The 72,089-nt window shown below is 32.3% G+C and overlaps 1 long non-coding RNA gene and 1 other non-coding gene across 2 annotated transcripts; one reads left to right on the top strand and one right to left on the bottom strand.

Annotated features, from left to right (window-relative positions):
• Positions 1 to 38,069: 38,069 nt before the first annotated feature.
• On the bottom strand, positions 38,070 to 38,142 carry Trnav-cac (transfer RNA valine (anticodon CAC)). Its single transcript has one exon. It is a non-coding gene; the product is annotated as a tRNA-Val (tRNA).
• A 21,745-nt stretch (positions 38,143 to 59,887) lies between these two features.
• Positions 59,888 to 64,243, top strand: LOC144366689 (uncharacterized). The gene is made up of 2 exons (XR_013425790.1): positions 59,888 to 60,399; positions 62,415 to 64,243. It is a non-coding gene; the product is annotated as an uncharacterized LOC144366689 (long non-coding RNA).
• The last annotated feature ends 7,846 nt before the right edge of the window (positions 64,244 to 72,089 follow it).

The following is a 72,089-nucleotide window of genomic DNA, read 5'->3' as shown; positions in this document are numbered from 1 at the left end:
ATTTCGGCTATAAGAACAAAGACAAATGAAACATTCTAGTTTTCTTTTTAAAAATTTACACCAGTAAAGCAGCACACATTCAAACTTTCTTAGTCATCAGCCAATATTATAAGTTCCCCTTCTTATATCAAATAGGATGATTTCATCATCAAGCGCAGAAATCCTGACTCAAAGTGGTTTCATAGAATGAGTATACTGTTATATACCAGGAAGTCCAAAGGTATTTAACCGATTCAGGGGTTTCATGATGCCATCAAAGACATAGACCCTTATCATTCCCTTGCAGTATTATTCTTAATTTGATTTAATAATCTGTGTGCAGTGCAAATCTAAACATCATAACTAAATAAGAATGCATCCTGAAAAAAAATACCTTACTTGATGAGACAGGATCTTTTCCAGAATAGCCACAGCAGCCCATTTCTGCACCGAATAAAAAGCAGGGAAATTAAATTCCCCCTTGAACAATCAGGTCCCCTCTGGGGTGGGTAAAAGTGAAACAGGTTTTCCTAAAGACACTGGGTCAGAAAAGTGTGGATCTGCTGCGGGGGTTAAAGATGAGAAGAACAGCTCGAGCAGAGTTACATTGTTGCCTCAAAGATAACTTCATTTTTAGTCTCAGAAATAAATGGCTGACTTTCTAAATGCAACATACGGAGAAGGCCCTAGTGTCTCTTAATTTTTTTTAACTGAATAATTTCCAATAGAGTTAAGAGAATGAATGGAGCAAATCAGGCAAAAGAATGTACCCACCATATTCAGAGCCCCTCTCCCTGAGTGTAGATGCCTCTCAGAAGCAAAAAGATATACTAGACAATTATCTTACTCTTTTATTGAAAATGACAAATTTCTCAGATAAATAACACTTACCTTTATCCTACTAAACGAGTTTTCTCTCGTAGTATGAGGCTTATTTTGAAACTTCTCAGACTACAATAATATTTTCTGAGTGCTGTGTGGATTTGAAGGTTTCTGTTTCTTGTTCAACTTCACAAGCATACCCTCAGGGTCTTTGGATCAATGTTCCAAAGACTAAATAGGGCATCTGAGAAACTCATTCTGAACTGCCCTTTCTAGTTTTACTTCAATTCCACTGACTGAATTCAGAAGTGGAGAATCATTGTTGCCTACCATTTCGCCAAAAGAATAATATTTAATTTTTGTGTCATCTTTAAACCCAAGCAATTAGCATTCCTAAACTGATCCTTGATAATTGGCATTCTTCCACATATGTATTATTGGATCCAAGTTCTAAAACTAGACTGGTTGTCTTCATATCAATTCCGGAACCTAATTATAATATTATACCGGGGGATTCTGAAATCACTGAACAGTATCAACAAGTTTTTCACAGATTATCTCTTAGCTTATTGACAATTTATTATAATCTGCTTTCCCCTCTGAAGAAATATTTATTAAGACCTATGGAGAATTGCTAAACAATTTTGGCTATATATTGAAATGCTGATGTACCTAATGTTTTTATTTCTCATTTAAGCATTGCCTGCCCCATTCCAACAGGCAGCTTGGCATTATTATGATTATCTATTGTGCATCTCAAAATACGAATTTGAGTCTGCTAAGACTGCCATAAAAAAATAATGGGTTGGCTTAAACACAGAAATTAATTTTCTCACAGTTCTAGAGGCTGCAGGTCCAAGATCAAGGTGTCCAGCAGGGTTAGCTGCTTTCAAAGCCTCCCTCCTTGATTTATAATTGGCTTTCTCACTGTTGTTCTTGCAGGCCGTTCCTTTGTACAAGTTGATCCCTGGTGTCTCTCACACTTCGTATAAGGATGATAGACATTCTGTATTTGGGCCACATGCAAATAGCCTCAGCCTAACTTTAATTGCATCTTTGAAGATGCTATGTCCAAATGCAGTCATATTCTAAAGTACTGGAAGTTAAGATTTCAATATATATATTTAAGGGAGACACAAAGATAACTTTGGGTTGACATAATTCAGTCTAAGATGTCATGTAAAACTGAAGCTTTGACTGTATATATCAGACTTTCTCTCTTTCTAGTTTTCACAACTTCAGTGGCACCACCATCCATCTCACGTGACTTACTCTCTGTGCCTTCCCTAATTTCCTCTGACTAGCATTCCTTCTACTACCTTGATCCCAGTCTCTGTAATTTCCTGTCTGAAATATTTGCCTTTATGAATCTCTTCATTTACCAATTCCATCCACATAGGCTATATCACTATTTCTCATATTACTGGATTTTAATTTTGCATAGAATTGGCTTGATTTCACTATATGTAGGGTTCTTTCCCCAAATCCTTAAATATATAAATTTGTTGAATCATTAATCTCTGCTCAAAAGTCCTTACAATTACGATTATTTTTCCTGATCATTCTATCCAAAGAGTTTCTCTTCTTACTGTCCAATTTGCCTGTTTCATTTTCTTCATTAAGCGCATCACTTTGTGATAGTATTTTCTTCATTATTATTTTGTATATATTTTTTCTAACCCACCCTATAGTTATACCCTTCCAGAGCAAGGACTTTATTACTCTCATTCACAATTCGAACAGTGCCTAGAACATAAAAGGAGCAAAACACACACATATGTAATACATAAATGAAGAGCAAGTCTTGGGGTGACTCTCCTCCCTATAACATACTGTATATCTATCCAAACTGTTCTGCTTCAATGAAGGCTATAGAAAAGACAATATTTCAAACAAAGTCTATAAGTGCTTCTATGTTCCCTACTTCTAAACCTCCACTTGAGGTTTATAGAAATTAAGATATTTGTCCTAGTTTACATAGTAGGTGGACCCAAGACTCCTATCTAGCAAGAAGCTCTGGACCCTGCACACTTAGCCATTACTCTCATAGCTTCTCCATTAGGCACAAATAAGGAACATATTTGGAAATTATCTATAGTCCTTAAAAATTCTAAAAATGTATAATTTACCAAGTATTCTCGTGAAGCACTTTAAAAACTCATTTTATATTAAATGTTTATATTTATGAAATGATGATTTTTCCTTCAATAGAGTCAAAGCACTAAGACCAAACAAATCACATAAAATAAAGGAATACCTATATGCAAGTGAACAAAGTACATCTTTGTAAATAAGTTAGAAGAGTGCTTTTAAATGTTTTAAATGTTCTTTTACATAAATGTGTGCAGATACATGTACACATATGCATATGAACATGTAACACAATTATTGGGTTTTAATAAACCTATGACTTGTTAACAGAAATGCAGCTATATTTAAGTTAATGGCAATAAGCTCACCTTTATCAAACATCTTTAAACAATGATCACAGTTTTAACTTATTGTAAGTCAAATATATTATGTATTATATAAAGAAAAGAAGAATTTATACTTAAGATCAAAAGCTTTCTGAAACATCATTAAATCAAAATAGAGCATTTTTTTCAGCAAATTACCTTGAGCCCTAATATAAGAAAATGATAGTAATCACCATCATGTCATGTCTTAGAACAGACTACTTGTTTGGACTTCAGTTATCAGAACTGGCAATATATATTCCTAATTTACAAATTTAATTGATTTTTTATATTTCTAAAATGCACGCAAACTGCTATTTATTTTTCAACAAAATAGATCTATGAACTGAGATTTAAAGAATGCAAATCCATACAAATGTCATTGACTATAAACTTAGAAAATATAAAAATACAGGGCTAGGAGGTGGCTCAAGTGGTAACGCACTCGCCTGGCATGCGCGGGGCACTGGCTTCGATCCTCAGCAACACATAAAAATAAAATAAAGATGTTGTGTCCAGCGAAAAACTAAAAAATAAATATTTAAAAAATTCTCTTTCTCTCTCTAAAAAAAGAGAAAATATAAAAATACACATAATACTATTTTTTTATCTTGCAATATTCAATTCCCTCATAGATAATGGATCAGAAAACAGGTGGGCCCAAGGAAAGAAAGAACACTTGAGAATCTGTGAATAAATTTTATCTTAAATTACATAAATAGATAAAACTCTAAGTTCTTAGGCCACATAATATTACTCAAATAAACAAGTACAAAATGTAGTAAAACTTAACTAATAGAGTAAGGTTTATATAAATTAAAACAAAGCAAAAAATATTTGAAACAAAGAATATGCAATGGAAAATATGTTTACATATATATGTTTGTGTGTATATATATATGTGTGTGTATATATATATATATATATATATATATATATATATATATATGTCACCCCATATTTATATACATCACGACACCTTGACCATGATGAATGAATTTTACTAGTGAAAAAAAAAAAATGGAAGCAAAGGCATTTTAACCTGAAGAAATAATAAATGAAGTCATGGAGTTACTGAACATCACAGGCTGTGTAAGAGAAGGTCCTTAACACTAGACTATAAAGCATACAAAGGCAGAGGAATAATGAAGGGCAAAAACCGCAGAAGGGATATAAAACATTACTTCAATGTTCCAGCAAGAAATATGGAATATCTAAATTGTGAATTTGAGAAGTCACATTTTAGTAAATGTTTATTAATGGTTCTTTGAAAGTGTATGAGTGTGTGTGTGTGCATATGCACACATAGGTTGCTATAACCTGCATATATAAATATATATATATATATATATATATATATATATATATATATACCTCTAGATGTTAGTGAGACTCACAATATACTATTTAATAGTTACTATTTTGGCTTTTGCTTTGTTTCCATTGTTTTATAAATATTTACATATTTTTAAATTTTTATTATTGTAACTTAAATAGCAAATGAACACTTGTTCCTCATAAAATCTACTGTCCCTTTTAACAATTTTGGCATTAACAATATGTCATAAAATCAGACTTTGAATAATACTTGGTTATTGATGTCTCAAAAATAAATCACTCAAGTTAGTAATTGATGTTATTTTCTATTTTCCTCGAATTGCTGGGTAAAGGAATATAAAATAATAAAAACCTTTGTCTAAACTTTAATTATTAATGATACCAGTAAATTTCTGCTAAATTAGATATTTTCTGAAGTGTGGTCGAATATTTCCTCAATATTGAGTGCTATAATTATAGAAATGTGAATTAAAACCACACTGAAATTCCATCTCACTCCAGTAAAAATGGCAATTATCAATAATACAAGTAATATTAAATGCTTGTGAGTATGTGGGAATGCAAATTGAAACAATCACTCTGGAAAGCAGTATGGAGAGTCCTCAGAACACTTGAATAGAACCACCTTTTAATCCACCCAGTTATCCCACTCCTCAATCTATATCCAAAGGACTTAAAATCAGCATACTATAGTGGCACAGCCACATCAATGTCATAGCAGCTCAATTCACAAACCTAAGCTCTGGAACCAATCTAGGTGCCCTTCAACAGATGAATGGATAGAGAAAATGTGGTAAATATACACAATTGAATATTATTCAGCCTTAAGAAGAATAAAATTATAGCATTTGCCAGTAAATGGATGGAGGAGGAGACTATTATGCTAAGAGAAATAAGCCAGTCCCAGAAAACCATAGGCTAAATGTTCTTTCTGATAAGTGGTTGCTAACACACAATAATGGGAGGTTGAGGTGGGATAGAAGTTCATTGGATTAAAGAAGAATGAAGGGAAGGGAAAGAGGATGGGAATAGGAAAGACTGTAGAATGAATCAAACATAACTTTCCTATGTTCATATATGAATACACAAACAGTGGAACTCAACATCATGTACAACCACAAGAATGGAAAGTTATACTCCATATATGTATATTTCAAAATATACTCTACTGTCATTGACACCTAAAAAGAACAAATAAAAAATTTAAATAAATTCAGTGCTATAAAATGACTAAGGATTTTATGTTCAATATGCATTAATATGTTCTTCACTATTTAAGTGAAGAAATCCCAGAATATAGTAAGTCAAGCCTTAATATGTAATGTTTGTCCATTTCCTCATTTCCATGGTAAATTACTCCAAAAATGGTCTTATAAAGCTAACAAGCAAGTTAACATTGAACACAGACATAAAAGAGATGTGCACTACTACATCATCATACGCACATATAATGAGTACTACCTCAAGGGCATAAGCAAAAGTAAAATTCAGTAAGATATTTAGAAAGTAATGATGAGTGTTGAATACTTATTAACTATTTTTATAATGTATCTTTTAATCGTATGTATAGATAATTTAAATTTAAACAGTGGTTGTGTTTAACAATTAGGTCACAAGATTTTTATAATTAAACAATTGGCACTCATGAGCCAGCTTCAGTATATCAATGATTGGAGGTAAAATATCTAATTTTCAAAATTAGTACACTGGAACTTTCCATTTATTAGAAATAAACATTAGCAATGTTTGTTGTCAACACATTTTGTCACTCTTCAAAGATCTTTCTCAAAACTAATAGGTATATTTTAGTATGTGGGGGATAACTCAGAGACTTTAAGAAACAAAACAAAATAAATAAAAACTAGTAAGATGTATTATCCTGGAAACTTGGAAAAAGTTGATATACAAACCACTTCATTTCTCAAAGGATTTGAAACTCCTTTAGAAAATCAATTGTACTTTACCAGTTCATCAAATAAATAGACATTAATAAGCATAAATTGGTTTTCCAAAAAGATATTATGAAAAAATTATAAAATTTGGGTTAAACATTAAATTAAGACAAAACAACAACTTCATAGATAATGTTTTACATGAAATCAGAAAAAGAAAAAATACAGATATATATTAGACATACAGGATATAATTACATCTTTGTCTCTCCTGTGGTAAAGGGGAAAATCATTAGTTTCTAGAAGAGAAAGAGAGTCTACAGAAAAAAGAATGTATATAAACTTTAAAAACATATTTATATATTATGTATCTTTGCATATATTTTATCTATACAAGCACAGCATATGTTTTTCTTCTGAAAACATGTCAGATACACATGCATACAAGTACATTTATAAGATTTTCTTTTAATGTTTTTTTTCTGTCAAATTCATGATGGTTTCCATCATGCGTTCAAATATATTCTTGATGAAAACTGAAATGGATAAGGTACATTGTTCATCTTGCAAATTCCAAAAGAAAAAAAATGCTAACTTATTGAAGACAAATTAGTTTATAATTATTTCAACGTGAAATATTTTAAAGTTCTCTGATTCAGAAGGAATATCCTACATTAGTGTCCTTTATAGTAGAGTTCAAACTTCATTTTGAAGTTCAGATTGAATAGATTACTATAAAGGAGATGGTGTGTTCATATCTAAAACACAATTTACTACCTGATTATGATGAGATTAATGTTGACGGAAAACAGACATAAAAGAGATGTGCAGTACTACAAACATCTTTTTTTTTAAAAAAAAAAAAACAGGTCAAAATAATTTCTTTAAACAATTATTACTTTCTCTCATATATGCTTTATCATTTTCTCAAACATAAATTTTATTCTCTAAACTCCTATTATACTTATTAATATCATCTTGGAAATTATGCAGTTTATTTTTGTCTTCATTTGATTTCTTTTTAAATATAAAGAATAAGGATTTATTTTGACTTATGGGTCTTTTCCACTGTCAAGAATCTTCCATTGAATTTTGTAGTTAATTTTTAAAAATATTGACTAGTAAATTTCAAAAAAACTGTATCAAAAGTGATATTTAACCTGTTTTTAATTTCAAATCCATCATAAATGTTTTTAAATTATGGAACATTATAAAAGTGAGAAGATTTTGTATTACTAAGGTAGTGATTTAGAACATCACTTCATAGAGATAGAAAATTTCAAAAGATTGACATACATAAAAATTGAGGATCCAAAAAAATTTGCTGCCATAGAAAATCAATGGAAAAAAATCAGAACACAAAATTGCTGGAGAAAATTATGCTTCGGGTGGAATCAAACTTCATTTAGACAGAAAAGCTCATCACAATATATTCTGTGAGGTTTGACTTTCAACTCTTAAAGAAAGTAAACACATGTGCACTGTTTTTGCAGCTTTGAAAAGTTAAGTTTTTATTCCAAGAGTGGAAAGTAACCAGATATTTTTATAGTTCAGTGGTCAACAATATTTTTTTAATTTATTACTGAATTACAAAATTCAATGGAAGAAAGAAAGAAGCTGTGTAATTTCCAAGTAAGTAAGTGTTTATTTTGTTTAGAAAATAAAATTTTTATTTTAGAAAATTACAAATATTTATGAGAGGAAATTATATTTGAGCCTGAAGTTGAAGATCAAATTTTGATAAACTTGTAATATTAGCAAAATATATAAAATGAATCATAGGCAAACATTTCAATATTGTTATATTAAAATGCACTTAAATACTTAAAATCTCAGAGATATATAAGCCATAATTTAAAAGCATCTCAAAATATCTTTATCTGTGTCCTTGAACACCTGAAATTTGCAAGTGAATCTACCCATCAAGATCTCAAAAAGAAGCATTTAAAAAATCCCGGGTTTGCAGTATGGAGATTCCTCATAAAGCTTGGAATGAACTCCAATTTGATCCAGTTATGCCACCACTCCTTGGTATATACTCAAAGGACTTAAAATCAGCATACTACAGTAATGCAGCCACATCTATGTTTATAGTAGCTCAATTCACAATAGGTAAACTATGGAACAACCTAGTTGCCCTTCAATACATGAATGTTTGTATATATACACAATGGAATATTATTGAACCTTAAAGAAGAATGAAATCATGGCATTTGCCAGTAAATAGATGGAACTGGAGACTATTACACCAAGTCATATAAGCCAATCCTAAATGCTATTTGTTTTCTCTGATGCACAAATACCAACTCACAATAGGAGGGTGGGAGACAGGTATCGAACTAGGGAAGAATAGAGGTAGTTTAGAGTAGACAGAGGGGAATGAAGGGAGGGGAGGGGATATGGGGTTAGGAATGATAGTAGAATGATTGGGACATTATTACCTATGCGCATGTATGATTACACGACCTGTATAATTGTACATCATGCACAACCAGAAGAATGAGAAGTGATACTCTATCTATGTATGATATGTCAAAATGCATGCCCCTTCCATGTATAACTAATTAGAACAAATTTAATTTTTTTTAAATCCCAGTTTTTTTAGTATTTATTTTTTAGGTGTAGTTGGACACAATGACTTTATTTATTTGTTTTTATGTGGTGCTGAGGATGGAACCCAGGGCTTCTCACATGCTAGGTGAGCACTCTACCCCTGAGCTACAACCCCAGCCCCACCCCCACCCCGAGAGTCCAATTTTTGTGTGGAATTCATCATATATACATAACCTAACAATGGAATATAAAATATTGTATCACTATTTTTCCAAAAAAGAAAAGAACCCAGAAATAAAATCAAACTCAGACCTATGCCATTTGATAATATTTATCCGTAACTATTCTAACAAAAACAAAATCATTATCATGTAAACTTTTTGAACAACCATTTCTAATATCATTAACTTAAAGCATATAAATTTGCATGTACTGCCCTTCAACCTCACCTACTTCCAATTAAATTTTTTATGTGAAAGAAATTTAGTACTCCAATTATTGTGGGCATTCATTGATTTAGTACGTTTTTAGCACCTGCTATATTCCAATTCTGTTACAAACACAGATTGGGAAAATGAATAATATGTTGTCCTTATTTTTTTATGTAACTCTGTCAATCATATTTATTTAAAAAATATATGATGAAATTGATTTTTGTACAACAGGCCATCGATTGAAAAATAACAGAGAAAATTCATAGGTAAAATTAGAAAAATCATATCTTTTGGATACATACATTTAGTTTTAATTATAGCAATACTAATGTATTGTCAACAGTCACTACTAAGCCTTCAACTTGATATAAGATATCTGAGAAAGTGAAAAGCACAGAGTAGAACATTTTAAAAATTCAGACAGGCTTTTTCAATGTAAAAATCACGATAATGGGATACAGAGAATGAGAGAATTAGAACACGAAGAAAAAATAAGATATTTTATAGTTAACAAAAACACCATCAAAATTTAGTTTTAAAAATATTTAGCTCTTATAAAATGAGAATTGGAAGATGAGAAAATGACATTTTAAAAAACAATAATTTATATAGATTTTCTTTCTTTCTTTCCTTTTTTTTTTTTTGCTGGATCATATCACCTGCTTCTTCCAAAATACAGTAAATATAAATACATACACACATACAAAATACTTTCAATTAAAAGAGAGTGGGTGTATGTTTATCATATACCTATATATTTATGAGAAAATTAGCTAGAAAACACTGGCTAGTTAGAGGAGAGACTTGTTTATGTGGTTTTAAGTAAGTCCTGTTTACAAACTCTTAGCCAAAAATCATATGACTCACTTCAATTCAAGGAGGTGGAGCTCTAAGGAAAGAACAGAACTGAGTGAGAATAAATATTAAAAACAGTAATTATTATTGTTTTTCATGATTCAAAAAAAGAGAGACATGACTTTTTTCTAGTATGTAAAAGAAAGTGCCTATGAGATTCATATTCCTTTTACTAGAATATTTGTTATTTCTTTTTGTCCTGAAAAAGCAGTATATTCAGGAGAGCCCAAACAGTAGGTGAGTAGAAATTATGAGGTAGAGGGATACTACACTTAATAGAATATGAGGAAATCTGTTGGTGGGAAATTATGGATAAAAATGTGAACAGAGAAAGATCACCTAAAACAGCATGGCACACAAAATGTGTCCAACAAATTTTGTGGAGAGTTTACTTTTTTTTTAATTAATTGGATATAGAGGGGGTGGATAACAGTGCAGATTCCAAGAAAAGATTCAATCATGTTTGTGATGACAATTTAACTGTCTGAAGCTGCCTTGATTTCTTATAAAATGGGGAGGCCTGGTCACACAATGATTTGTGATGTTGGACCCATATGACATCAATTTCTACCTTTTCAGAAATGAAATTTTTCTTCTGGGGGATTCTTGTAAACAAGATGGTTGTGTTAATATGCTGTGATTTTTTTTAATTTTCATGTACATTATAAATAATATTCTAAGGCAGAGCCCTAAAACAACTGACTTAAGAAACTGGGAAAAGGTGAAAACATTATCTAAACTGTATAAAATCTTAAATTTCCAAATAACTATCACTTCTTAAAATATTCTTTAAATAATAAGAGTCTACACTGATGTAATAATCCCCAGTATTACTTGCTGTGGTTTAGTTATGTCTCATGTGTAAAACAATGCAGGCATTTTCAGCAGTGAAATGATTGAATTATGAGAGTTTTAACTAATCACTGTTATGGATTAACTGTGTGGTAATTATAGACAAGAAGAGTGTAGCTAGAGGAAGTATATCACTGGGGATATGCCTTTAAGGTTTATGTTTTGTCTTTTGATGAGAAGATTTGTCCCTCTCTCTCTCCTCCTCCCCCTTCTCCCCCCACCCCATACTTCTCTCCCTCTTCCCTTCCTGGTTGCCATGTTCTGAGCTCCTTTTCTCTGCCACAACCTTTCAGAATGAAGTTCTGACACCTCCAGCCCAGAGTTGTGGAGTTGGCCCACCTTGGACTGAATCTCTGAAACCATGAGTCAAAACACAAATTTCCTCCTCTAAATTATTCTTGTCAGGTATTTTGGGTACAGTGATGAAAAAGCTGACTAAAACACTTATCATACCGAGGTTGCTGGGTATAATTCAGTAGTGTATCCTGGAGTTCAGGTTGTCAAAGTGAATCCAAATAATAAGTAAAAATATAATACAGATCTATGCCATTATCATCTGACATTCATTAAAGTTGGTCTACAGGCGGGGGCCCCAGGCATTAAATGACTTTTGGGTTTTTTTGTTTGTTTGTCTTATTTTTTTTAAGAAGACAGTGAAGGAGACATGATGCTCTAAAAGTAAATTGGGAAAAGGAAAAATATCTCCAATGCTTTCACATTGGATTTTAATGTTGTCTGGGAGATTGAGGGAGATATGGTAAGAGGAGAAGTTAAAATTTTTTTTAAAAGTTGAGGGTTTTGGGGGGGGGCGGGGATAAGGGGTGAGTCTATTCTGGAGAACAATTTTTTGTTAATATTTGATAAGGGAAAACATATGGATACAATATGGTGAAAACACAAAATCAATAAATGGGAAAGAAAAAAAAAAACAGAGAAGAATTAGATCCGTGAAAGTTTGGCAAATGGAACTGATCATATCAGTTGGGTTACTGTACAACTATAGGTATCCCAAAGCATTTACCACAATTTTGTGCCCCTTATACCACTTATCATAACTGTGTGCCCCTCCTCTTACCCTTATTTGCCTAGCCACTTATCCCCTCCCTTCTTCTTTTTTTTTTTTTTTTTAACAGCAGGGTACCAATGACTTTCTTTGGAAGGTTGTGCTGTGGATATAGAAATCCATTTGCCACTGTGAACCTGTGGAAGTATCTGGAAGTTACACCTCTTAGGACAGCCCTTAACCCATGTCAGATTAGTCCCTAGTTCCTTTGGTTCCAGTTGGATTCATTTCTGAAACATAATTTGCACACATACCATGGGGTGAGTCTGAGACTGGAATAATTACATTTTTGCTTTCATTCTTCTCCTTCCCTTGGGAACACATTCCTTACATCCTGGCCCTTTTCTTTGGGGAACAAATTCTCAATGAATTAGGTGTGCAGAATTAATTGCTGATCTCATGTTTGACTTTTTGAGAGTATGATTAAGATCAAGAATCAAAAGTGTTCTGCTTGTGGTGGTTGTCATTTTCTTTTACTCTTAATTGAACTTGGATAACTGACTTAAAGGATTGTTTTATATGAGGGTCGTAAAAACAGAAAATGTTTACATCATGTCTCACGTTGAATTAAAAACTGAAGAACTATGTCCAACAAAAGTTTGATAATGAAGAAATGTTTGAAAATCATACATTTTTATAAATTATGAAATTGATTACAAATTTAATGTTTCATTTATGAATTGTTTTTAAGTTTGTTAATATAAAGAAGCGTAATGGGACAAAGCAGAGTTTGAAAATGTACTCCCACCTCCCATGACCCAGATTAAAAAAATGTTGAAAACACAAATACTCAATAATGCAACATAGAAGGATTTGAGTCCAGAATAATTTGGAAATAATTAATATTCCTTTTTCATTTCACTTTGTTTTGTTTTGAGACTTGGTCTCACTCTGTTGCCCAGGCTGGTCTCAAACTCTTGAGCTCACAAGCCTCCTGAATATCTGGGACTATAGTCAAACACCACTGAGTCTTACTTCAGTGGTGGATATCCAGTTTAGCAACTAGGATGTTAGGTAATCTTCTAAGGTGGCTCCAATATTTCCATTCACAAACCTGTGGAAGCTCCTCTCCATTGAACTGCTTATTCCTAATGGACCACCTCAAAATTGAGTGGATGTCATGATTAGATAAAAGAAATTTTACCTTATTTTGCTAGCAAATTTTCTCCCTCTCTGGATTTTCTGCCAACAAACAGCAAGATACTAAGGTCCTCAATCCAACAAATGGAAATAAGTGGATTCTGCTAGCAATCAAATGATCTTGGAGGTGAATCTTTTCCTAGTTGAACTTTCAGAAAAGACACTCTGATTGATGCCTGATGGCAGATTCTGGAGAAACCAGGAGCAGAGGCCTAAACAAGCAGTACTTGGATTCCTGACATAAAAAACTGTGAAATAATAAATTTGTATTTTTAAGAGGCTATTTTTTGCCATAGTCTGTTGTGCAATCAGTAATGAATACACCTAATATGTTTTATGCTATGCAAAAGTTACATAGAAAAACTTACAGCCTTTGCCTTCACAGTGTTTTCTATCTACTGAATTAAATCTTTAAACAAATACTACATAGAAAGAAAACAAATATTATAGAACAAAGTAGTTAATAGAAGACTTTTGGCACCAAAGAGTAACAGAGATTGTTAAGGTAGAGAGAGAGAGAGAGAGAGAGAGAGAGAGAGAGAGAGAGAGAGAGAGAGAGATTGAGAGAGAGGAAGAATGAATTTGATATTGGCTTTTTAAACTTGTTTTACTTTTTATTTTTTAGTATTGAAGACTAGAAAACACATAGCAAATCAAGTGAAAGTCATATCATCTTAGAGTAATATTTATTGAGAAACAAAATCAAGGGTGAATATGTTACATTCAAAAAAATGAAGAGTGACTAAGTGAGTGAGTACAGAAGAAGTTAGGATGTAAAATATATTGTCAGGTCAAAGAAGACATCAAATGTCATTATTATCATCACCACTGATACTATTGTGGAATGTATTCTATGTGTAGTAGTGTTTTATCAATGTTTTGAAAATGGCAATAACACAGATTTGCTTTTCTGTTGATTGAACTTGGCAGGTGAGAAAATGTCAACTTCCTGTGTCAGAGAAATGTGAAAGAGAGTTATCACCATAGAAAAGGAGGGTATTTCTAATATAGGAAGGAATGTGAAGCACCAGAGATGAACTTGACAATTGCATGGCTTTGTTGAGAGCTGACAGTAAGTGTTAAGCAAAGCTTCAGCACAAATTGGATTTCAGAGTCATACAGCTCTTCAAAAGGCTGTATATATGCATGGTTCTAGATGCTTCCTTGTTTTAATTATGGTTGAACAGCTCAGAAGTATCAGTTTTCCACTTATAAAATCCCTACAATCTAAGACACTGAAGCAACTCTAAAGAGAAAGACTACTTAACAAATTTAAAAAAAAACACTTAAAAAACACTTCCAAAAGGTAAATACTTATAATTCAACTTACATGAGTTATCGAAAATAAAACAATTATAGAAATAAAAAATTTCTAAATTATGATATTTGAAAAAAATTTTCAAATTTGTTGAAGATAACAGGTCAACAGTTTATGTCACTTTCCAAATCATTTTAACAAAGTATGTTATTTTCTGATACTAATACAGATGGTCCAAGTATCTCTACAACTTTGGCTAAAATCAACATAATAACATAATAACATTGAGAATGGCTTCTCAGACTGAAATCTTCTGCATACACAACACAGCCCATGTTTCATAGCATTCACAATTTGAAAAATATATATATTCAAATATTTTAAATATATTCAAATATTTTTTATTTATTATATCAATTATGTACTTAGTGTGGATTTTTTATTGGAAATAAGTGTTCTCTGCATATTATACTGGGTCTTATAATGAAATGATTGTCCGTGAGTGCTTTTGTTTCCTTATTACTTTACTACTTAGCTAACTATTAGAGCACTACATCTATCATATTGGGCAAGAGGGATATTCATTAACTGCTTTGAAAAATTATGCTTACTTTGAAATTCATATTTTCTCTGTAAGTACAATCAAAATAAATTACCCTACTTAGGCTATAAGGTGAATTTCAGACCAATTCTGGAGGATTATATCTTTAGGATTTTATCAATGACTTTAAAATCAAAGAGCATTGGGTTTAGATGTTATAGTCTATGTCCTTACTTGATAGCAATTAACACTTCCCACATCCCCCAGTGTACTCTAAATACCAGAGAACTGAACTTTAATAACACTTCAGTTTAACATGACTCTTCATAATCATTAAAGAAAAATGACTAAATTAAGTCGGAAACACAGAAGCATTCCTGTAAACTAGATTATGCATAATGTACTTGGTCCTTGTATTTTATTTAACAAATTGAAATAAAGAAAATTTTAAAAAGGAACACTTCAGTATTAAACAGACAATGTTATTTTAGCTACTGAATATGAGTCAATGAATATAATACCATAAAATTATTGTCCTTTAATGAGATAGTTAGACAAACTAAGAAAATAAACTATCATAGAAAATATTAAAAATAACTAAGAAAAAAATAAAAGAAATTATTTGTGAAAAAAAAATGCCATTGCTAGTAGAAAAAAAAATTGAACTTCACCATGAAAAGAAGTCTTATTTAGCCAGGCAATTAAAGCATCTAAATGTTGGGATTGATTCAAAGGGAAATCTATTCTGCTTACTCATTTGATGCAGTACTTGTTTATCTACTCTACAAAAAGCCTACCAAAGATTCAACAAGTGTTTGTATATCTACAATAATAAGGACTCAGTACTTTAAGAAAGCCTTCTTTATAACTGAAAATCTCTTAGAAACTTCTTCACAAAATTCTTCATGTATACTCCCCAAAATTTGGACAGCTATAAACCTGGAATTACACATAATAAACCTAAGTTAGTACAAAATTGGAAACCATCAAGAATATAAAGAGGCATCATATATCGTTTACTGTCAATATTTCCAAGTAGAATTCCACTATAGAATTCAACAGTAAAATGTATTTCTAACTATGTTCATCTCCAGATGCAGCAAAATAGAAATGTTTTCTGTAAACAATAGCTATTAAGTACTATCAAAAGTATTTATAAAACTATCATCTTTTCTGTTATTATCTATAATATTTTTAATGTAGACTTATAGCCTTACCTAGCTAAGCAAAGAACAGTGTTCTAAAGAGTCTGCTCCAGAATTGAAGATAAGCCTTTGAAATGGATAAAACTACTAGTGCTTCAATGAGATAGTTTCTTTCTCTATTTGAGTATAATTTTCTTGTGATCTTTGCCATAGTATTTGGGGTTAAACTTTTTAGCTGTATTATTTTACTTTTTCTTAGTTTCTAGTTAGTGTTGTAGTGCTTTGTTCTCTGAAATATTTTCTTAACCTGGATATAAACTAATTCATTAAGTAATCTTTAGTTTTCACAACAGAAAGGTTATTATGTAAGGAAATTCAAAATAAAAATGTCATGTCATTAAAATGCTTTATTAATAAGTATTGAAGTCATCTCTTTTTTTGCATGTGGATATTTATTAAAAATTGTCAAAACTGGGAAACAACCAAGGTGTTTTTCAGTAGATGAATGAATGGTACATCTCATAATTGAATACTATTCAGAGCTAAAAGATATTAGCTAACCAGTCATAAAAAGACATGGAGGAAATGTAAATGCATATTACTAAGTGAAAGAAATCAATCTGAAAATACTGTGTGAATCCAGCCTATGACATTTTTTCTCTATTGAATTTAATCTTTTTAATCAATTTTTTTGTTTTAATTAGTTATATATGACAGAAGAATGCATTTATGCACTTTGATATATCATACATAGATAGGATATAATTTCTTATTTTTCTGAGTGTTGAAGTTATCTTTTTATCTGTACCACCAGTGGCAAACACATACACAGATGCATACACACACACACACACACACACACACACACACACACACAGAGAGAGAGAGAGAGAGAGAGAGAGAGAGAGAGAGAGAGAAAACATAGTAATTTGCTTATTTTTTCAAAGTAGTTAAACTCTCCAGATCCATGTTAGGATGAACCATGAGCATTTGTAGATGTTTAGGAATTTTTTTCATATGGACAACTGTTCGATTCTCTGAATAAAACTAATTCTATCTAGTACAGAGAGATGCTGAGATATTTTTAAAAATTCTATTAAGTTTGTACATAAATAATATAAAAATGCTATACACAAAAAATAGGCCTCAAAGAAAAAATGGACTACATGTTTTAAGGAGTGTAAATATGTAATTTATATATAATAATTTTGTGAATAAATTATCAAAATATGAAGTATTATTCTAAACAAACATAAAAGTACCATATAAGATTATAGTTAAACTATGTAGAAGTATATATAGTATTTATTTAAGAAACTTATGCTATAATTGCATATAAATTACACACTGAACTATCTCTACTCTATAGCATATCAGGAAATTTACATTGAAATCTGATGAACCATAGCAATCAGATTATAATATAAGAAGAATAAATGATTGTATTACAACCATCTCATTTTTGTTACTTCTGTTATTATATATTAAGTGAATAGATCATAACAAATTCTATATAAAACTAAAACTACTTCTCATTTCTCTATCATCGTTACAGTTTAATTAAATCACAAAATGATATAAAGATTCCCTGGCATTGACCAGTATCCAGAAGTGGAGAAGAAAGAAATGGTGTATCTCTGCTATTTCTATAAAAATACACAGAATTTATGTTTTATTTGTCTTTCTGCATAATTCATCCTTTTCCACCAATACTAGGTGTCCTATTTTAGCTTGATAATAAATTGGTAAAAAGAAGAAATTAGCCAAGCACAGAGGCTCATGCCTGTAATCCTAGTGGCTCAAAAGGCTGAGGATCCCTAGTTCAAAGCTAGCCTCAGCAATGGCAAGGGACTAAGCAATTCAGTTAGACTCTAACTGAAATGAACTAAATGAAATTCAAAAAAGGGCTAGGGATGTGGCTCAGTGACTAAGTGCCCCTGGGTTTATTCCTCAGTACAAAAAAAAGAAAAAAGAAAAAAAGAAATGACTCTTTTTGTTGCCACTTCATCACTTTAGAAAGAGCTCTGCTTGAGTCTATCAACATAATATAAATTAATCTGAAAAAAAGATAAAGGAATTAAATATTTTATTCACATTTTAATTTGGAGTATTCTAGTTTGCAAAGCCTAGAAAGTAAGTATATGATGTACAGAACATAGTATTCCAAGTTTGATTTTCATTGAAACTTTCAGAAGTGTGTGATTCAAACTAGTTAGTCATCTCCTCCATCCAGTTCGAAGAGTCATATAACTCTACCACTCCCTGGTCTCAAATACTTATAAATGCATAGATTTACACTTATACAAATGTATATGTCATATATGTATGTGTGTATAATTGAAACGTTTACTTTGGCATTTATGTAATTTTACTTTTTTATTTATGTAATTTTTAAAAAATTAAAAATAATGTTTTCACAGGAATGGTAATGTAGCTTAGTGGTATATAGCTTGCCTAGCACACAGAAGACCCTGAGTTCCATTCCCATTATAGAAAAAAGAAGAAGAAAAAGAAAAGAATAGCTTTTTTACATTTATATCAAACAAATACTTATTTAAATTATACATAATGTCCAGGACTCTTTTTTTTTTTTGCTTTTTAAAAATTTTATATATGACAGTGGCATGAATCACAATTCTTATTACATGTATAGAGCACAATTTTTCATATCTCTAGTTGTATACAAAGTATATTCACACAAGTTTCTGTCTTCATATATGTACTGTGGATAAGAATGATTACCACGTTCCACCATCATTTTTAACCCCATACACCCTCCTTTCCTCTCCAACCCCTCTGTCCTATCTAGAGTTTGTCTGTTCCTCCCATGCATCCTCTCCCTATCCCATTAAAAATCAGCCTCCTTATTAAAAAAAAAACAAAAACTCAGCATTTGGTTATTTGGGATTGGCTAACTTCACTTAGCATTATCTTCTCTAACTTCATTCATTTACTGGAAAATATCATGATTTTTGTTTTCTTTTATTGCTGAATAGTATTGCATTTTTTATATATGCTAAATTTTCCATATCTGTGTTTCAAATGTGGTAGTAAGTTACCAGGTCATTTATTTATTTTGAAGATCACATGAATTGTTGTATATAAAGTCTCTGACAAAGTGATAAGTATATAATAAAGCTCAAAATTAGGCTACATTCTTAATGTTTCTAGTGTTAAATATACTTAATCTTGAACACATTGAGTTTAATCAAGAAGAGAATAATATTAACAACAAATACTGATATCACTAAAAAAAGTCAACAATAGCAACAAGCAGTTATTGACTACATGTGATTCGAAGCAGTGTTCTATATTCTCTAGAGGATTAAAAATATTTCTGATAGAATTTATCAAAAAACAATTCTTAAACATAAAGCATTTTTAATTGTTGCCATTTTGTGAAATTTACTTTCAACAACAAAATAATAAAAATGTGGATATTATAATATAAATTTCTGTTTTACCCTGCTTGCTGCTAAATATATCTCCTCTAGCATGAACACATCTTTCACCCTAGTCTTGTATGTGTATTAGAGTTTGGATATAAAATGCTACCTGAAAAACTCAAGTGTTAGGCAATGAAGGAATGTTCAGAGGTGAAATTATTTGATCATGAGAACTCTAAATTCATCAGTAGAGTAATCCACTAGATTAATAATTTGAATGGACTACTGGGTGGTAACTGTAGACAGGTGGGGCATGCCATTGATAATTATATCTTGTCCCTGGCTCCTTGGACTATCTCCCCCACCTCCCTCTCTGCTTCCCATCCGCCATGGGCTGAGTGAGTGGCTTTCTACCAGTATGTCTTTCCACAGTGACATTCTGCCTTATCAGGCCCTGAATTAACCATGGACTGAGACCTATGAAATCATGAGCCTAAAATAAACTTTGTCTCCTTTAAGTTGTTCTTTTCAGGTATTTTGATCACACAAGCAAAAGTTGACTCAACTAAAAGTTGAGAATGCTGATTGATCCACATAGAAATCTACTAGGCTTGTCCTTACCTCCCCCCAAAACTATTTCACCTAGGTATTTTCCATTAGAGTTAGAGGGAGCTCAACTTTTCCAGTTTCTCAGGCTCAAATAAATGGCATCAATCATCTTTGCCTCCCCTCTTTTTCTTACTCTTTATGTCCAATCTATGAACAAATCTTATTTCGGTATTATCCACTTACATCTATATAACGGGTTCTCACTATTGCCAATATTATATCCCTTTTGGAAACTGCCTTTATCTGTCTCATGGGTTATTACGATAAGCTACTGACTGCTGTCATCCCCTATCTATCTTAACAGAGCAGTTGGAACAGTTCTTTTAAAACTCAAATCAGATTAAGGCCCTCTTCAAATAACCACTCCTTTGGCAAGTCATTTTTCCACAGATTAAAAAAACTATCCAGTTAGATCCCATTACCTTTGTGACATCATTTTCTCCTACTCTGTTCAAGCTGATTCAGCCAAACAAAATTTATTTCTTGAACCAATAAAGACACATTGCTTCAAAGTCTTCTTCAAGATTTCCACTCACTCTACTCCTTCTCTTCTTTCAAGTATGTTTCATGTCACCAGTTCAGTAAAATCTACAATGTGCATGCAACCTCTGTCTTTATCCTTACTTCTTATGCACCTTACTATTTTATCTTCTATATAACACTTGTTTAGTCAGATTTTCATCACTGTAAACAAACAAATAATCAAACAAAAAATCTGACAAGACCAACTTAGAGGGGAAAATGTTGATTTGGAACCCAACATTTTCAGAAGTTTCCGTCTATGATTGGTCAACTCCATTGCTCTGAACCTGTGGTAAGGCAGAATATCATGGTGGAAGAGCACAGCAGAGGAAAGTAGCTCAAGACATGGAAGATAGGATTCAGGGAGAGCAAAAGAGGATCCTGGGGAACAAAGATACACTCCCAATAATCCACCTCCTCCAGGCATAGACATGCCCTCACCTGCCTATAGTTACCAGTTATTCCTTTGAAATTATTAATCCACCAAATGGATTAGTTCACTGATTACCCTACATCTCTTATAACCTAATCATTTCATCTCCTGCTCTCACAGGAGCTTTTCAGGGGATACCTCATATCCAAAGGTATCATAACAGTACTTTTCGTTCTCACATGATGAATTATTTGCCTATTAATTATATCTAAGATTTCTTTCAGTCTCTACTAGTATTTTACCTCCTTAAGACCAGATTATTTTTCAGTTGATTTATTGTATCATCTTACTAAAAGCAATAGCCAGAATTAGCTGGTGCTGAATGGGTGCACCAAGTATGCTGGTAATAATTCTGATCTCTGCCTATGACACAGAGAAACTAGTAATGTAGTAAACAATCATTGATGTGAGATAGCATGTCAGTCAGCAGTTTACTCTTTGGAAAGAATTAACTCTTTAAGGAAACATACCTGTGAACAAAGGCACACATCCATCAAACTCGTGGATCTGGATGTTGATATGTGCAACCTGGGAAGATAAACAAAGCTTATTATTCACCTTTTTACTCCTCTTTAGAGTTTTTCTTTATATTTTTATAATTCTATTTTTATGAAGAAATTTATATTTAATTATGGTTTAATATCTAGAAAACATCAAAGTGATATATTATAATTTTTTAAATATTTATTTTTTAATCGTACACAATACCTTTATTTTGTTTATTTGTTTTTATGTGATGCTGAGGATGGAACTCAGGGCCTCGCATGTGCTAGGCGAGCGCTCTACCACTGAGCCACAACCCCAGCCCATGAAATATTATTTTATAAATACGGATTATTTACAAAGACGTGAAGCTGTTTAAGGTCATGAAGAAAAGTACTCCTAAATAGGTCATTTTAAGAATAATCACTACCAAATTTTTATCCTTTTTATCTAATAGTTACACACAAAATTCTCTTTTATATCAAACATTATAAAAGTGATAGGTAAACTTACTATTTATGGAAACTTAAAATAATTATGTTGTTTTAGAAACACATTTTTTCACAAAATAATTTTAATACTTTGTACCTGGGCTGGCAGCATTTTGCACTGTGACATCCCTATACATACATAAAAATTTTATTCAAGTACAGACATTAAAAGCAGTGTAGCATAAGCAATTGCTTATACAAACGTAAATAGACACTGTAATGTTTTCTTCTTGAATCATTTTTGCTGAGTAGTAAATTGCATTACATGTTACTGATCTGCAGAATACACTTTGAACTGTGAGGTATGACAACTCCCTATGAGAGGAATCTAACATGTAAACCTGAATGTTTTGAGTTAGTTTTTGTTTTTTCCTCTTCTTCATCTGCTCTGGGTTTGAATGTCTTATCAACTTTTCTTGAAGTGAGATGAATTTCAAATTTACTACAGTTTTTGATACAGAACAAATTACCAAGTTAATATCTATAAAAATTAGCATTATAAAAAGTAATCACTCAAACATGTCAACTCACTTTTGGGAGAATCTTGTTGTCATCACATAGTAGAAGACTTGCATTTGTAGTATCTGGATTGACATTATACTTTAAGAGATGTATCTCATTCCTATGAGACCCTTCACCCTTACACAGACAAAAATCAACGTTTTTACATAAAACATTATATTTTATGTAACATTTTTCAATAAATTATAAAAGTGACTTCTATTGGTATATATATATGAGCAGCACTACTCCCAGAAAAACAGAATTATTCTAAAAAGGCCTTCAAACCATGATAGCTAAGTGGTCACATCAGGTATACAGGAAGCCTAAAAGCACACCAGGGTCAGGGTTCGTTATGTATTGGCAGAAATGGTCTTCTAACTCTCAGTGGCAACATAGCCTCTGGACACTGTGTTATGGCAAGGTACTGCCAGAACTCTGGGTTTTGAAATGTTCCCCTTGAAACATTCCTGGATGATTCCACTTGTTAAATGTTCACGGTGGTGGAAGTGATTAAAGGAGACCAGACAAGTTGAGTGGACCAAAATCTAAACACCTCACCCATTCTTCAATGGGCAGCATGGAATCACCTTAAAGGTCTTTCATGGGTAAGAAATTATTTAAGAAACACACAGTAGCCGAGAATTCTGAATTCACTTCCTTGTTTTACATTCTGATACTACTAATTCATAGAAATTACAAGGCTAGGCAAATTCAAACAATGATGCAAATTTGTTCACTAATGGGTGTTTGTATGTGGAACAGAGAAAGAACACAAGTTTGAAACTGAGACCTAGAAAAAGACTAAAAAAGGGAAGTGAAATGATAAATAATTTCTATTTCAAAAGTAGAATGAAATGATTGTAGACTATTACTAATAGCTCATTTATGTAATATCTACTACTAAATGTTTTTTTTTAACATTTCACAAGAAATCAAAAACTTGGACCTACTCCTTGTTTAGCATGTGATTTAATCTGTACGAAGTATTATTTAAAGCCAGTAATTTAACAAATAGAAGCACAGGAAACATCTTACAAATTCTAAAGTGTACAAATCCTTTCTCTTAGATGAAAGTGCATCAAATATATCAGATGCTGTCTCTTGAAAAGTGACTCTGTCTATTCAAGCATTAAGACCAATTTGATAATGTAATTATGTAGGAAATCTACTTGCTTTATCAGACTTTCAACATGTCAAGATAAGAATAACTGAATAAACAGATGGTGCATATTATTAAGTTTTCTCAATACCCAAGACATCTATACTTTTTATTAATCTTACTTGATCCTCAAACTATATTAGGAATGATATTTTCCAGTTTCAATATTGAATGGTTTATAGAGATTTTAAAAAATAACTAAGTAGAACTGAAGAAATACAGAATCTATCATGTTTTCCTTTTTGTAAAGTAATCAAATAGATAAAATGACATTATGGTAAGGAGAGCAGAATGCTACTAAATTTATCTACAGAACTAGCTCTAAATATATATTTTAAAGATAAATTAACAGCTTCATTTTCTTTCTGCATCTTTCAGATTTCAATTCAACCAGACAGTGAAGGGGGAGAAAAAGAGATATACTAAGAGATTATTTTATTACATATATTATTTATACTTTCACAACAGGAAGGTAGAACTCTGTTTTTCCAAGATTTATTAACTGCCATCTGTCGTTTTCTTGTTTGAATGTATTCTATTATATTTATACAACCCTCTTGAATATTTTTCATTTCTCTGCTTGCACATTTCTTAAAAACATTGAACTTATGTTTACTCTCTCTCTCTCTCTCTATATATATATATATACCTCCATTTCATCATGGCTTTTCTGTAAACATCTGCATTTAACCAGAAAACATGTAAGAATTATAAAGGCTTGTTCTTATGGATTCTTTTATAATTTCTATATAAACCTGTGCCAGATTTGTTGCATATGTGTTATTTTGTTTTACAATTATAGTTAACAATGTGGAGTCTCAGTTTACAACCATTTTCCTATTCACAGCTATTAATAAATGATTCATGCATGTGGTATTACTATTGGAGTGATTCAGTAGTATTAAGGAAAAGAGGGTAAGAAATTTTGATTTCATATTCACTGTAGTCATATAATATTTCTGTCACCATTTTTTAGTGGTGAATCTAAGTCTAAAGAAAGTAACTATGTTCTCTAAAGAAGGACACCAAACATTTGATCTCCAATAACTAGACTAATTTAAAAGATATTTTAAAATATGAAGCTAAAGCTGAGATAAATTATATAGTGTTTTCTGAGAGTTATCAAAATATAAAAATTATTGATGTGTTATAGCATTAATAACTTACAGTTAACTCAAATAGTAAACCAACCAATATGTCATATTCCTCTAAAACCTGTACACATGTGCATTATGCTAAATAAACAAATATAACAAAAAAATGAGAAGGGAATTGTTTTCTCAGACATTTGGTTTAAAAGCAGAGTTTATTATTTTCAGATTTCACACACTGTACATAATTTGAAAGTCCAGTAATACCAATCAAAATTAGAAATATACCTTCAGGACTATGTTACTAAAGTGATCGAAACCCAATTTAAAACATCTTACACAGTAACAGGAACTTACCTAAAGAACAGTGATTTAACTCATGTATCACAAGTAAGGATTGAGTCTAGAAAGTCACTGTAATTGTTTTTTTTAACTAGAACTAAATGAACAATTTAATCTCTTAAAAAGTGAAGTTTAGACACTGACAGTGGTCATATTTCTCACAAAATTGAGGAAGCAAATTTAGGAGAATTCCCTCAGCTTCTTTGACCCAACATTCTCCTTTGTGCTCCTAATTATTCTCTGGGCCACTTTTCTAAGACTCCCAGTGACCTCATTCCCTCAACATAAATATCAAAAGTTGAATGTTATTAATTTTAATAATTTTTTATTTCATTATCCATTCTTTCCTAGAATAAACCGTTACTCACATGGCTTCAATTATTGGCAACACTCAAATGAGTCATATATTTTTTTCTCCCTTCCCATGCTATTTCCCAAACCTCCATACTCTATTACAGAAGCTCTATGACCTAAAGAAGTTTTAACTTATAATTTTTCAAATTTGTGATGGTGTGAAAGTGATATGCATTCAGAATAAAACATAACTTTGAATTTTGAGTCTTTTTCATTTCCCAGACTAATGATTCATAGCTTGGTGTGCTTCCACAATGCTGGACAGCTCCTGGTCAATCACAGGAGGGATAAGTGGTACTCTACAGTGTATGGTATGCAATGAATTACATTTTGTTATTCTCAACCATTTTATTATAAAATAGCCTTGTGTTAGATGATGTTGCCCAATTGAAGGCTAATGCAACTGTGTTAAGCCTGTTTAAGATAGACTAGGTTAGATATATTAAATGCATCTTTTTCTTAATGGTATTTTTCTCATTAAGGAGGGATTTATATGAATATAATCCCATGTCATGGAGCATTATACTTAATTGACACTGTGAACAGTTCATATCAAAGCCAATTCAATAGCAATATATTATGTTTAGAAGAGGCATCAAAACCATGGTGACACTGCTATCCTGGCTGGGTCAGACTGTTGTCATTGGCACCAAGCACCAGTCCATCATAGGAACTCATCACAGTTCAAAGGCTGCTTACTTTCCTTAGTATTTCATTATTGTCGGTATCCATTCACTGGAGTACAAGTTACATGAAAGCAATGAACATTTAACTTTATCCTTTTATCTGCAGCTCCTAGAAAATTGTAGAACAATGTTTTGTTAATATCTATTGAATTAAAAACTAAAAATAAGATGAATGTCCACATTAAACTGTAAGAAAAATGGCAAATAAGAATTTTTTCACTGAAGTAATGTATGTTTCTTTAAGAGAAATTAACCTCTAGTGGTGGTAGCTAATATGTTCAAATGCACTGGATAAGTTAGAAATAATCTCCTTTAAAATAATAATCAGAATTTCAAGAGTCAAAATATTCTCCTTCTTACCAAGAACAGTGTATTTATTTTACTTGTCAGAATATTTCCATGTTTTCCTATAATTTTGTCAATTTTATTGAGCTCTAATTTACATACAGTAAGGTAACTTGAAGAGACTCAAAAGAATCTTATAAGTACCACAATAACTAAAATACATATTTATATTCCTGGAAGTTCCCTCATTATCCTTTATAGTCAGTCTCCACCTACCTCCTTCTTCCCAGCACACACACATGAAACAACTCCAAATATGATTTCTATCACAATAGTATTAATGCTTCTTCTTAACATACTATATGGAATAATTTTTAAACTATCTATGTTGTGTCTTGAGTTTTGTTCATGTTACATCAGATGTCATTTTGTTAATTTTTAGTGCTGAGTAGTAGTCTACTGTGTGCCTTTGTTTCAGACTATAAATAATAAATTTGACACGAACAATCTTACACAAGCATTTTTGTGAACATACATATTCATTGTTCTTCAGTGAATAGCTGGTAATGAACTCAAATGGGTTAAGTTTTCCAAAGTGATTGTACCATTTCACCCTGCTTTCAAATATGTTATGTATAACACCTCTTCCATACTAACATTGAAAGCTGAGAGCTTTTATTATTTACACATTTATAGGCTGTGAAATAGTGTTTGGGTTGGTTCCTTTTTTTTTTTCATTTCCTTCATGACTGATGTTGAATATTATAATATATGCTTGATCTTTAAGTGCATCTCCTTTGATGAAATTCTGTCCAGTTATTTGCTCGTATTTTATTTAGTGTTAATTGTTTTTATTGGTTTATAGAATTGTTTATATATGCTAGGTACAATCTTTCCATCAGACATGTATTATGAATCATTGTACTCATTTCACTCCCTTCATTTTCTTGATGATGTGTCTTATAAAATAGAATTATTTTAATGAATTTCTATTTATCATTTTTCTGTTATGGTGAGTGTTTTGTTCTATCTAAGGAACTTTAAGTAGCAGAATACAACAGTTACTAATAGGGCATTATGTAAAAATGTGGATGTGTAACCGATGTGATTCTGCAATCTGTATTTGGTGTAAAAATGGGAGTTCATAACCCACTTGAATCTAATGTATGAAATATGATATGTCAATAGCTTTGTAATGTTTTGAACAACCAATTAAAAAAAAGAAAAAGAAAAAAATAAAATAAAAATAAGCAACAAAGCCAAAAAAAAAAAAAAAGAACTTTAAACTTTACCTTAAAGTAAGAAAGACTTTCCCATTTGTTTTCTACTGTATGTTTGACAGGTTTAGCTTTTATGCTTAGATACATTGCACATAAATTACACATCTCAAAGTAATTTTGTTGAAAGCTGTGAGGTAAAGGTCAAGTTTTATTTGTTTCTTGGTTGGTTGGTTTTATAAGTGGCTATGCAGTTGTTCCTGCAACGTTTTTCATAAATATATAATTTCAGCTGGGCATAGTGGTGCATTCCTGTAAATCCATCAAATTGGGAGGTTGAGGCAGGAGGATCCCAAATTGGAAGCCAGCCTCAGCAACTTAATGAAGTCTTAGGTAACTTATCAAAACCCCATCTCAAAATAAAAAGTCAAAAAGGGCTGGAGATGTGGCTCAGTGGTTAAGTGACTCTGGGCTCAATACCTGGTACTAAAAATAAATAAATAAATAAATTGGTAAATAAATAAATAAAATCATACTCTCAGTATGCAATCACTTAGGTACCTTTGTTTCAAATCAGTTGAAAATAACACATACATACAAATAGAAAAATAGCTCAGCACTTGCATGGCTAACACTTCTAACCTTCTCAGCTTCTTCAGCCAGGGCCCTATGAGCCTGCCATTTCCAAAAGCCTCCATCATACTTCACCATGGAGGCTTCCAGCTCTGGCTTCTCTGGGGAAGAAACATTATGGGGAAAAAAAGGAAGAGGACAAATAAATATTTTTTTTTAAAATTAAGTGGGTAGAAGGAAAAAAAAGAGAAATTCCTTATTGATCTTTTATTTGTTTTCTTCCATTAATTACTGAGGCAGTAGTGTTTAAATCACCTCTTACTTGAATTTTCTCTTACAACTTTAGTTTTGTTGATTGATGTTTCACATACATTGGCATTTTAATGAAAGGGACAAACATTGAAACTGTCAGAAGTTTATTTTTATTACAATATAATGTCAATTTTTGCCTCTGATAAATCAGTCCTTGTATTGAAGTCTATTCCAATTGATAACAATAGATAATCCTCAGCTTTCTAATATTCTTCACATGACATATCTTTTTTCTATCTATCCCTGTACATTCAACATACCGTAGTTTAATGCATTTTTCATTACATTTACCTTTAATTTCTTTCCCTCTATTAGATTGTAGCCTTTGCTCTTTATATTATTTTATTTTACTCAGTTAATTATGTCTAATTAGACTGAATAATTTTATACTACATATATTGCACAACCATGTAATTCAATTTCCAGTCTTTCCTTTTTTATTTTTTTTAATGTAGTCAGGCATTTTATTTCTACAAACCTTGTAAACACAATGATACAATTGTATGGTTTTTGATAATAGATACTTCTTTATTGCAAAAATTAATGAACAAAAAGTAAAGTTTGCCCTGTGTTTTCTTTAAAAATTTTTATTTTTATTATGGAAATTTTCAGAAAATAATGAAATAATTATGCCATTAATATTAGTATACCAATTCAAAATTGTTTTTATTTTTCTTAATATTTTTGAAACTTTTGAGATTAATGAAATTAATTGTTTCCATTTCTTCTAAAGAAATGCACATCTACATATACATAAATTACCTAAAAACTCTTAAAATGGACAATTTGGACCCTACTTAATCACACTTTATGCTAACATCCCAAGCAATTTGACTCAAATCTCTTTTTCAAAATCTATATTATGTGAACATAAAACACATTATTAAAGACACTTCCAGTAAAATAAATAAATAAATAAATAAGAATAAGTTAAAAATTATTCTGTATGCTGTAGTCTTTCTGCCAATTCTCTCACTAATGAAAAACTGTTCCTTTGCTTGTATTCATATTGATATCTCTGTATAGTCATTCATTTCTAAGTCCACTTCTCAGGGTCTGAAATGATTATATCTAATTTCCTTTCCATGGCATACACTTTCAAATACTTGAAACATTTGTTATTTCTCTTTGAAATAGAAGTCGGTTCATTTTTCTTGCTGCTTATGCACACAAACAGAATTTACCCTTTGTTCTATTTATTTTCCAGATTATATTTAGATTCTAATAAATGAAATTCCCAAAACCAATTTCAATAATATAATCACATGATGTTATAATTACCCTCTTGTGTTCTGGAAGTAATAATTACTTCTGTTTGGTTGGGAGCATCTCCTCTATGAAGATGAATAGCAAAACATGAATCTAGACATTACATTGAGGTAAGCTCCTAGAGGAGCTTTCATGTTTTCCAAGTTATTTATATTTTATTTTGTGTCTAATAAGAAGCTAATTATGCTTTGAACAGGATTTCCTTATGATTAAAGCCATACTTTGTAATAATTACTTTGTCAGTAGTATTCAATTTGGATTAGAAAGTTTAGATAAGGTACTTTAAAAATGCTGAATGAAAAAGCTGGCAGAAATTCAATGAAGAGGCTCACATAATTGTATTAATGAAAAACAATATGGTTCGGAACTACACTGGTGATGATGATAATATAAATAACATAGAAATGGTGAATGTATCAAACTGGGACATGTACTAGAACTAGTTCATTTTGACATTCAATATATCCAGTTGATCATTTCTTTGGTTAAAACACAGCATTATCAAAAATTAAATTATAAACATTTGAAATTAAATAAATTATTTAAAATAAAGGTAGTGATTGATCAAAAGTCATCAATTCCTAATTATTTTACTACATTTCATAATTTTCTATGGTTTTATAGTTTTTAATGTCTACTGTATCTGTCTAAATTTCATATAACAGTTCCACATAATGGTTTGCTACTTACTGTGTATCTCTTTACATTACTGATAGCTTGAAATCAGCTATGATGGGTGTATTCACACCACAGAATTTGGCAAGTGATGTAAACAGGGATTTTTCTGAGCTTCATTTGCCTTCCAGTCTACTTACTCATTGTTAAGCAACACCACTTCTATCAATAGGATTCTACTGATCCATTCTAATACAACTGATTACTAGCTTAGCTTCTTGATCCAAACGAATTTTTCACAGACTTCTTAACCTCATTTAATATTAAAGCTTAGCTCTTTTATTATTTAATCAATGAAGAAAAAAAGATCACTTTTACACAAACTGTCAGGAATTTCTCAGTTGAAATATAAGCATAGAAAAAGTCAGGAATATAAAGTAAGAGTATGCAGCCATAATAATTTGGATTATAGAATGCCACACTGAAAGCATCAAGAATTTAGGAATGAAGCAAAGGTATACTAATTGCTCTATATTCATTTTTAAAGATTCACAGTAAATAAATGGAAAGCATGCACAAATATGAGTCACTAATAATTGAAATGTAATATTGAAGTCAATATGTCACATTCTAGGAACTCACAGATACTTTTGTTTGGATGTTAGTTTGTTTAGCTTTGAATTGTCTCCCAAAGATTCTCTATTTAAATTCTGTAAGACAAATTTCAAGCCAAACTTTTTCTTTTATAATCAATTTTAAAATCCAAAATTCCTTCAGGTAATTGCATCATGTTTATCTATCAGCATTTTCCTTCAATTTGCATTATTAAAAATTAAGTCAATTTGCATGATTAAACCATCAAATATAACTATTAAATACTTCAAATTACATAGAATTATAAGAAAAAATAAAAATTCTTCAAACTAGTTTTTCCATCTCCAAGAAATCTAACAGGCATTTGTGCTGTATATTTTACTTATAATCTATCTGTCTACATGTATATATGTATGTATGTATGTGTGTATGCATCTATATATGCATCTATCATCTATCTCCTTAAGCAGACACTTTGAGTTGAGTAGAGTGGCGAAGCAACTATTTATATCCTTTTTTTTCCTTTTAGTTGAATAGTACACTTGGAGGATGGGGACATATATAGAAAAAAATTATTTTTCTGGATCATCATTTTCTGGATGCAGAAGTGTCAAGGGAAAGAAATATGGTATAATTCTGCTCATTTCTATAATCAGTATCTTTTTAATTAAAATCTAGTAGATTCAGGTATTGTTGCCTTTTTCTTTTCTTCTTGCTTTATATATGAACTTGTAATACAGAGTCCATCTTGGACAAAAGCAATAATGAACAAGATGATAAGAAGTAAATGGTATAGCAAAATCCTACTTAAGCAAAATCATGAAACACTATAACTTATAAAACATTTAAATGGTAATGTTTATTGGCCCAGAAATTACCATAGTATATTGAAACATTTTAAATAATGTAAAAATATTCATAATATGGTACTCTTTTGCAAATATATGGAGAAAAAAAGAAGAAAGTGTGAAAAGTCTATGTATTCCTTAACAGTGGCCTAAACAAAGTTAGGATATTTGAAGTAGTCTACTCTGGGTACAGCCAATATTGGGATTGCTGTTCTTAATTTAAAAACTATAATAAAATCAACTAAAAGCTGATAAGTGATTTATTGTTAGTATGTACCAGCTTGGTTTTCTCTTTGTAGAATATCACTGAAGACAGAGCACTTAATAAATAAGAAAATAATGAGAAATATTATTTTATAATTAATTCACCAGTGTTTTCTCTGATTTGTCTAACTACTCAAAATGTAATGGTTTACAGCAATTTGTTATTATTTATTTCAAATTTCATGTGTCAGAATTCTGAGAAGGTCTTAGCAGATTATCACAGTGCCACAATATTTGGAGCATCCACTGAAATAATATGTACAACTGGTGTTGGAATTGTTGGAGCTGGTAAAACTCCATTTCTTCCCCATCTCTCCTCTGCTTTCCTTTTCTCTCCTCTCTCCTCCTCTCACCGCCCCCCGCCCTCTTATTTTCTTTTCTTATGGCCTCTCTACATGGTTGCTTTGGTTTTTAGACAATGTGGACACAAAGTGGTTAGAGTCCTTATATGAAAAAATGTAAACTTCCAAGCCTCCTAAATGCTAGGTGTCAAACTGCCAAGTTACCATTCTGCCATGCTCAAAGGCTAGTTACAGGAAGGGGATATAGTCCATATCTTTCAAAGGAAGGGATGTCAAAGAATTCATGGCTTCCTATAATCTGTCACAATGTTTATGTATGTGTTTATATGAGTTCATATATCTTTCAATTAAAACAAAACATTATAGCTTTAGAAAAAAAATGTTCCACAAAAAAAGATGAAAATATAGATAGTTATATTTATGGAGAAAAGTAGTAAAGGGAAGAGGAAAATATATTGGCTAATTTAACTCAAATACTGTTTTTAAACAACACCAGACAGTGTTCAAACCATATGATCAGCTCTCTTTCTTGCTCTTACTCTTTTTTACAACTGCTCAAATAACCACAGAATAACTCAGTGGACAGACTTATAATAAACTTAAGACAACAACTGTTCCAATATTGTATCTTGCAAAACAGGGTGTCAACTAGCCAAACAAGATGAATACCCAATCTTTTGGTTGAAGACACAAAGCCATGTAATTTAATTGTCAGTTCATTAGATGGCAGAGAAATATTTCTTAAGAGTATGCATTAGACATTAGTTATGCTGGGGATATAGCTCAGTTGGTAGAGTACCTTCCTTGCATGCATAAGGCCCTGGGTTCAATCCCCAGAACCACACACAAAAGAATAAGAAATTTAAAAATAGACATTAGCTATTATAAAAATTATGTCCATTAATTGTAAAATAAATACAGAGAAAGATATTGTAATTTAACTATCAATAATTTAGGGAAATTTTCACAATGTACTTTTGTTTCCTGTTAGAATTATTTGGGTTCTGAATTAATACCTGTTATTATGTAAAATTACAGTGTATTTCAAGTATAAAAAATGTTTGAAGTACTTACTGCACTTTAAATGACTATTAATATTATGGTTTTAATATATGTTGGGAAACTATATATTATGATTTTATAAAAGTAATTATTTCTTAAGTAACATTATAGCTTGTTAAATATACACAAATAAGTAAATTATAAAAACAGAGTACAAGGTGTGTATCTCTCCCTCTGAGCATTAGTTTAGGAGGACTAAACCAGCTACTGACTTTTCTCTATCTCAGACTTGAAATAGTCTGTCCCTGGAAGGTCAAAATCAGTGTCTGTCAATCATTACTCATCAGCACTCAACATCAAGCCCAAGAAGAATAAAAGGTGACATGGGTAACTTCTGATAAACACTTGCTAGGAGAGGAATAATTCCCAATACCTCACATAGATGAAAAACTAAATGGCCCAAGGTAAAATCAAGTTCATAAGTTCAATTCAAAATTTTGTTAAATTCACTGTTTTCTACATCAAGAAATCTGTATTCTAGATTTCCAGAAATACCTTCTATATGAAGAAACATCAGGAAATAATATGTAATGTGACAAAATGTGTCCCCTAAACATAGGATATAGACTTCTCTCTTAATGATTTGATAATTTTGATTAAATTTAAATTCAAGAATAGAGTGAGTGTCAAAATGGAAGTTTTTGTTGTTTGCTGGTGGATCACAACATGAGCACTATTTTATTAGGATATTGCTGGAAAGAGGAAGAGTGAATTGCTAGTATGGACCAGAGAGAAATATAAAATCATGAGAAAGTTGGAACACGTAACATATGTTTTATACTACTGAGGGCAATCTTTAATTGTCAGATAGATTAATGCTTTCTAAGTGTAATACCAGTGTCCAGGGCTTTCTAGCTGTTGAGAGAAGTCTAGCAAGAGGATACTGAATGATTGGCAATTCTCACATATGCTGCAAAGCCCAAAGCAGCAAAATAATTTTTGTATATTTTATTGATATAAGTGGCTGGATATTCAAGATTTTATTTGAAGGGAAGAGTTCATAGCTATAAATATACAGTTATGATGAAGTTAAACCATGAATCTCATCAAATATTAATATGGATTTAGTTTTAAATGTCATGCCATTATAAATATTATATGCATTATAATGCACTATAATGCATGTGTCCAGATGGAGATTTTAAAAGGAATAATTTATAATATATTTTAATTTTATATTATTATAAGAAATTTCTTAAGCTAACTAAAATATAATGCTAATAATATCTTAATGAAAAATACATGATTGCTTGTACTTCTCTACTTATAGCATGTTAATTTAGAAATCTAGTTCAAGAATTTATACTGCTTGTTCTAATAAAAAGTTTTTTTGTTTGTAAAATGTTTGTTTATTCAGAAATACATTGTAATGATTATCTATCATGCCTGAAAAATATATATGGACAGATGTATAGATCTAAAAGAAAAAGGTCATCAATATTGTTATGACTTATGCTGATTAGCATATGTAATTTAAGCAACCAATTATTCACATATTAAACTGCTACTAATACATATTTGGAAAACTTTTGAAATCTCTTCTGAATCTTTCCACTTAACAAAAATTTTATTGAGACAAGAAAATAGTATTTCTGATGGTCCTTTACACTGTGCTTTAAGAGATTTTAGAAGTAACTTACTAACCTTATTATGACAATAAAATTGCATCATAACTGACATAATTCCAAACATACCTGTTTTTAAAATAACTACAGCCCAAGCTATGTTCTAAAGGGTTACTATTTTTACTCCTTATAAAAAGGTGATGTTTCTGTTGACACATGGAAGTCTTATGTTTATTTTCAATTTTATCACATCTCATCAATAGGTTATTACTGACAGTCACTTGTCTCTCAATATGATGTCAACAAATTCAGAATATTGTGTTTTGTAAAATAAAAGTATGCAATTTGCCTTTATGGTGAACAATTCTTTTAAGGACTATATGTAGGTCACAAGTAAAATGTAGGGCTGTACAGTTTTTCATGACAATGACATTTCAAAAAATATAATAATATTTTACAATTTAAATGTCTTTTATTATAATACTGAACACATTCAATATTTGTTCCTACACAGTTGAAATAAGCTGAAAGTTTGTGCAATAGTAAGGGCAACAGTGACAAACACTACCAATGCAAAGCAAGCATGGAATGAGTAAGAATCTCAATTACAAGCCATATATTATGCTGTAAAACATTAATGCTCTTGTGATTTAGATAAAAATTTGATTACCTTCTAATATTTCTCCCTGTGCTTCTTTAGAATGCATAATAAACACCAAGAGGTAGGCATCTGCCTTCTCAACTTACCGACATTCTGACAAAATCACGGAGCTATTTGATCTCTGTTACAACTACAAAATACAACAGGAAAAAATAGCAGATTTCCTTAAAGGAGTACTCAAAAGGCTTGATCTGTTCCCCCTTGGCTATAGATAATGTGCAGGTGACTTACCATGACTATCATATTTTCATGTCTAAATCAGCCTTTTACTTGACCTTCCCCAGAAAACTGAGCTGTATGCCAGGAACATACAGGGAAATAGCTTTTCACTAGGTGTCACCCATGTTTTCCTATCTTGGGGCTCATACTATTTCATTATCTTTTACCTCTTTCTTACCAATTTCAGTTCTTCTCCAGATCCTTCCCTCCAATGCTCCCAACCTGTTACCCTTTCTGCATTTTCATTTCCATGCACTGGAACTATTTTCATAACATATGTGGCCTGTTCCATTTTACAGGACTATGGGAATCTGCCCTTTATCTCCCTCCATTTTAACAGAAAGAATCATGACTTGTTCATATTTGTATTATTTTAACATACCTGAATAGATTGTATGGTTGAAAGATTTGTTGAATTTAAATTTTGCTCATTATTGATAATCTTTTTTCACTAACAAAAAAAGTTTGGTTTCCTAATGGCCCTAGATGTGTAATAAGTAAAAAAAAAAAAAAATCACTTATAAATTTCTTAGCTTTCTGCCAGTCTAAAATCAAGAAAAATATTATTTTTTTACTTATGTATATTTTTATAATTTGTTTTGTTTATATTAATAGTTTTTTATATTATATTAGTGTTTTTAAAACATTCAACAATTTTTAAAACTATAGCTGTAATTATTTACCTAGATAAGTTACACTTAACAAAATAAACCACACTTTTATAATAATTTGAAACACAAAGGAAAAGAATTTATAAAGCCCCTTAATTACAGAAGTAAATGCCCCCGTATTTACACACAATGAGAGAAACATTCTGCACTATAAATAATCAGTTACTAAGCATTGGTAAGTTCAGTGCACAATTTTTCTAGTTATTCAGGCAAATAAAATAAATAGACCCTGAACTTGACTTTCCAGAGACCTTACAAAACTCTGGAAGATAATGATGTACTTTTAAAGCCATTCAATAAGCATTCAGCCACATTTCTTTTTTGAAATAAGCTTTTTCCAATTAAACTAGAGAAGTGAAAATGGGTTTATGCATTTATTTGTTGTGATAACCCCATATGTCAGAGTTATGGCATACAATTGCAGCTAATACAAAGAAATAAAGACTAGCTTAAGGGCATTTTTTCTGATGTATAATTTTATGATTATAATAATATTTCTTTATTAGAATCTTGTGTTGTTTGTTGATTGAAAGTACATTAAATTATGAATGGACATTGAAAACTTTGCCCTAGACTTTAAAATGGGTTGTTACAAAATGCTTCACCAACATGAGTATTGAATTCACCCAATTACTTTAGAAATACATAGAAAAATATAATCTTTAAAAAATTCACTTCTTTAAATCTTCTTTAAATGGTACATTTTTATTTACTGCATTACTGTTTATTGACTTCTAACTTCTGAAGTCAACAACTAACAGTTTGAAATGTATAAACATATGAATATGAATGTGTTGTCTAGTCTCAACACTAAAATTCAGTTCTCCTTGTCAAGGTTATCAAATGTTTATTTTACCAGGAAAAACTAATTTTTTTCAATATGAGCAGTTCATTTTTTGGCATCTTTAACCATTACATAACCTAAAGTGAGGCTATAGAGTATTCACTACTCCAAATAATAGATGTGAGTTCTAAAACAATAATTACAACAAAGGAAATTTGTTCCACACTAATGTGCCTGTCCAAAAAGGAATATTCTTAGAAATATTGGTGATTATATAACAAGGATTCATAAAGCTACATTAAGTGCTTATGTTCTTTTTTTTAAATTTTGGTTATAGGGATTGGGATGTTTTACCTCTGAGCTACATCCCCAATCCTTTTTTTTTTTTTTTTTTTTTTTGAGACATAGTCTCACTAAATTGGTGAGAGTCTCATTAAGTTTGGTGGTGCTGGGGATTGAACCCAGGACCTTGTGCATGTGAGGCAAACACTCTACCAACTGAGCTATATCCCCAGCCCCAAGCGCCTATGTTCTATAGTTACTAAAAGTAATTTATGTTCTTACACAAGTGCTTCAGCTTGTTTCAATTCTGAAGAAGGTAAAGTGTCCAATATGAAAAAGATGAGCATATTATCCTCCTTTCTCAATGAAAATTCTGTAACATTTGGAAATGTATGTAGAGATTTTGTTCCAGTGGGAAACATCAGTAACCTGTCTTGGGCTTGTTATACTTGTACATTAATTTATCCATTAAATGTTGAGTGCATAATATATGACAATTGCAGGGATTAACCCTGAAGATAAATTCTGTTACACGTAACACCAAATCTAGTGGAGAAGATAAGTACAGGGGTCACGAATGTGTGCAGATTACTTGAAAGGGAAGAAAGGGTAGCTATTCCAAAACTGGCTTGATTAAGAATGGTTTCCCAAAAGGAGTGACTGTTAGGCTGAATTTCAGGGGATGAATAAAGATTATTTAGACTCAGAAAGGAGAAAAATTAAAAAAGCATTCCTGAAATAAGAGACAGTAAATGCTAATAAGGCAAGCAGCTTATGTCTGGGAGAAAGCAATGAAATAATATAGATAATATCTGGCAGTGATAAGAGCCAGATATTTGGGGTTTGGAATTATAAAATGCAAAGTACCACATGACCAGATATGTACCTGAGGAAAAAAATCAGACAGTATGTAATGTCGACCATTGAATATTATGTGTAGTGCCTGTAAAATGGTAGTCAAAACATTGGAAAGACACTTGGTCACTCTGTATAGTGTGAATTTGAGTGAGACAAAGAGAAACCAGAAAGACTGCTGAAACAGAAAAAAGTAAAATAATGCCACATATGACCTTTCCCTGCATTCTTTCCTGTTCCTTCTCCCAATGGCTCCATTGCAGCCACACTGGTCTCTGTGGCTTTTCCTGAACACAGCCATGTTTCTTCATCCTGAAACGCTTTTCTTTTGATTATTTCCAAGGCATTCTCCTGAACATCATTTAGGGTACTGTCCAAATTTCACCTACCATACAGCCTATAAAATAGCCTCTCCCTGTCTATTATCCCTTCCACATCATTCTTCTTCCCTTTAGTAACTGGATTTTTTGCATAGCTCTTGTCACTGCCAGATATTATCTATATTATTTATTGTCTGTGTTCACCTACTAGAATGTAATTTCAATGAAAGAAGGAACCATTGTTTGATTCATCACCCTATCTCTAAAATCTGGAATAGTGTATGATATGTAAATGTCATTCAATGACTATTACTGAGTCAATGGATGATAATGATAATAAGAATAACTGGAATTATCTACTAAGAACTTACTGTGTGTCAGATGCTGGCCTATGTTCTTCATATATATGGTGCTAATTAATCATAACCTGAGATGTTATTATTTTTACAACTATTCCCATTAATAAACACAGCCATGATTTTGAAAAGTGTTTATTTATTTATTTATAACTGAAGAGTGAACTCTGGAGCACTTTGAACTGAGCTATATGCCCCACCCTTTCTATATTTTACTTTTAGACAGAATCTGACTAAGTTGTTGAGGCCTGCCTTGAATTTGTGATACTCCTGTCTCAGCATCTTGAGTAGCTAGGATTAGAGGTGATCACCACTGAACCAAGATTAAAGTTCTAAGAAAGTGTTTACAATGAAAGATTAGAAGAAATAGAATTTAAAAATTCATAGAGATAAATTTGGCAAGATTTAGTGAGTATGAGAAAAGTTAAGGTTAATGACCAAGTTTCCCATTTGGGGACCTTCTTGCCATCAACTCAGAATCATCAGGTCAGAAAGGGAAGACACTTTAAGTAGCAAATGTTATAGTCAATATTGGCACATGTAGAAAAAGCAACTTACTATTAAATAACACCAACTTTAACCATCTGTTTACTTTTATCCTATTGTTAAAATTTATTTTTATTTTAATTATGAAATTAATAATTGTTGCAAAAATATTTCCAGTTATAATAGAAACAATTGCTATAGACAAATAGGGATTGTAATAAGCTTTAGTTAAAGATATATTAACAGGACTTGTTTATACTTCTAAAGAAAAGGCAGGTATTTCAATTAGAGAATAAAAGGGGGAAAATTCAAGTCAGCAGAAAAATTAAATTTTCTCAAGTCCACATGCTTCTCCTTTTGAGTCAGTTTCATTGATTATGTTTTTATTGTAGCGTATTAAAAATCCCTTATTTCTAGAAAAGTAATATTAATTTTTTTTCTTCAGTTGATTATTTTTTCTAATTAAGGATATTGATTTATTGTGACATTGTGTAATTCTCTCTTTTTATGTTTTGCCTAAATTTAAAAGAAAATAAAACAGCATAGGCTGGTAAATTTCAAAATGGTTCTATTCCATAAAATGGTGCCTTTGTATGCATTTAATGTTATTTCACCTTAAAGCATACACTTATAACATGAAAGCTAGCCATAGGACAAGTTACTATATGAATTCAAATTATCACTTCAACTACAAGAAAACTTTTAACATAGGTCATCTGGTAACTAAAGATTTTTGGAATTCCTGTTAGTTTTACAGCAACTATTTCCAAATTTTCTTCCATTATTCTCAGAATTAATAAAGCTACACATCAAATGCACGATTCTCTTGTCTAGCATATTGGCCGATACCTGTATCTAGTGATACGCTAGAGTTCTTCCCAGTTCCACATTTGTAGATTGAAATCAGTTTGAATAGGAGTATTTGTCCCAAGGCAATTACCAAATATAAAGCAGATTTGTGGTAACATGTGTGTATACACTCCTCTCTGTTTCTTTTTTCCTAAAGAACTGGTTGTTAAATATTTACTACCTTATAGTAAATATACCTTATAGTAAATAGCTTATTCCACTATTGATCATTCAAAGACTCCAGCACAAATATTTGCAAGTTAAAGTAGATGATATAATGTGATGTTAGTAAAAAAGAAAAAAATCTTTCCAATGTCTCACAAAATTGGACACATGTAATAGCAGATTAATTGAGGTGTCAAAATCAGTAAAAAACAGTCGCACTTAGCTAAACTAAAATACACAAGCAAGTTTAAAGGACTCACATATAATGTTCTGTCAACTGATGACTTTATAGAAACAATTTCATTCAACAAAAGCGGAAGTTGTGTGCAGGCATGCTTTTTCTATCTGGGGACCTCTAGTCCATGCAGCTTTGTAATTTATGTCTTAATACTGGAAGTAAGTTTCCTCTTTTTCCCTAGAGTCTCTTTTATTTCAAAATCATTTCCAGATATCTCTGCATAAAATTATCATCAATGACCAAAAACCACCAGTGATTTGAAAGGCCTAAACAAGCTTCTATTATTTAAATTAAAAAATCTCAACGTTAAAGTAAAGGACACATAACAATAGGATTTATTAAGTGTGCCAGTGTTTAAAGCATCATGACTTGATTATTTTTTCTAATTAAGGATATTGTATTATTGTGACATTGTTGTATTGCATGTTATCACACTGAATCTTCACATTAAGATGAAGTCTATTACCATATTTAATTTCACATATGAAAACAATGGCTTAGAGCAATTGTATTGGACAGAGAACAATACCTTTATAAAAGTCTTGGATTATTATTGGAATTAAGTCTAAGACCCCAGACTTCCTCCTCTGGTCTGTTTGCCTAATCTGCCCTAACATTCTCTTTGAAAAGCAACTTGAGAGAAATGTAAAAAATAAATACATAAATAAATCTATTTGAAAAATGTTATTGTTATAATGACAATTTCCTTCACATGTCCCCAAAATTGATCTCAAAGGCTTAACATTCCAACAGAATCTTTAGATCCTACCTGAGGGCAGTTAATCGTTCCTGTATATAAAGTATAAAATTGAGTACATATTTAGAGAATATATTTTACAGGTCAAAATAAAAATTGACTCTGTTTATTAATAGAAAGAGCACTGGTTTTAAGGTTATATCTTAATGAAGTTTCTTGTTCTATCAGCAAGGTGGGCTTTGGGATTATGGGAAAATTAGGCTCACCAGTTCCCATGTGTACCACAGGTATAAGAGTTAGATGAAATTTCATAACAGCCTCTAGAACATACTTGGGTCAGATGTAAGGGTCAATAACAGGTTAATATTATTGTTCTTACTGAAAGATGAGTCAGAATCATACAAAAATAGAAATATCAGTATTAATTTCTTTTCAAAAAACAACTTGCAATTGAAGCAACAATAATAATCATAGATTTGATTTCAATAATCTTTCACTAATTTTGTTTTGTTTTCTGATTAAACTACAAATGGAAGCTCAAGACAGAAAAAAAAATCAGGGGATAAGAAAGAAAGAACTAGCTAGTTCTACATTACTCTAAAATTGCTACAATTTCCCTGGAAAATTATGACAAAAATGAGAATAATTCTGCTAATTCAAATCATAATCAATTATTTTAAAGCCTGTATAATGTACCAACATTAAGGATTCTGTGAACATTAAGGACATTATTTTCAAAATTAGTAAGGAATAAAGATTGAGGCAGGCCTGGTATTTGTCAAGTAAAAGATTCAGAACATTCTCCTTCTATGTTAACAAATAAAGTTTAATTTATTGGACGAATAGTTAAGTGTAAAAGTGGTAAATTATAAATCTTGTGGGACAAGAAAAGAAGTTATTATTATAATGACACTTTCCTTCACATGTCCCCAAAATTGATCTCAAGGTTTAACATCCTGACAGATTCTTTTGGTCCTACCCAAGGGCCGTTAATCATTCCTGTTGGAGAGCAGCACTGTTGCTGCCCCTCTGCGGGCACTTGTTGAGTCATGTCAGCATCTGCAAGCATCACTAGCTTTGCTTGTTGGTTCCCTTTTCACATTGAAGCAATGAACTGAGGGTGAAAGCAAAGCGACTCTTGATAATTGGCAAGATATATTCAAGACTCGGAAACCTGCTTCCTGGATTAAAACATCCATCAATGTCTCAATCACCCTCCCCATCTGTCTCTCCTTCATTTATAAAACAACTTGAAAACATGAGGATCTGAGAAGCAAGAATTTTCTGACTCTTCAAGATTTAGAAGCTAAACAATGTAATTCAAAGAACAATATTTTAGTTTCTTTTTCTCTCGTCACTGAAATCATTTTAAGTGAAATAGAATTGTGATAACGAAATATTCACTCCACATAATTTTAGTTTACTGTTTAATATCATGTATTTTTTATAGAAGACATAATAAGGGACTCATAAAATGTTTGGATTTTTTTCTATGGTTACAAATCAGAAGCAAAACAATATAATTTTATGAATCTTAAAGATTACAGGAGACATTCACGACCGTGCTGTATCATCATAATACTCATGTGCGTGCACACACACACACACACACACACACACACTCACAACTTTCTTTATGAGAATAAAGGAAATTTTCAAAAGTGTCATGTGGCCAAAATGATCATTTTCCTAGAAGGACTATCTTTGAGTACTATCTTTTCAAACAAATTTATTCTCATTTGTGTTACTGTATTTATAGAGAAAGTAAAATGCATTTCAGTATTCTCACCTCGTTTTGGTGTGCATTTTTTCTCTTGACCTTTACCATGCACAAAGTATTTTTATAAATGCCATTGCTATGATCATCACAACCATTTAGGAGAAGGCAGGTTGTGGATGATTCCTCCCACTCTACAGATAATGAATTTGTGTTTTAGACAGTCACATGGCTATGTAGGGGATAGATCAGCCAATACTTTTGATTCACATATTACTGAGGATATTGCTTTATTCAATGATCAGTTAAGCTACAGTGACCTTTGAAAACGTTTATAATGTCAAAAAATGACAAAATATTTAAAGAATAAGACAATTTAACATTTCAAAACAAGAATGTGTCAGGCACTGAATGAGATACCTGTAAGATAGTAAAATAAAATTCACATAGTCAACATTTTAAGGGTCAAAAATGATATAACTGATATTTTAAAAAAATAATCACAACAAAACCTACTAAAGAAAATACAACTACATGGGACATTTTTCATCCTGGCCAGACTTGAGATCCTAGAACATGAGAGAGCTTAAAACATGATTTCTGAAATGCCAATTCAATGATTTGACTTTTTTCTAGATGATAGAAAACAAATGAATAAATGTAAGAGGAGACAAACATAATAAGACTTGCCTTTTGAAAATTCATATTGGTACTAATATTGAGAATAGATAGGAGGGACAGGAGACAGCAGGGAAGTTCGGCTTTTAAAATCTAAAGGACATGGAAGGGAGATGAAATAGATAACAAAAACAAAAAAGGGAAAAAGATTTACTTAATGAGAGTCAATTAAATATTAAAAATTTGCAATGACTTTCCAAAATTCTATAGAAAAAAAAATGTTCCTTTCAACAAAACAGGTATATATGATAAACTGAAAGCCTTCTGGGAATACATTAGAGCAAGGGTGTTTCATGTTATCTGGTCACTCTTTGAGTTCAAAAGGCTTTGGGACATGGAATCACAATCCCCAATGAAAAGCTAAATAAACAAGCAAAAGAATCACTAAGAGACTGACTTTAACAGAAGTAACTACACACTTTTAAATCTAATAATCAGTTCCGACATTTTTCTCAGGACTTTTTGTTAAAGAAAAGGAAAGAAGTTCATTAAGTACTTTTAGCCAGAGTCCTCAAGTGAAAAAGTACTGTTCTCTTTTAAATTCACCTTTTTTTTCCATCAAAGTCTATCATTGAAAATACTAAATCCATTAGAGTAGAGAGGAGTCAATGCTTTAGGACAGTTTTTCTAAGAATGTATTTGTTAAAAGACAGATTTGGACACGTGGAAAATATGAATTAATATTTTACAACTTTCCTTAATAGAATTAGTGAGGACTAATGGGTGACAAATGAGGGATGGTTTTTCCTTTATCATAAAAGATTTAAATTTGCAACATTTGATTCTTAAAGAACAGAAAGGTAAAGGGTCCATCTATCATTATCACTAAGATGCCAAGTAAAAAATTGAAAAGCTATCAGTTACTGGATCTTTCATGAAACCAATTAAGACAGAGCAAATTTTCTCTGCATTTCCTCTCCACTCCAGAACCTCAAAAGACCCAATTTATCTTATATGTATCTGTGTTAATACATATAAGAAAGTCCATGGGATTGAAATTATTTGTTGCTTAGAAAAACACTATACAAAACATTATTTAACTTATATAGTATAAAACAATTATCTCAAAGAGAAAAGTATGGTCGCTTTTCAATAGGTAACAGGTTATAATAATTTTTAATTTAAGGGTACTATTACCTCTCCATTGTATTAGACATCAGCTAGCTTTATATTTCCATTAAAATACAAATACAAAGTAGAATTAAAGCATAATCATGTAAAGCAGACTATTACATATTACACAGACAAATAAGAGAATCACACCCTCTGGGACAGGAGTCCTCTGTGTTTCTCCTTTGCTATCAAAATAGTAAAACTTATTTTTCCTTTTTTTTCAAAACCTTGTCTTTGTTATTAGAGGGACATCAGGGATGAGGACCAAGCTCTTGTTAACACTCCCTTAAAAATAGCTATGAGATGGTCAATCTGACTTGTATTTTTTATTTCTGTTTTCCTCAAGCCCTATAGAACCAACTGCCTACAAGGTGTGTTAGCAACGGCCTATAATGGCAAATATTTGGGATACTGAGACATGAGGATGGCCAATTCAAGGTTATCCTAAAGGATGTAGCAAGACTATGTCTCATCTCAAAATTATATAAAAAGGGATGGAAATGTAGCTCAGTGATAGAGAACATGCTTAGAATATATGAGGCCCTGGGCTCAATCCCTAATATCACAAAGGAAAAAAAAAGCGGGGGGAGAAAACCAACCTGTTTTGCTTGACTTATCAGAATACTTAATTTGTTTTATGAAAAGAAGTGTTGCTTTATTCTAGAACAAATAATAAAGACAAATTGGGGGTGGGGATATGGCTCAGTGGTAAAGTTTCTACTTCTCATGCAACAAGAGTCCAGGTTCAATCCCCAACACCAACAAAATGAAATAAAACTAATTTTGGGGGAATCCTTGATTCTAGGAGTTAAATACCAGCCTATTGAACCCATCAAGACCTTGTATCAAAAGAGTAACAAAAATAAAGCAAAATAAAAGCTTTAGTTGAACATGGCGGTGCACATCTCTAATCCCAGTGACTCAGGAGGCTGAAGCAGGAGGATTGCCAGTTCAAAGCCAGTCTCAACTACTTAGCAAGTCCCTAAGCAACTTAGCAAGACCCTGTCTCAAAATAAAAAATAAAAAAGGTCTGGGGATATGGTTCAGTGGTCAGGCGCCCCTGGGTTCAATCCCTGATATAATAATAATAATAATTATTATTATTATTTAAAAGGAGAGTAGTGTCCTGAATGGAACTTATAGTTCAATATGTTATAAAGATGACTAGAAAATATACAATTTGGAAAACCCTCACTTTTTTTTTTAATAACTATACCCAATTAGAAAAAGAACACAGTAACTGGTTTCAAATTTAGTATCATAATAACTACTATAATCAAAAGTATTAATAAAGTTCTCTTTCTTACAAAGCTAAAATACAGGAGACCCAAATTTAAGCTTGTGTTTCAATGTAATTTATAATTTTAATTTATATAGATGAAGAAAAAATAAAAAGAGATAGTATGAAGCAAAGTTGTTGATACTTAAATTCCAAAACAAACTGAAAATGAAAGAGATTCACATGAGAATCCTGATCTGTATTATCATTGTATTTTTCATCATATACTTTACAGATGTCAAGTTTCATGATTCTATGTTATCCCCTTTCCTTTCTAGATTATTCCTATATTAATCTACATAACCAACTCAATCCCATATTGCAAGTCTTTGCTCAAAATTAGCTTTTCAGTACATAAATTAAATTCTCAAGTTTGGCTACACTTTCCTGCTTTATTGTCCATAATCCCTCTTACATGTGGAATTTTTTTCATAGTATTTGTCTCCACTTAACACACAATATATTTTACTTATTTATTATATGTATTTTATCTTCAATTTTTTCTAGCCTATCAACACCAAATATAACGATTTATTTTGCTGTTTTGTTTTGCTCACTGATGTATCTCATTTAGAATGGTTTCTGATAAATGTTATAAATATAAAATATTTACTTTTGAATGAGTATTATTAATTCAGTAATCCTTGCTTCCAAACTAAAAAAGTAAAAGAAAAAAAAATGCTGGGAATGTTACACAAAGGAGACATATCCAAAATAATAAAATCTCCCAAAGAATAAAATACACATACTAATCCATTCTAGAATTGTTACTTAGCTCCCAGTAGAATTAACAATAGCTACTTATGCAACATCACTTGGTATTTCCAGACATTTCCCCTTACTGAATAGCTTTTTGAAGCTTCTTTTCTTCTTTATATTTGGAGATTCTTTTATTTAATATGTCAATCTCTTATTCATATAGTTGTTCAGAGTACTTTTTGTTCAATAAAATATTAAAAGTATTTTCATGACAAGAACTGTGTGTTTGAGAGCAAAAGACATAAAGTTATAAAATGCTTTAGATATTCAAACTCAGAAATTCATATTCATCTATCTTTCCAACTAATCTATGAGATGTAAGACCAGTACTCTCTTTGGAATTGATGGAATTTACTTTTTTTTTTCACAGTGCTGTATTTCAGCCATGCATTTCCTTTACTTTAGAAGATAGCACATTGGGATGTGCTTGGCATTTATATAACACAGGGGAAGAGGAACATTTCAGATTGTTGGAGCCATTTACATTTAGAACTTCTCACCAAATAGAGCATTTAGAATGGCTATATTTCTCCTTATACCTGATCCCTTTCAAACTGGTTCAGTGTGTGTGTGTGTGTGTGTGTGTGTGTGTGTGTGTGTGTGTTTGGCCTGGAGGAAAGATTAGCTTCAGCTAAACCATGGACATATTTCTTAGAGAAACAAATGTTTCATAGAAGTCCCAGGCTGGCAGATTCCGAATCTCTTTATTCTCTGAAATCTGACAGAATTCAAGTTCAAAGAAATGTGAATATAGGCCCAGTTTGTTTTATTGAGAATAACTTAGAACTTGATCTGTGTCAAGCTTATCCGTAATAACTATGAACAATGAAATCTGAAATTACGAAGCAAACATTTCACTTTCATGAGTTCAGTTAAATGTACCTAACAAGTTTATAGATAAATGCATTTTATTTGTAATAAAGTACAATTTATTTAAAAGCAAGCATTCTCTCTGTTCCCAGAGAAAGAAAACATGAAAAGAAATTGCCCTAGCCCTGAAGAAACCTACTAGCTTTTTTTCAAACCGAAAAAAAAAATGGATTTATAGGAGATACAAAGAAGGGATAGTGGGACTAATGCTGATTATTGAGATGAATAAAGGCTTTATAAAGGAAATCCTTTACCACTTAATTTGGTAAAGCATTCTAGCTCCATTAAACAACATGAAAAATGCACACATTATGTTGTGAATATTCATATATGTCTAACTATCTGTGTAGGAACATAATACCCAATGTGATAATATTAAGAGGAGGGATTTTTAGGAAGTGATTAGTTCAAGTGGGCTTCTCAGTCAGGCATGAGTTTAGTGCTTTGATGGAAGAGGCTGCAGGGTGCTTCTTGCCCCTTTGGCCATAGGAGGACACTGAAGGTGCCATCTCATGAGGTCAGAACAAGGCTCACCACACATAGAATCTGCTGCTGCCTTGATTTTAGACTTTCTGACCTTCAAATTTAAGCAATAAATTTTTGTTGTCTCTAAATAACCCAGTAAAAGAAAAATTTGTGTTTATATTTTTTTTGGTATAGTAGTCTGAGCAAATTAAGACGGAATATAAATATAAAATTACACAGATTATTATAGCACTAGAAAGGTAGCCATTATGAGTGTCATGAGATATCTGGGCAAGAAAAAGTTGGTCAAAGAGAGCTGAGGAATTAGTTGTTTAAGGACATTAATTTTTAGAAATTTAAGAAGACATATTTTACTGTGAGATTATTATGAAATTTTAAAAGTATTTGAACAGTGTCATTATTTTAAAAGAGTTGTTATATTTTTTAAGTTTTATTCATGCATTTTAATTATATATAATAGTGGGATTCATTGTGACACATTCATACATGCACATAACATAATTAAATCCATTTCATTTTTCAGTATTTCTCCTTTCCCTTGTCTCCTCCTTCCCCTGACCCCCTTCCTGTACTCTATTGGTGTCCCTTGTGTTCATTTTTAATTGGTGTATTATAATTATACATAATTTCTCAGGAAATTCGAGACAGAATTTGGTTACACAAGGCAGTGACATTGCATCATTAATTTAATGCTGAAAAAGAGTAAAGCACTCAAAGTAAGGTTTGGTAAAGGTCTATGCAAATAGACTGAGAAGGCAGAAATTTTTGACTGGATGCACAGTAATCTTTAAAACAGTGCCATGCTTTAGATATTAGGATTCCCCCAAAAGCTCACATGTCAGACAATGCAAAATGGCTTAAAAATAAAATGATTTGTTTGTGAGGAGTTAATCCAGTCAGTGAATTTATCTTGATGGATTAACTGAGTGAAAACTAAAGATAGTAGGGTGTGGCTGAAAGGCGGGTGATTGGAAGCCTGTTTTTAGGGTATATATTTGGTGAGCTGAGATTATTCTCTCTTTGCTTCCTGATCATCATGTGAGCTGTTTCCCTCCTGCTGCACTTTTCCACCATGGTGTTCAGCCTCATGTTGAGCCCTGAGTAATGAAGCCTTGCATCTGTGGACTGTGATCTATGAAACCATGAGCCCTCCAAACAATTTCTCCTTCTCTAAATTTGTTCTTTTCAGTCTTTTAGTCAGAGCAGCAAAAGAAAGTTTACTAAAACAGACAGTTTATGAATTTCAAGTATAAAGTCAGAGTTAAAATTTGGCTTTATAAAAACAGGCAAAAAGTCCTACCTTGTATATCAGAATTAAAATGATGTGAATGCTTAAGAATAAATCAAAGCATAATCTCCCTAGGGGAAACTAAAAAGCTTTGCTTAAAGAAATTAAATAAAAATTTTAAAAACCTATAAAAGAGAGGTATTTGAATTAAAAAAAAACAGTATTAATGCTTAGGTCTCAGGAGTATAAAATACAAATACTCCAGAAATATGAAATTGATTTATAGATTTAATGTAATTCAAATAAAAATAATCACTTTTTAGTGAAGCCCTGAAAGCTTATTTGAAAATTTAAGGAAAGATCTCTGCAAAAACTAAAAATTAAAAAAAAAATCTAAAAAAAATTGCAGAACCAATACGATTAGACTCTCTACTTTATACAAAGTTACATAATAAGGTGGATGATATGGCTGACAAAAACATGGCTTCCCAGAGATCTCCTTCCTCTACCAGAGACACAGAAATGTAACTTTATGTGACAACTTTGATCTTGCAGATGTAATTAAGATTAGAAACCATAAAATAGATTATACCAGAATATCAGGGTGGGCCTCATCTAACCAAGCAGAAGAGGTAGCAGAAGAGTTGATACAAGAGATGTGCTGGGTGGAACCAAAGATGGAACCAAAGACTGTAAGTAGCTCCTGATACCAAGAACAGTCCCCAGTTCCTCAAGCACAAGAAATGGAATTCTGCTAAAAACCTAAATAATAAAGCAGATTCTATTCTGGAAACTCAGAAAGGAGACTATTGTCAACAATTTGATTTTAGCAAAGTGAGATCCATATTAGATTTCTGACCTACAGGAGTATAATATAATAAAATTGTGTTCTTTTAAACAATCAAATTTGTAGAAACTTTTAACATCAACACTATAAAACTAAAATGGGCACTGTGGTATTGAAGTAAATTACACACATTAGAAAATAAATTAAGAGTGTAGAAACAGGCCCAGGAGTATATGAACTAGCTGACTTAAGAAGATAGTATTTTTTTATAAGAAGATAATAATTTTGGTAGTATATAACACTGGAGTAAATGGGTGGCTATTCAAAAAGTAATATTTATGTTTCTAAATATGGAAAGCAAGACAGCAATTATCCTATAAGATAAAACAGAGGAATATCTTCATGACATACTTATTATGAGGAAAAGAGTGTAGAATGGCAAGGTTCCAAGTGAGAACTATACTTGCAATATTCAGTGTTATGCAATATATAAGAACTCCTGTAATTCTTCAATAAATGTAGACTACCTATTAGAGAATGTTAAAAGATACTGAAAGTTTTACCAAAGAACAAATTCAATTTACAAGTAAATAGATGGAATAGTAGTCAACCTCATTAGTAACCAGGAAAAAGCAGATTAAATCAAACTTCCCTTTCCAAAATGACAGAAGAAGAAAGATAGAGGAGAAAGATAATAAGAAACAGAGAAGAAAAGAAGAAAAATGAAGGATGGAAGGAAGAAAGAGGAAGATAAAATGATAATACCACATGTTGTTCAGGATATGGAACAATAATATTTAATTCTGGTAAGGATGTGATTGAAAATAATTTCGAAAAACAGCTTGTGAATAGCTAACAAAGTAACACTATATAGATCTTATGAGCCCCTTGAATTCTACTCCTAAGTATTAATGAGAAAAAATAATCTATTAGCCTACAATCCATATGCAAGAATATTGATAGAAGCATTGTTTATAATAACCCCATGTTGGAAACATTAAATATCTCTATCAAAAGTAGAAAAGATAAATAAAAATATGTATTTTATGGATCAGTGAAAATGAACACATTACATTTACGTTCTATTATATGGTTGCAGGACAGGGTCATCTTACAAAGAAAATGTTGAGTTAAAGAATTTGGCATAAAAATAAATAGAGTTTAATTTCATTTATATAAATTTCAAAACAATTAAAACTAATTATATTACCTAGAGACATATTCCCATTGGGTATAACAATGAAATAAGGATAAGATTACCATAACTCAAAATAAAGGTTACTCTTAGGAGTAAAAAGATTTTGATTCAAAAGGCAACCAATGACTGGAGAAGTTGGCACATTATCAGGTGTCTCCATTGGGGTCTGCACTACATTGTAGCACTTATGTCTGATGTACTTTATTCCCTTTGCCTTTGTGTTTTTAGTATCTTTTTTGTATCTGTGCTATACCTCCACAACAAAAATTTGGAAACAGTTAAACCTGTTGCTTCTCATGAAAGTCTGCAGTACTTCCATGTCTCACTTTAAAGTTAATCCCAAGGTATTTAAAAAGAACAAAACTTAACTGGGCAGTGTTGCCTGCTTAATTTCATCTTCAACTTACTCTTTTCCATGTTTAGTTCTCCACATATTGACCTCCTTGTTGTGTGTTGCACACAGGGTCCCACTTCTGAGTTGTACTTGTTTCTGCTTCTTCTGCCTGGTTATTATTTCCAGAGATATCCTGTAGAATTTCCCCTCACTTCCTCCACATCTCTACTGAAGCTTCACTTTCTAGATAAGCACTGTATTTAAAATTTTAAGGTACCTTTATCTCTCTGTAAAAGCTTGATATTTCCCTTCTCTTGCTTTGTGTTTCTCCCTAATTCTTATGACCATTTTGGCCTGCTGCACATTTTATCTGCTTATGGAAATTTAAGTCATTATTTTGTTTATATGTGTTTCTGCTATTATCTATGTCAAAACAGACACTACATGAGAGCAAGGAATTCTCAGTAAGTTAGCAAATGAAAAACTGAATGAATACTTATGACACATCTTTTTCATGACTTCAAAGGCTTTTGCTTAGAAGAACATAAATTTGATGATTACCAGGCACTTGTTTTCAAGTGCTTATAACTTTTACGGTGTGGTTTTTCTTACCGAGTGTTTTTATAGTCAATGCCATATGTTACTTATTAGAAATATCAATTTGAACATTAGCATTCTGAATCCATATTTGCATTGTGAATAAGACTCTTGGTCTTTGAGAAAAATATTTTCTGTGGCTTGACTAATATTGCACCACAGAAATAAGGTATCTCGGGTCTTACCAGAGTAAGGATTCTGGTAGACAGTACTTCATCCACAGAGGCATGTTTTTGAACACAAAGAGAATACCATCCATGAAAAGAATGTTGCTAGTAATTTTTTGAATAGAAGGTAACTTGGCAGATTTTGCCTGCTGAAGGAAACCAACTCTGACAGCTTGACATATTTTAATTGGCCAACTACTCCAGGTATTGAAGTAAACAAAAGAAAATACAGGACTAAGAGGAAATTGGGCATAAGAGAGAACAATAATTAAAGAGACATTTAAAACAAAGATTGCAGTGAAGCATGGGATCAGACAATGACAACATGCAAGTTAAATTATGAGATATGAAAATGCTATAAAAGAGGAGGGCTAAAGGTTAAGTGGAATGGAGTAAATTGTGAGCCAGAAAGAGAATATCAAAAAGATCAAATAAATTTTTGTTCCAAAGTATGTTTAGGTCTAAACATTAGGTTAGAAAGAAACTAGTTGAAACCGAGAGTAAAGATTGGCTTAACAGCAAAAAAAAAAAAAAAAAAAAAAAAAAAAATCATCAGCATCTGTCACTTCTCTCATTTGGGGATCATTTGTAAGAACTCCAACACCACCAAGAGAAATGATAATAGAAGATTCCCTTAGTGTACAAGTCATAAAGACTAGTAAGGGGAGTAATTTAAAAGTCAAATGGGGAAAAGATAGCAGAGAGAAATGGTCAAAAAATGGCATGTTTAAATTTCTATTTCCACTAACATCATCAGGCATGAAAAAGATCTAATAGAAAATAAGGAAAGCAAGTTCTGCCACATAGAACGTGAACATGTCAATATTTGTGAGCATGTGATTGAAAGTGCAGCTGCGGGTGAGAATGGTCAAAACAGATCATGCATGAATGGGCATGGGCACACACACCCATCCCCTCTAGGGCTACTTTTTTTTTTAATCTGTGGAATTTTTACTTTGAGGGCCAACATCCAAGGGTAAAGATGAAAACATGTAATAATAATAGGTAAGGTCATCAAACAAAATTTCTTGTCTTTCATAGTATTCATTATTATTGAAGCTTTAATAATCTAAATCCTAATACATAAAGTCTTATTCATATCTCATTACTAAAATTAGCAAGTGAAAATTTAGTTGATTGCCTTTTATCATTAATTCTGCATACATTTATTAAGATGTTGCATTTTAAGCAAAGAAAAATATGTTCATCCTGCTCACCATGACTATTTGTTTTTTAGCCTATTCTTAGGTTTTAACTGAAACAAAACCTATAGATTTTCAGTAGAAGAAAATGGCTCTTGTAAATGTTTGTTCTCAGGAATCATTCTGTGAAGAAAGTAGTTTCTCCTCAGGTAGCTGCAGTGGGTGTTACCCTAGTGATCCCTTGAGCCTCAAAACCTTGTACAATCCTTCCCCTGATTTGAAGCACAGCCAGACTTGCTGCTAGCAATGGAATACAGCAAAGGCAAAGGAATTTTGCAAAAAATAATTAAGGTCCTGAATCACAATTTTGAATTTATTGAAAGGTAAATTATCTTAGTTGGTCCAGACTTAATCAGGTAGAAGGCCTTGAAAGAGAAATGATGCTACCGTGTGATGAAAGACACACTCTTGGTTACTCAGGAGGCTGAGGAAGGAGAACCATAAGTCATTAGCCACATTGTAATTAGTGTGTCCCTAGTGTTTGTGGTAATTTGTTATGTTACACAGGAAACTAATTCAGCAGCCGATGTAAAATGTATTTTCTTTTCCTTTTCTTTCTTTTTTCTTTTTTCTTTTTTTTTTTTTTTAGTAGAGGTTAAATTGACCAACCATAATGAAGTTATACATGTTTCAAATGTTTTGTACAAACAAATTCAACTTTGAAATAGGTCGGTTAAAAAAAAAAAAAAAAAAAAAGTTCTTGGGGATTTCAGACTATCCATGTCAGCACAATAAGGAAGTCAACTCTGTTTTAACTCTACAGGTTAAGCGACAGTTTTAGTCAGTTTTTGCTGTTCTTGTTTGTTTGTTTGTTTTTGGTTTTGTTTTTGTTTTTGGCCACTGTGACCAAGACCTGACAAGAACAATTTTACAGGAGGGAAAAGTTTACTTAGGGCTCCTGGTTTCAGAGGCCTCACTCCATTCCATAGGTGGCTAGCTCCATGGCTCTGGGTTCAAAGAGAGCAGTTCAGAACATAGCCACTGTGAATCAGAGAGAGAGAGGGCAACCCTCACCATGGACAAAACAAAAACCCGAAAGACATGCCCTCAGTGACCCACCTGGACTGGTCCTGTGTCTTCTTTCAAGCCTTTCTATGTCTGTAAGCCCAAACCCCTCTGCTCAGCTCATCAGAACGACCATTGTATTTTAAACAATGAACTATTGCCAATTCTAGAATTTCAGACAAATAAATAAATAAAACAGTTCGATCTTTACATTTATATTAACTTGTCTTTTTAGGGGGATGGGAGGTGGTAGATGGTTACTGGGAACTGAACCCAGAGGTGCTTTACTACTCAGCCACATCCCCGGCCCTTTATTGTATTTTTAACTTTAAGTTAGGTTCTCACTAAGTTGCTTAGGTTCTCACTAAGTTGCTGAGGCTGACCTCAAATTTGCAATCTCCCTACCTCAGCCTCCCCATATAACAAGTATATGCCAGTGCACCTGGCATAACTTGTCTTTGACGGAATAAAAAGTAAAATTTCTATAACTGAATTCAGACTTCACCATCTCCCCACACATTGATTAAAACAAACAAAAAAGCAAAGAACCTCATGCTGTCACATGAGGACGCTGTTCTCACTTATAGAACACTGTCTTCCTCACGTCTTTTGTGGAATAGCTTTTTGTGGAATGGCCTGTGGTTTATTTATTTATTTTTACTTAAGTTTATGATCTGTAATCTATAAATCTATTTGTGTATCTATGTATGTATCTGATTTATGTATCTAAGTAATTGGTGTATTTAAGTATCAGTGTATCTGTTTATGTTTTAATTATTTGTAAATAAAGCATGAGAATTACTAACAAAGCAAACAGCAAGTAGCAATTAAGATTTTTTTTAATCAAACTCATTTTGACAATGTATGTGTTTGGGTTAGTCAACTTTGCATTATTATAATAATATCTGAGATAATCAACTTATAAAGAAAACTGGTTTATGTTGCCTCAGAGTTTGGAAGATTCCAGTCAATGATGGATTGGCCTGTTGCTTTTCGACCTGAGGTAAGATAGCATAACATGGTGGCAGTGTGCAGTGGAGAAAAGTCACTCACCTCATGGGCAAGAAAGGAGAGAAAGAGGAAGGAAGCAGGATCTCATGATCTGCTTTAAGGACATTCCCCAGTGACCTAAAGAGCCTTCACTTGTCCCCACATCCTAAAGGTTTCCACCATCACCACCCAATAGCACCACTGTAAGGACTAAGCCTTCAACATGTGGACCTTGGGCAACACTGAGGATCCAAACTTTAGCATTTGGATCTGTAAAGATTTCTACAGATGAATTCTAACATATTTCAAGGTACACAGGAATTATTCACAAAGCCTTTGGCCACATTTTAATCAAAGCATTCAGATTGATAAAAATTCAAGCTTTTAATCCTGTTTTTCCTAACTTATGTACATTGTTTGATTTTTTGTTGTACCTGGAAAGAACTGTTGAGAGTTAAATATTTCATATGGAAGTATGTTAACGCCAAGCGGCAAGGGACCCCAGGAGAGTATTGAATAATAAATAACAGCATTTCTTCTTTGTTAGCCTCTCATATCTATGCTTACTGAATATCATGCTGAGTATCCAAAGAAAGTGTGTGGTTGTGTGAAAGGACACAAGACACTACAGAGCCAACCTCAGTCTGACTTCAGAGGATCTCTTGCTGTGCCATACAGACAATTAAATCACCATATTCCCTTGGCAAGTTACCTGGAACACAGCAGTTCCTAGAAGAGAAAATTGAATTGGGCTTGTTTTTACTGTTTTCTGAGGAACATTTTGAGTAAGATTTTAAAGGATTGATTTTTAATGATTGTTTGCTTATTCTGCTATTATATTTCATGTAAGTGAATTTCCCCGGCAATGCATACAACATATTTAACTAACCTGAATAATTTGAATGGAACTACAATTGAATAACTGCATCGGTAAAACAATGAACATAAAAGTAAAATAAACACTGAAAGCAGGATTTTAATGGGTGCCTCAGAAAGTAACTATCCCTGTAATATTAATCAGCTGCTATGACTCCACAGTATAATAATAATAATTATAAATAAGATCAATAAAAAAGTGAAACCAGACAATAATACCAAGATAACAGTATTAAAATCAAAAGAAATAAGTTAACAACATACAAAACTTCATCTGAATGCAGGAAAATGTATTCTTATGTATCAGTTAGGGATCTCTAAAGGAACAGAATCAACAGGGAGTGTAATTATAAAAGGGGACTTTATTAGGCTGCCTTACCAAACAGAAGCTGGATAGTCCACAATGACTGTCTGCAGGCTGCAGAGTTGAAACAACAGAGCTGCACAGTCCAAGAGGCTGAAGCCCCAGAACAAGAAGAAACAGCAATGCTACCCTAGTACAAGACAAAGGCTTCTGGAAGTTTCGCTTTGGAAGCGTGGAAAAGCAGGAGTTGATATTCTCAGAAGATCGCAGCAGCAAACAAGAACATGTTCTAGAAGAATTGAGCTTGCATCTGCTGTGTCTTCCTTGTTCCTCCTATTTTTATTCCATCCAAGCCATCATCCTATTGGTAAGTGCTGCCCATGCTTAGGGAGGGTCTCCATTTCAGTTGGCTATTCCACACCCTCATCAATACCCACATAAGCCTCAGCAACTCTTATCCAATCAAGTCGATAATTCAAATTAACCATTACCCTATATCTACCAATATGATCACCATTATAAGGCATCATAAATATTTCACCTACAAAGAACGTTTCCAACTATGAAAATAGACAAACTTTCTTCTTATTAAGTACATCTAATGAATCATTCAGAGAAAAATATAAAAATGTTATTCACATCCATCACTATTTCAATGATAATGTGAAATAGATTATGTGTAGATATTACTTTTAAATTATTCACATTGATTCATCTTTAATTTTTGTCAAAAATTCAATGGAACCATATAGTGCAAAGAAAACAATGAACAGATTTAACTTGTGATGGTTCAACTTACAATTTTTTCTGCTTTACAACAGTCTCAAAATGGTACACATTCAGTAAAACCTAGACTTCAATTTTTGAATTATGATCTTTTGCCTGGCTAGCAACATACCATATGATACTTTCTTGCAATGCTGGGGGTATGCGTGTCAAACTGTGAGATTCAGTGCATTGGGTGCACTAAATTCAGTTTTTACTTAAAATGCACCCATTCAACTTATGATGTTTTTTTTTTTTAAATCAGGTTGTTACCCCATCGTAAGTCAAAGAGTATCTTCATTTTAGTTAACATGAGAAACTAGAATGACTAATATAATTAAATCTTGTTGCATTTTAAGAGATTATTTTGGTGGACAAATACATCTCTTTTCTAATATTCTTAAATTTACTGCATATAGTTTCTTCTACTCTATATGGAAGAAAATGCTATCCAAATCATGATGCTTTGGTATGCTGATTATATGTAGTCACCCAGTTACAGAAGGGACAGAAAATGCAGACAGTCTTTCTCAGAGCTCCAGTTTCTTCCTGAAGATGGAGCTTCCAAAAGCAATTCAGTTGTCATGAATCCACTTCCCCAGAATCAGTCAACCAGGGAAGATTAACACTGGAGACTGGCATCAGGTCAGTCTCTCCCAGGGTTGCTGGAGAGACTTCATCTGCATAACAACATAACTCTTATTCACCTTGAAATCTCTGTCTTGCCTCTTCAAGATCTGTGTCACCAGCAACCAGCAGAAGCCCCAATGCCTCATTCTTTTCTGTGGCCCTGGATGCTCTATAAGCTTCAGTCATCTGATCCTTCCCTGACATTTGTGGGGCCTTTGTGCCTATGCATGTAATTAAATACAGTTTATGTTCATCTGTCTTAAGTCAATTTAATTTGTAGCCAAGCCAAGGAGTCTAGAAGTGCATAAGGGGGCATTTTTTAGTCTTTGACAATATTATAGGTGGTTTAATTTATATATGAAAATATGATTTTATAATAATATTCCTATAGAAATTAGTATGTCTATAAATACTTGCCAATTTTCACAAAGTTTCCTCAGGAAAATTCTAATTTTGTAGAATGTTCATATTTTAGCAGTTTAATTTTAATCATGTATTTGAATATTTTATTATTTTACATATTTGAATTATATTAAAGGATGATAATTGTGACAAATTGTATTTTCCAAGGAAGGTCACATTAACTTCTATCAAGTAGACTTACCTGTAATGTAACATTGTTGCTCCCTCATCAAGAAAGAGAATTTATGCCAGGTGTAAAGACTATAATCCCAGAGACTTGGGAGGTTGAGGCAGAACAATTGCAAGTTCAAAGCCAAGCTTAGCAGTTAGCAAGACCTTAGGTAATTTAGTGAGACCCTGTCTCAACGTAAAAAATAAAAAGTACTGGGGATGTGGCTCAGTGGTTAAGCACCCCTGGATTCAATCCCTTGTTAAATAAATAAATAAAAACAGAGAATTTATTTCTCTGTTCCTTTAATTGTGTTGTATATCCTGTGACTGCACTGACCAACAGAATATATCAGAAGTGATACTGTCTCAGTTTCAGGGGATAACAGCAACTAGCCCGTGAGATGCTGCTGCCTTGCTACCACATGAAAGCTACTCAGCTTTACGGTTTGCTGAGGGCCATTACCAAGTAGGAATGACGCATCGAAATTTCCTTGCCAAGCGTACCCCATGCTGCTTAGAGGACATTTGATGGGACATTGCATGCATGCTTTAATGAGGTGACCTTGCTCAAGGACCAAGGCAGATCCGGGTTTAGAACTGATCAGGTTTGAGGAAGTAACCGGCTCCTTGAGTTTAAGGCGTTGCCAGTTTAAGATAATGGGTTTTAAGGAAGTTGGAAGTTGAAGATTATTGCTGGGATTAGGGTGTTCCTGCTGCTTGTTCCCGTTGAGTTCTCGTGAGATAAAAATGGGATTTGGAGAGAGCCTCGTGGAGTAGGTGGTTTGTGCGGGAGACAGGAGAACGCGATTGCCCCTGGACCTGTGTGGAGGTGGTGTGAGAGCTGGAATAAAGAATTGCTGTTTGAACCTACAAAGCTGTGAGTGCCTCGTGATTCTGGTGCCAAGCCGAGACATTGGCCTTTGGCATTTTGGTGGCCCGTACGAGGGATGTCTGAAGCTTGGGGGTAAGTGAATTTGCTCACTCCTGAAGGAGAGCAAAAAAAATGGGTGACCATTTCAAAAAACAACGTGTTCTTGTTTTGATTTATTTTGTTTTTATTTCAAGTTGCCTGTTCCTAGAACTTTCTCAGGCAAACTGGGGAAAATGGTTGACTCAAGGTTTGAATTTGTTCGCCTCCGAGGTAGAGAGATTGTTAGAGGAAGGTGGCAACCCAGTAAGACCAAGAAAAATTAGGGCATATGTTGATACAATACAAAAATGTAGCCCATGGCTTTTTAAAGATGGGTTATTAAGTATATCAATGGGACCATCATGGTATCCTGTAGAAGGATTTTTCTTCAACAAGAAAGAGATGGCTAGTTCTGTTTACTACATTTGTCTAAGATCTTGGTTTTTACAGATATCTGATTAATTTACAAAGCTAAAGTGTTAAAATATCAACCACTAAATATGAAATCAAATACTCTTTACTTATTAAGCTCCATAAGGTAATATATTTAAACATTATGTGTGTTTTCATAAATTGGTGAATGAAAAAAAGTTTAATATTGCTTTGGTCTGTGTCTTTGCTAAACAAGGTTACTAAGAGTTAAGATTCTATCATGTGTAATTTATATACAAAGAGTATAAGAAGTTTCAGTTGGGTTTCAATTACAGTATAATAGTACCTTAGAAAACATAAAAGTATTTCATCTTATTAAAGTGGAGTAATTTTATAAGGGTTGTTTCAGAATGTGAATTTATAAAAAGTGTTAATGGTTAAAAAAGGGATATAAAAAGGTTCAAGATGTGGAAATATATTTTAATATAAAAGGTTAAAGGTTAAATAAATGTTTCTAGATGAGATAATCTCTGTATGGTAAAGTAAAAAGTTGTAAATGCCATTTAAAAAGATTTTGAGGAAACTAGACTTACTTTATAAGCTTGAGAAAGGAAGAAAGAAGAAAAAGGTATTTGTACATGGCAGATTGAGACAAAGCTTCTTAATGGAGTTAAAAAAAAAAAGCCTTTGGTTGAAGGGCAGCCATGTAAACTAATATTAAGCGATTTAAACAGAATATAAGCCTCGTTTAAAAGAGTGAAGCTGTAGGTGGTGAAAAAGTACATTTAAAAGTACAGTATAGAAGATAATTGGAAGGCTTTGAAAGGTTAAATTGAAGGTGGTCGAGATACCTTCATGGCGGATAAAAGATTCCTTTACTCATCAAACTATTAACTATTAAAATATATTTATTAAACTAAAAAGAGGGAGATGAGATAATCTTTGTGTGGTAAAGTAAAAGGTTGTAAAATATCTAAATAAGTTGCTAAAGGCTTTAAAAGGTTAAATTGAAGGTGGTTAAGATGCCTTCATGAAGGAGAAAAAAAAAACCCATGAAAATGGGAAGATAATAAGATAAAAGATTTAGATAAAGAAGATTAAAAATTTGAAGTGGAAAACTTCAAAAACAGAAGTACAGAAAGGTAAAAAAAAGAGAGAAGATGTAGAAAGATAAAAAAGATATAGGAAGATAAAAAAGATGTAGAAAGACAAGAATTTTTAGCCCACAAAATAGGAAACAAGAAAACTAGGAGAGAAAAAACAACTAAGGGTAAATATAAAAACCTTAGAAGAAAAGTAGAAGATAGAAATAAGATAAAAATGGTTGAAAATGTCAAGTAAAGATATTTCAGATAGAAAATGCAAAAGGCTAAGACAACTATGGTTTTAAACCACATCTAAAAATTAAAAGGACTAAAATAATTCTAAAAACTAAGGCAAAATGCTTTTGAAAGACTTAAATTTAAAAGGATCTTATAGGGGTATATATCCCCCAAAGATAAACTTAAAATAACCCTTTTTTTACTCTAAACTTTTTAAATTTGGATTCATCAGGACTTAATGCTGTGGAAAGACATATGTATCCAAAAAATGTACATAAGCCTAAGGTACTTTGGAAAGATATTCTAACAGGACAATGGAAAGCTTCTGACCCAGTTATTGTCTGGAGTCGGGGTTCCGTTTGTGTGTTCCCACAGGGAGAACAGCAGCCGATTTGGATTCCAGAGAGGTTAACCAAAACAATTTCTACAGAAAAAGAAGATGATTTGACTGAAATCCATAACAGCTGAAATCCAGAGCTCCAGCTTGGCTATTCTTACATCTGCGACAGTGATTAACCACGGTGCCTTTTTTTCAATATCTATTTTATTATTGCATTTTTCCCACATCATAAAGTTCTATTTTATTTTTTGAGCTCATACAAACCTAGGTTAATATTTTTCTGATCAGTTTTGTTTTTTGACTATGTTTTATTTTTTGACTGTGGAGTTTTTAAACATTGCAATGGAGATTTTACCTAGGTAAAGCTACAAGGCCGTTATTATTGTCTTATATGTTGTATGTTATGTGTGCCCTGTTTTGTGTTGCATGTCAGTATGTGTGTATGTCCATATTTTTATATGAGGAGCGCTCATGAAAAAATGGATCCGAATTTTTTTTTATTCACGTGATTTAAGTGGTTTAATCTAATTAGGTAAACAGCTGTTAATGATTGTTTTCAAAGGTGGTTAATAGATCTGTTTGCTTACTATTGTTTTTAAAGGTGATTAACAGATCTGTTTGTTTACTTTCACTTTTCCTTTTCATCATATTTAATAATTCTGTTCAGGATAATGTCTCTTTAACATCATTGCCAGAATTCCCATCTCCATCCCAGTGCCGGTGAAGACTAAGAAAACCAAACTACAGCTTCTATGATAGCTACCACAGTAAACTGTATAAACTGATGCATCAATGAATATAACTCAACAAGTAATATCAACATATTGATAGACTCCTCCGATTTGAACTGCCTGCAGAACTTGCCTGGACTATATATCAGTTGCATGCATTGTGAACTATCGTCTGGTGCAGCGAATTGTGGTACTGCTGGCATATTTTTGCTGATGGTGTCACCAGTGATGCAATTTCCTTGCCAGCGCACCCCATGTTAATTGTGGTAATGCTGACATCTTTGCTGATGGTGTCACCAGTGATGCAATTTTTCCAAAGGAGCCGTCAATTGGCTTGGTGTTGTGGCATTTCTGTATCTTCCTCCCTTCTACTAGTGATGGTCTAAAATTTGGGGGCCAACAGAGGTGAGGCAAGAACCTCACCCCCCCACTGGCACCAAGGTTAAATTTGGGGGCCAACAGAGGTGAGGCAAGAACCTCACCCCCCCACTGGTGCTTAGGCCTATCCACAAGCATGGCTGAATGCTGGACCGGTAGTCAGCGACGGGTTGATCTGATTGCAGTGGATTCAACCTAAGACAGGGGACTGACGCCTAGAGGTCAGTTCATCCGATGACGGGTAAGAACCATATGTTGAATTGGACAACCTACCAGGCACGGTCCTAAGCCACATTGCTTGTTGTTTAATTAATCAGAAGGGGGGAGATGCTGAGGGCCATTACCAAGTAGGAATGACGCATCGAAATTTCCTTGCCAAGCGTACCCCATGCTGCTTAGAGGACATTTGATGGGACATTGCATGCATGCTTTAATGAGGTGACCTTGCTCAAGGACCAAGGCAGATCCGGGTTTAGAACTGATCAGGTTTGAGGAAGTAACCGGCTCCTTGAGTTTAAGGCGTTGCCAGTTTAAGATAATGGGTTTTAAGGAAGTTGGAAGTTGAAGATTATTGCTGGGATTAGGGTGTTCCTGCTGCTTGTTCCCGTTGAGTTCTCGTGAGATAAAAATGGGATTTGGAGAGAGCCTCGTGGAGTAGGTGGTTTGTGCGGGAGACAGGAGAACGCGATTGCCCCTGGACCTGTGTGGAGGTGGTGTGAGAGCTGGAATAAAGAATTGCTGTTTGAACCTACAAAGCTGTGAGTGCCTCGTGATTCTGGTGCCAAGCCGAGACATTGGCCTTTGGCAACGGTTTGTTCTTGCACTGACACCAGCATTCTGTGAAAAGTCCCAAGGTCACACTCATGTAGAAGCTCAGGAGGGTGAGCGTTCACTTGGAAAGAAAGAAATCAAGGGAGAGAAAGATCGACTGAAAATGGTAGAGGAAGGCCAGAGAGAGACCAGAATCATCAAGGCCCCAGACATTTAAGTTTTAAAAAGTCCTCTGGAGGAGGAGGAGGAGGAGGAAGAGGAGGAAGAGGAGGAGGAGGAGGAGGAGGAGGAGGAGGAGGAGGAGGAGGAAAATTTGTAGAGGCTCAGAAACTATGCAGAGATCACGAGCAAAGAGGTTCAAATCATCTGACATTAAGTAAAAGAGTATCTTAAAAGTGAATATTCTAACTTTCATAGTCCCAACTGACACTACATTCAGATACAAATCATCCAACCAAGCATCTTCCAAATTCCTCTGCCCTGTAGTGAGAGCGAAAGAAATTGTTATTATAAGCCACTTAGTTTGACAACAACTAGCCCAGGAGGTAGGTGTGTGTGTGTGTGTGAGTGTGTGTGTGTGTGTGTGTGTGTGTGTGTGTGTTATGTGTGTGTGTGAATGCAGCAATAAATTACTGGAACTCAATGATTACTCTGTGAAGCTATAATTTAAATAGACCACTCTGTTATTTTTTTTAATTGCAGAAAATAAATTATAATACCAGTTCTAAAAGTGCTACTTAAGGTTTTGGAAATTTCTAGACCATAGATAACATTTAGATTGAACAGCTGGATAATGAGATTTTCAGAATTGTTTTGTATTTTCTAGATTCCATTATTTATAAATAAAATTAATTTTTCTTAATAACTTTATTCTCTTTCTTTGATTTATTTTATTTAAAGAACCCATGTTAGTCATTGTGAAAGGAACACAACAAAAAATGGTCATGTGAGCTCTATGTGTATCTTTTGAATATAGCAATGAATATAGCATTCCAGTATCATGTGGCAGCCATTTTTGTTGATAATGTCTGTCATTTTTTTGTTTTCCATTTGTTTGTTTTTTTCTCTAGTAGTTAAGAGACTTTTTTTTTTTCCTGGCTACGTTCCGCAGTATCACTACAATGGACCAGGGTGCATTAATTGTATTTCTCCTTTCTAGAATTCTGTGTACTCTCAATCTGAATATCTGGATGATTAGTCGATCTTAAAAATATTTAGGTGTTTTTCACTTTATATTAACTTTTCCACCTACTATTTTCTCATATTAGTAATGGTTGAGTCACAAGAATATTCTCTCAATTTCTCTTTTAAATTTTTCATTTTTTCTCATTCTCTGCTACATTCCAGGTGAACTTCTCAATACACTTCCCCATTCAATATATTTCTCCTTGTGTTCAATCTGAAGATTACAGTGCTATAGGGACTTCGATTTTTATGATAGATAATATATTTCAATATCAATATCTGTAATATGATTTTAATATCCATCATTTCTTCAGTGACATTTCATTTTTGTTTTATAAGTTCTTAGTTTTTATCAACGCTATTGTTTTCCCAATTTTATTTTAAAATATTGAAACTACTTTAAACCATTTCAAAGTTAAATTTCATTTACTTATTCTTGTTTGTCAGTTGTTGCTTTGTTTTGGATCAAATCTCACATGAAGAATCTCCATCTCTGCCTTTCCCCCTTCTTCCTTCCTCTTTCTCTTCCTTTTTGGTCAGTTGGGTTTGTGTTTGTTTTCTAGACCCATCCACATTCAGGGATTATATTTGATCTTATACTGTAAAGTTCTAGGATATTCTAGGTCAAGTAACTGATCCAACATACAGTTTGTATCTTAACCTGTCTGGGATGATTTCTCTCTCTCTCTCTCTCTCATACAGATTTAATTGAAAAATTCTAGAAATGATCAAAGTTTCCTTTCTTTCATGAATAGGGAGTTTGACTCCAGTCTTTGTTTTCCTGCAGAGTGACTGGTTCTTGTCCTCTGCCTTAGTGATTTGTTTTTCAATAACTTTACCTCAAAGGCATGGAAATATGATGATACCTCTGCTTCTTTAGAGGCCTTGAGCCCAGCATGCTTGTGTATTAGCATTAACTTATTAAAACATTCTTTTCATTTTAGTTTAGTTTGTCATGTTTGGAAGCAAAGGGAAGTGATTTATGAATTCACAAAATCATCTTGACCAGAAATCCCCTAAGAGCTCACTATTGCTTACCTTCCCCACCCACCAACCTATACATTAAAGCTTTGACTGAATATTGGGAAATATCCATATTTTCTGACATCCTGTATTTTTTAAAGGACCTTTAGTCAGGGAATGTATAAAGACAAAATATTAATTATAAAGGAAAGAGTTTATACTTAGGCTTTGAAGATGTAAAAGTTCACTGTATTGAAGTTATATAATGAGTAATAATGATGAGGTATGCTCAAATAACAGCTTCCATCTTCCTACTTTCCAAGAAAAGAAAAACATAAGTAAACTAGTTGAATTAAGAGAGTGTTTTGGAACTGACTAGTCTTTATTTTACATACTCGAGATCCTACTGTACTGGTTGACTTGCCATACATTTTATATGGGTCCTTCATTATTCAGGAAAAACAATCATTGTTCTTTTCTTTTTAAGGGCAACAACATCAAATATTAATAATAATAATAAATCATAATAATTTTTAAAAAACAAGTTATATTTGCTAAATGCTGATCGAAATATTTCAAGCACAATGAACCAAAACAATGCTAGTGCCAGTGACAGAACTCTGAGAGTCATCTTAATGAAGAAAATCATTGACTTATAGTTATAGAAATTCTAGATTTAACAAGATTCCAGGCCCAGCAAAAGAAGCCTTGAGTCAGTCAAAGACAACAGGTGTACATTTTCAGACATAAACGGAGTCGATAAGGGAGAACAGAAATCTTGAGGGCACTCAAGGAGAATAAAATGGGAAATTGTACAGGATAATTTGTTGCCTTTAAAGGTTTAGTTATTTTTATCAAATCTAAGTTCTGAAGAGTTGCAGAGGATAGAATTTTACATATCTTTTCACTTCAGCAAAGTAATATCTGTTTTATTACTTTCTTCTTTCTATATCTCCCTTAAGTGATCATGTGAGTATAAATATAACTATTTATACTCCAATTGGGCTGCTTCATTGCAAAACAGCACCTCTCTGGAACACCACAACCCTATGGTTTGGGTCACTATAAGAAACTAAAAGTTCTACTGCTTCTCTCTATCAATGCAGTCTCAAATTTATCTGTAATTTAATTTTAAAAAGTTATAAATTTAGACATGCTTAAATATAAATTACGTCAGAATCTATAATGACCTCAGGAATTATCTCTTTGGAATGTCTTAATATACCTTACAATATTCAGTGAATTAATAAAACTGTAAAAAGTTTTCTAGATTTTTTTTTTCAAGCAACTAAAATACCAAAAGGAGAATTACGTGTATATGGAGATTAGGGTAACTAGTCCAGTTTGGTTTTATCACTGTTTTATTTCAATTTAATGTTTTCCAATAAGCTAGCATATGCAATATCTCTTAAAAATTAAAAAAAACACATTAATATGGATCTTACACAGTGCCATTTATGCCCCTTTCTACCTTGGCACAATAACCTACAGTGTAGAGTACTCCACTGAGAATTGTACAACACTGGGTGGCGCTATATACTAACAGAAAAATATTTATTTAGCATTTTTTTTTTTTTAGCTTCAGTTCATTTTTACAGTCTTAATATCAACTATCACTGGATTTTGCGCATCTTTCTGATAGCCCACTCACTTGAACATCTGGTGCAAATTGTCCTATCAACAAACAAATGTCAACTATGTTGCCCCCACTAGGTAACATGCTCATGATAAAACATATGACAAGTAAGCAGGGAGGAAATAAAAATATTTGATAGACATTTTTTTCTTTGTGTTTGAGAACTGAAGATATTTGTTGGAGGGAAGTATTAAGTACATTACAATTCTGCAGAGCCTGTAGATTTCAAAGTGCCATCACATTTTCTACAACTTGGTTGTAAACAGTGATGCAATAACTCATCAAATATATGTTGAAGTTATTTAATTTGGTCAACTAAATCTTCCAGAATCACTCCCATAAATTGAGCCAATTTTTGAGAAAACTGGACATCAAAGCATTCATATTCTAAAGGACTAATATAAAGGTTTTGAGAAATATATACAATGTATTTAATAAAAAAACTGATGACTGAAAGGTACATCTGGAAAAATTTACTAACAAAATTTAAAAATCTCTGCCAGAAACAAGATAAAATACACATATGAGGGAGAAGCTTCTCATTTTTTCTAAGTAGTGTATAATTAACATACATTGATTCTAATGTTATTGAATAAATAATCTATATTAGTATGTGAATTCCTTCTTCCACCAGTCCCCTCTTCTTACCTCCATTTATACCCCACACTCAGAGGTACAAATTAGAGTATCCCCAGTCTTATTAACCACCATAAAGTACATGAGTGTGTATGCCCGCAGATTCTATTTCATGCTAATAGGTTAATAGGATGTGTATTGTTCATTAACTTTCTCTTTTAATTAAAAACACGTCTTAAATATGTTTCTATGTCACCATCAAAATAACATTAATTCTTTTTAACAGCAGCATGATATGCCATAGGCTTGAGTTTACCATAAATTCTTTATCTAGCTTTCTGACTGAATTTCAGTTTGATTTCTCGTTATCTTTTTCCTTTATTACAAACAATGTTGTAGTAGACTTCCTTGCACAAACATCTCTATGCACATGCATATTTCTGTTGGAAGAATTTTGAAAGCAAACCTGTTGAGACCAAAGGAATGCACACTTTCCTCTAAAGTTTGTCTAATTTTACAACTCCATCAATAATGTAGGAAAGTGTTGTGTTGGAATCTTTCCCAAATTCTAGACAGCAATGAGCGGTATCATTCTTCTTCAATTTTTTCCTCATATCTGAAGGTAAGAAAGCTATGACTTTGCTTTTTCTCTGTGGGTGTTATGAGGTTGGAGATTATTTGATAATTTCATTAAATTAAATACTTTCCTTTTAGACTACTACATTATCTTTGAATATCTGGATCCTGAATCAATTCCAATTTTGTAATAGCATTATAAGAGATACTTATATTATGCATACATTTTAAAAATGACAGCCATTGCAAATATTTCTCCGGATATGTCACTTGTCTATTAGCATCATTTATATCTTTTTCAATGAAAAAAGCTTTACATGATTGATTAATTATCTCTGTCAGTCTTTTTCTGCATAAATTGTGATTCTATATCTTAATAAAGAAAATATTGTCTACCTCAAAATTCTTAAGTATTTATGTATTTATTTTTTTTTTACTAGAACTTCTGCAGTTTAGAATGTGTATGCGAGAAAGAATTAAGCTTTTGTTCCTCAAATGTATAGCCAATTTTCAAAACAATTTTTTAAAGTGTTTATTTTTTTTTCCCATGTACTTGAAAAACTGCTTTAACTATAAATTGAAGAAATCTTTCCTAAGGTTTTGGATAAGGGTCATTTATTTTCTCTGGTTTCATTGTTTATAATTTGTTTTATTTTCATGAAATTGCTAGAGGTTATAATAAAATAAGGATATTAATAACACCCATAGCCAGGTGCACACCTGTAATCCTAGTGGCTTGAGAGGCTAAGGCAGTATGATCACAAGTTCAACACCAGCCTCAGCAACTCAGAGGGGCCCTAAGCATTTAGCAAATCCCTGGCTCAAAATATTAAAAAGGCTGGGAATGTGGTTCAGTGGTTAAGCATCCTGGGTTCAATCCCTGGTACAAAAAAAAAAAAAAAAAAAAAAAGAAAGGAAAGGAAAAGAAAACTCACCAATAGACTAATTAAAAAAAAAAAAGACTTACAGGAGGACCCCATTTCTTAAATTATAATATAACTGAATTAGACTAAACGAAATTAATGTTCTCTTTCAAAAAATACTAAAATGTATATATACACAATGGAGTACTATACATCTTCAAAAATTTTAAAAATAAGGCAAAATTATGTCATTTGCAACAACAATGAACCTGGAGGACATTATGTTATAGACAGAAAGACAAACACTGCATGATCTCATTTATAGGTGGAATCTAGAATAACTGAACAAGTAGAGGCAGAGAACATAAAAGTGGTTACTAGATACTGGGAGTGGGAAGAACTCAGAGATGTTTTGGTTATACAGGAGGAATAAATTTTTGGAAAGTATTTGAGATAGTGGTTTTAATAGTTCATTTGGTTACTTCATTCCACATTTTATACTACAATGCCTATACTTTATTCTCCATATGTATACAGTTATAACCTGTCAATATTCAATGAATAATTAATTTTTAAAAATGTCAAAATGATTAATTTTTTGTTTTTATTGTTTTCATAATTTATAAAATAGCTATAATTTAAATTTATTTTTTTCATAATTTATAGTTTCCAGTACCTCCAAAATATTGTCTTCCTTGAAGGATTTAAAAAGAGCTAGCCAGGACGTCAAAATTAACAGTCATAGATATGAAGCAATTTATATTAGCAAAGAGTACAAACTATTTTAGTAATATTACAATTATTTTGTCTAGATCTCAGTGAGCACACTAAATGGTATGTGTACAATTTGACTTTAATTTTAGAGGATAAAACTAGAGAAACTAAACATTCCTTCTATAGATGAAGTCTTTGTGGGGATTAAGCAGTTTGCCTTCTGAGAAATGTGCTAAGAACATGATTTTATGATGATTTCTTGGCCCAAGACCTTCTTTTCCATTTTGAATATCTTTAGTCCTCCACATGCAATTCTCAATAAAAATAGAAAATGTACATGGATATAGAATGAGATGCTATGAAGTATTTTTTCTCACATCATTTCTGACACCAAATAAATAAGATATTTTTTTTTCTCAAACCAATCAATTCTCTAGCTCTCCAAATCCACCAGGGTGTTCTACAATTCAATTCAGTTTTAACACTAACTACCAGGAGTTATCCCAGACTCCACAGGTTAATAGACCTCCCAAAATTACCCCCTACTTCAGTTGTCAATCACAAGTCCTGGGCCTCTTGTCCTTGATTCAGCAGTTATAAATCAGGTACTCCCACAACTTCCTCCTCCAGTGTGACAATTTGCTGGAATCATCAGGAAAGTGCTTGACTTCATATTTTCAGTTCATTTTAGAGGGTCACACACAGAAACAGCCAAAGGTAACAGTGGCCTTTATATGCTTTCTGGATCCACTACCCTCCCAGCTCTGTTCACCACACTGATAGCTCTCGAAGTCTCATTATTTAGGGAATTTTTTATAAGTTACATTATATAGACATAATTCAATTTCTAGCTCCTTTTCCCTCCAAGAGATTGGGAAATGGGACACAAATTTGAAAATTTCTAATCATGCTTTGATCTTTTTGTGAACTAGTCCACACTAAAGCTAAAGGGGCCCTCAAGAGTTATCTTATTCACATAAACTGAGGTATGGCTCACAGGGACTTGTAAATAACAAGAAATGATCCTCAATAACTTCCAAAGGTGTGTAGAACTCTTTCAGGAATCAAGAACAAAGACAAAAGATATATTTCCTAATATATCAAAGATGTTTATATAATACATACTCACAGCACAACTTCCCAGTAATAGATTTCTAACATTGTTTATGTGAAAAAAGGAATAATTTTAACTCTAATTTTTGCAATATTTAAAATATTAGATATATTAAAATATTAAATCTAAATTTTTACAAACATAATTTCACTATAGATCATAATAAATTCATGTCATAATCTTTATAGAAAAAATACATTTCA

The sequence above is a fragment of the Ictidomys tridecemlineatus genome, chromosome 9 (genome assembly GCF_052094955.1).
Source record: "Ictidomys tridecemlineatus isolate mIctTri1 chromosome 9, mIctTri1.hap1, whole genome shotgun sequence".
Taxonomy (NCBI): domain Eukaryota; kingdom Metazoa; phylum Chordata; class Mammalia; order Rodentia; family Sciuridae; genus Ictidomys; species Ictidomys tridecemlineatus.
Note: the sequence above shows the minus strand (reverse complement) of the source record. Positions and strands in the feature narration are given on the sequence as shown.